Here is a 72,089-nt window from a genome sequence, read left to right on the forward strand (position 1 = left end):
TTCCATTATTTATTTATTTATTTATTTATTTATTTATTTATTTATTTATTTTAATTTCTCACAGGTTGGAAGATGCTATACTTTCAATTATTTTTACCAGTTGCTATATTTCAAAAATCAATGGCTAGTTGTTGATATGAACAAGACGGTAGACTAGGAAATGCCAGACCCTCTTTTCCCCATGGAAATATCAAATAAACAACTACAGATTGACTAAAGTAACATTATAGGAGCTCTGTAAACCAGTCATAGATCTACAGTAACCCAGTCATCATCCAATAAAGAAAAAGCCACATTAAAAACAGTAGGAAATTTTGTGGCCTTTTTGTTCACCCTTGCCTTACCTCTTACCTGGTGGAGGCACAGTTGGAAAGTAGCAGCCAATTCCTGGTTCCACCCATTGGGTGGAAGAAGCAGAGTGAAATTCTCTACAAGGTTTTGGCCTCCCCATAGACTGATTGAGTCACTGGTTTCTGTCTTGCCTGACTCAGAGTTCAGCTGAGGAAAAGCAGAAAACTTTGGATCTCAATCCAGGAGTCATGAAAAGCAGTGGAGAGTGTCATGACATGTAAAAACTGCAAGGGGACTGAAGACCTGTGGATGCCTGGGAGCAAGTGATTACGGGTAGAGGAATACAACAGAACTTCTAAGGTCCCAAAAAGAAGCTATGGTGAGACTTTTTGGAAAATTAATAAATTTAAAAGCAACTGGGGAGATAAAAATTAAAAAATAAAAAAAGCACAGCCACAGACCCTGACAGGACACACGCTCAGAAAAGACCTGCAAAGACCTCAAGCTTTCACCATGGGCTTATCCCAAGGCTCAGGGGCCCTCTAATTAGTGAAGATCTTCCATGTCAGTCTGCAAAGACTGGGAGAGGTGGCTGTTTTTTCAAATGACCAATTTTCAACAAAGCATTAAAAAGCGTACAAAGAAACAAGGATACATGGCCCATTCAAAGGAACAAAATAAATCTCCAGTAATCACTCTTGAAGGAACACATGCATCGGACTTACTAGACAAAGACTATAAAAGAACTGCCTTAAATATGCTCAAAGAGCTAAATGGAAACATGGACAAAGAACCAAAGGAATCAAGGAAAATGATACATGAACCAAATGAGAATATCAACGAAGAGAAAGAAATAAGAACCATAGAAATTCTAGATCCAGAAAATACAATAACTGAATTGAAAAATTCACTAGAGAGGTTCAAAAGAGGACTCAAACAAGGATAAGAAAGAATTAGTGAGGTTGAATACATTGGAAATTATAGAATGTAAAAAGTCATAAGGAAAAAGACTGAATAAAAGTGAACAGAGCCTAAAGGACTTGTGGGACATCATCAAGTGGACCAATATATGCATTATGGAAGTCCCAGAAGAAGAGAGAGAGAAAGAGGGAGAAAGATCATGTGAAAAAATGACAGAAAACTTCTCAAATTTAAGGTAATACATGAATATACAAATCCAAGAAGCTCAATGACTCCTTATAGGCTAAACTCTAAAAGACCTACACCAAGACACATTACACTCAAACTGTTGAAAGCCAAAGAAAAAGAGAGAATAATAAAAACAGCAAGAGAAAAGTGACTCATCATGTATAAAGAATCCCCAATAGGGGCCAGTCCGGTGGTGTAGCAGTTAAGTTCGCACTTTCCACTCCGGCAGCCTGGGGTTCACTGGTTTGGATCCCGGATGCAGACACAGCACCACCTGGCAAGCCACACTGTGGCAGGAGTCCCACATATAAAGTAGAGGAGGATGAGCACGGATGTTAGCTCAGGGCCAGTATTCCTTGGCAGAAAGAGGAGGATTAGCAGCAGATGTTAGCTCAGGGCTAATCTTCCTAAAAAAAAAAAAAAAAAAAAAGAATCCCTGATAAGTTTATGGGTGGACTTTCCAGCAGAAATCTTGCATGCCAGAAGTTAACAGGATGACATATTTAAAGAGCTAAAAGAAATAGTCATTTGAGAATTCTATATCCAGCAAACATGTAAGTCAATAATAACTGAGAAATTAAGACATTTCCAGACAAACATATCCAAAGGAGTTCATTGCTAGTAGAGCTTCACAAAGAGAAGTGCTAAAAGGAGTCCTTCAAGTTGAAATGAAAGGAGAGTAGACAGTAACCCAAAGCCATATAATAATATAAAGGTCTCTGGTAAAAGTAAATACATGGACAAATGTTAAAAAGTATGGTACTATAGCAAATTTTATTTGTAACTTCATTTGCTAGTTTCTACAGAATTTAAAAGTCAAAATCATAAAAATTATAAATCTATGTAATTGGGTACACAATATGTAAAGATATAATTTATGACATCAATAACAAAGTGAGGGGGAGCAGAGTTGTAAAGGAGTAGAGTTTATGTATGCAATTGAACTTAATTTAGTATCAACTTAACATAGATAGTCATAACTTTAGGATGTATATGTAATCCCCATGGTAACCACAAATAAAATATTTATAGAATATACACAAAAGGAAATTAAAAAAGTAATCAAAATGTATCACTATGAAAAATCCACTGAAGACAAAGGAAGTCAGTAATGGAGAAAATGAATGACAACAAAAGCTATAAGAGGTACAGAAAACAAAAAATAAAATGGCAAAAGTGCTTCCCCACCAATAATTACTTCAAATGTAAATGGATTAAACAGTCCAATCAAAAGACATAGATTGGCAGAATGGATTAAAAAATAGAATCCAAATAAGTGTTGTCTAAAAGAGAGGAATTTTAGATATAAAGACATGCAGAGGTTGGCAGTAAAAGCATGTAAAAAGATATTCCATGCAAATAGTAATAAAAAGGGAGAGGTGTTGGCTATATTAATATCAGATAAAAGAGATCTTGAGTCAAAAACTGTTATAAGAGACAAAGAAGGACATTGTATAATGATAAAAGGGTCAATACATCAAGAAGATATATACAGCAAACACCAAAGTTCCTAAATATATGAAGCAATCATTGACAGAATTAAAAGTAGAAATAAAGAGCTCTGCAATAATAGTAGGAGACTTCAATAACTCTCTTTCAAAATTAGAACAACCAGACAGAAAATCAATAAGGAAATAGACGAGTTGAACAACAGTATAGACTAATTGAACCTAATAGACATATACAGAACAATCTGCTCAACAATAGGTGAATGCACACTTTTCTCAAGTGCACATGAAACATTCTCTAGGATACGCCATATGTCAGGGCACAAAACATCTTAATAAATATAAAAAGATTGAATCATACAAGTATCTTTTCCAATCACAATGGGTAAAACTAGAAATCAACAGCAGAGGGGCCAGCACCATGGTTTTGCTGGTTCAGATCCTGGACGTAGACATGGCACCACTCATCAGGCCATGCTGAGGCAGTGTCCCACATGCTACAACTAGAAGGACACACAACTAAAATATACAACTATGTACTGGGGGGATTTGGGGAGAAAAAGCAGAAAGAAAAAACAGAAATCAACACCAGAAGGAAAAATTGGTGAATTCACAAATAGGTGGCAATTAAACAACATACTCTTAAACAATCAACCAATGGGTCAAAGATTCCAAAATCTTCAGATTTTTCACAAAAGAAATTAGAAAACATCTCAAGGTAAATAAAAATGAAAAAACAACCTACCAAAATTTATTGGATGCAGCAAAATCAGGGCTGAGCGAGAAATTCATAGGTTTATACGCTTTCTTTAAAAAACAAAAGAAGAAAGATCTCAAGTCAATAACCTAACTTTACACCTTAAGGAGTTAGAAAAAGAACAAATAAAACACAATGATAGTTAAAGACAGAAATAATAAATATTAGGACAGAAATAAAAGAAATAGAGAATACCAAAACAAAGAAAAAAACCAAACACCAAGAGCTGGTAATTCAAAGAGATCAACAAAATTGACAAATCTCTAGCTAGACTGACTAAGAAAAAAGAGATAAGATGCAAGGAACAAAAATCAGAAAGGAAATGGTGGACGTTACTCCTGATTTTACAGAAATAAAAAGCATTATAAGAAGGTACTATGAACAACTGTACACCAATGGGTTGGATAACCTAGATGAAATGGAAAATCTTCTACAAACACTCAAACTACGACTGAATCATTAATAAATAGAAAATACGAATATAACTGTAACTAGCAACAAGGTTGAATCAGTATTCAAAAACCTCCCAACAAAGAAAATTCCAGGACCAAATGGCTATGGTGGTGAATTCTACCAAATATTTCAAGCAGAATTAACATCGCTTCTTCTCAAACTCTTCCAAAATTTGAGAGAACGGAAGACTCCCTAATGTCGTCTATGAAGCCAGAATTATCCTGATACTAAAGCCAGGCAAAGGCACTACAAAAGAAGAAAACTATAGACCAATATCTTTTATGAATATTGATGCAAAGATCTTTGACAAAATGCTAGCAAACTGAAACTATTTGAGACCTTTGGTTTCCAGTCCATCATGTAAGAAGTTTGGAAGTTGCCACTCCATCCTTACAACAAGTAAAAGCTGAACAAACTTAAAAATCAACAACTCTTCTTAAATCCATAAAAGAAGCAAGGTTACAGGGCAAATATTGCCCCCCAAAGTAGAGAGATCGAAAGGAGAGTACGAACAATCACAACTTACCAGAGCAGAAAACAACAAATGGCAACATCAGACGGAAACACTGCTGGGGTAAGGAAACCTGAACTGTAATTGAGAAATTGTTGGAGGCTTGATGTGGACAAGTTTGAGAGAGAAAAACTTCAGGGAGACCCAGGCATCAGCAGCTCCCCAATTTTTGAGAGTCCTACTGCCTAGAGCTCTACCAGGTTATCACAGTGAATATTGCAGAAAAATCCTCTTATGCTTCTGGCAAGGGAATGGGAAAAGGAACCATCATGAAATATGCCAGAGAGTTCTGTTATTCTTAACAAGGTCTGCCCACAGTAGAAACGATTTAGCCAGAGCCTAACCTGCTGGAGTTTTTTCAGAGGCTAAATGGCATGGAGGAATGGAAATACCCAACTCCTGCTGGCTCTAAGCTTCCATGTGGAAAAAGGGAAATACTCAATTCCCGCCTCATTTAGCCTTCCACATGAGAGAAGGGAAATATTGAACTCCAGCCCACTCTAGCCATTCTGTCCCACGTAAGGGAGGGGCAGTATTAAGAAGCATATGTAAAGTTCACAGTCTACAGGTACAGGCTCACTAAAACACTGAGACCTAAACACAGGGCTGTAAAATACCTCCTCTTCCACCACCCCTTACCACCACATTACTAAAGGCCTATTTTCAGCACTTCCTTTTACCAAGTACATCATGTCTGCCTATCAAGAAAAGCTTACTTGGCATGCTAAAAGGGAAAAACACGGTTTGAAGAGACAAAGCAAGCATCAAAACCAGACTCAGATATGACAAGGGTGTTAGAATTATCAGACCGGGAATGTAAACAACTATGATTAACATTCTAAGGGCTCTAACGTAAGAAGTAGGCAGCATGCAAAAACAGATGGGCAATTTAAGCAGAGAGATGGAAATTCTAAGAAAAAAACTAATTAAAGTACTAGAGGTCAAAAGCACTATAACAGAAATGCAGAATGCCTTTCATGGATTTATGAGGAGACTGGTCATGGCTGAGGAAAAAATCTGTGAACTTGAGGATTCGTCAATAGAAATCTCCAAAACTAAAATGCAAAGAGGAAAAGACTGAAAAAAAAAAACAGAATAGAATATCCAATGACTGTGGGACAACTATAAAAGGTGTAACATATGCATAATGGGAATACTAGAAGACAGAGAGAAAGGAACAGAAGAAATATTTAAGCAATAAAGACTGAGAATTTCCCTCAAATTAATGTCAGACACAAAACCATAGATCAAGGAAGCTCAGAGAACAATCAGCATAAAAAATACCAGGAAAACTACATGTAGATATATCAGTTTCAAACTACAGAAAATCAAAGATAAAGAAAAGTCCTGAAAAAAAGCCCCAGGAAAAAAAACACCTTATCTACAGAGGAGCAAAGATAAGAATTACATCTGACTCCCCTGCAGAACCCATGCAAGCAAAAAGAGAGTGCAGTGAAATATTTAAAGTGTTGAGAGAGAGGGAAAAAAACCATCAACAAGAATTCTGTATGCTGTGAAATTATCCTTCAAAAGTGAGGGAGAGATAAAGACTTTCTCAGACAAACAGAAATTGAGGGAATTTGCTGCTAATAGACCTACCATGCAAGAAACATTAAAAGAAGTTCTTCAGAGAGAGGTAAATATATAGGTCAGAAACTCAGATTTATTTACAGAAAAGAAAAGCATTAGAGAAGGGATAAATGAAAGTAAAATAAAAACTTTTATTTTTCTTATTCTTAATTTATGTAACAGCTAATATGTTCAAAATATTAATACGAGCAATATATTCCATTATGTATGCTCATGTGTGTATATACATGTATATATATATATACGCTTCTGTATAAGTGAAATCAATGACAGCAATGATACACCGGATGTAAGGGAGGAATTATGACTATTTTGTTATTATAAGGTACTGGCACTACATGTGAAGCAGTATAGTGTTATTTGAAAGTGCACTTGAATTAGTCGTAAATGAATATTGCAAACTCTAGGGCAACCACTAAAAGAAGTATAACTGATACACTAAGAAAGGAGAGGAAAAGAAATCATATAGAATGTTCAATAAAAACCACAAAAGGCAGAAAAAGAGTGGAAGACAAAAACAGGAACAAAAACAAGGGCAACAAATATAAAACAGAGACAAATATGGTAGATGCTAATCCAACTACAGATGTCAATGGCCTAAATGCCTCACTTAAAGACAAATTCTCAGGGTGGATCAATAATCAAGATGTGTAGACAAGACATGTGCTGTCTACAAGAAACCACTTTAAATATGAAGACACCTATTTTAAGATTATGTGAAAAGACAGATTAAAAGTAAATTGGTGGAGAAAGATACACCATCCTAACACTAATCAAAGAAAGTGGGATAGCTATATTAATTTTGGACAGAACACACTTCAGAGGCAAGAAAATTATCAGGGCTAAAGAAGGACATTACTTAAAGCAATGAATTCTCCCAAAAGACCTAACAATCCTTAATATGTATGCATGTAACTACAAAGCATCAAAATACATGAGGTAAAACCTGATAGAACTGCAAGGAGAAATAGATAAGTCCACTACTATAGTCGGATACTTCAACACTTCTCTCAGAATGGACAGATCTGACAGGCAGAAAATCAGTAAGGACATAATTGAATTCAACAACACTATCCATCAACCAAATATAATGGACATCTATAGACACTTCCTCCAACAACAGCAGAATACAATTCTTCTCAAGCTAACATGGAACATTCACCAAGGTAGATTACATTCTGGGCCATAAAACACACTTTAACACATTTAAAAGAATAGAAACCATACAACGTCTGCTCTCAGACTGCAATGAAATTAAACTAGAAATCAATAACAGAAAGATAACTAGAAAATCTCAAAACATGGAGATTAAACAGCACACTTCTAAATACCATATGGGTCAAAGAAAAAATCTCAAGGCAAATGTAAAAATATTTTGAACTAAATGACAATGAAAACACAACTTATCAAAATGTGTGAGACGCAGCAAAAATTATGTTTAGAGGAAATTTATAGCATTGAATGCATATATTAGAAAAGAAGAAAGATCTGAAATCAATAATGTAAGCTTCCACCTTAGGAAACTAAAAAATAAGTACAAATTAAGTATAAAGCAAGCAAAAGAAAAGAAATAAAAATTAGAGCAAAAATCAATGAAATTGAAAACAGGAAACAAAGAAAATCAACAAAACCAAAGCTGGTTCTTTGAAAAGATCAATAACATTGATAAGTCTCTATCCAGGTTAACTAAGAAAAAGAGAGTGAGGACACAAATTACTAATATCAAACATGAAGATAAAGTGGGGACATCATTACAGATAACATGGACATTAAAAGGATAATCAAGAAACACTATGGACAACTCTATGGCCACAGATTTGATAGCCTGGACAAAATGGACCAATTCTTTGAAAGACGTAATCTACAAAAACTCACGCAAGAAGAGACAATCTGAATAGGTCTATAAACTACTAAAGAAATAGATCAGTAATTGATAACCTTCCAAACCAGAAAGCACCAGGCCAAGATGAGTTCACTGGTGAATTCTAGGAAACATTAAAGTAAGAAATTATGCCAAGTTTCTACAATCTCTTTCACAATATAGAAGCAGAGGAAATATTTCCTAACTTATTTTATGAGGCCAGTATTACCCTAATACCAAAATCAGACAAAGAAGATAAAACTACACATCAATATTTCTCATGAACATAGATGCACAAATCCCCAGAAAATATTAGCAAATCAAATACAACAATATATAAAAAGGATTATGCACCACAACCAAATGTGATTTATCCCAGGTATGAAAGGCGAGTTCAGCATTCAAAAATCAATTAATATAATCTATCAAATCAGCATGCTAAAGAAGAAAAATCACATGATCATATCAATAGATCCATAAAAAGCGTTTGACTAAATCCAACAACCATTCATTATAGAAACACTCAGTAAATGAGAAATAGAGGGAAACTTTCTCAAATTGATAAAGAATATTTGCAAAAAACCTGCAGCTGACATCATACTTAATGGTGAGAAGCCAGAAGCTTTCCCATTAAGATCAGAAACAAGGTAAGGATGTCCCCTCTCACCACTGCTTTTTGACAGCATACTGGAAGTTCTAGTTAATGCAAGAAGAGAAAAAAGGAAATGAAAGGTATACTGACTGAGAAGGAAGAAATTAAAATGTCTCGTAGATAATTTGAAAGAATTGACAAAAAAAAAACCTCCTGGAACTAATAAGTGATTACAGCAAGGTTGCAGGATACAAGGTTAATATACAAAAGTCAATCACTTTTCTATATACCCACAAAAAACAAGTGGAATTTAAAATAAAAACACAATACCATTTACATTAAAATCTCCCCAAGTGAAATATTTAGGCACAAAACTAGCAAAATATGTACAGGATCTATATGAGGTAAATTATAAAGCTCTGATAAAAGAAATTGAAGGAAAAACTAAACAAATGTAGAGCTATTCCACGTTCATGGATAGAAAGACTCATACAGTCAAGATGCCTGTTCTTATTAGCTTGATCTATAGCATCAACGCAATCTCAATCAAAATCCCAGCAAATTATTTTGTGGATATCAACAAACTGATTCTTAAGTTTATGTGGAGAGGCAACATACCTAAAATGGCTGACACAATATTGAAGGAGAAGAGCAAAGTTGGAGGACTGACAGTAGCCAACTTTAAGACTTAATCTAAAGCTACAGTAATCAAGACAGTGTGGCATTGGCAAAATAATAGACAAATAGATCAATGAAACAGAATAAAGAGCTCATAATTACACTCACATAAATATAGCCAACAAATCTTTGACAAAGGAACAAAGGCAATTCAGTGGAGAGAATTGTGCTGGAAACAACTGGACATCCACAAGCAAAAAAAAACGAATCTAGACACAGACCTTACACACTTCATAAAAATTAACTCAGAGTAGATCACATGTATTATCAATGTAAAATTAAAATCTATAAAACTCCTAGATGATAACATAGCAGAAAATCTAGATGACCTGAGGTTTGGCAGTGACGTTCTAGATATAACACCAAAGGTCCTATTCATCAAAGGAAGAATTGATAAGCCGGACTTCCTTAAAATTAAAAATTTCTGCTTTGTGGAAGACACTGTCAAGAAAATAAACAGACAAGCCACAGACTGGGGGAAATTTTTTTTTTTTTTTTTTTTTTTTGCTGTATCCAAGGCTTTATTTAACGGCAGATTTTTTTTTCCCAAAAAACTGGATATGAAGCTGTGGTAGTGACTGCAGAGTACCAGAGCTGTCCCTTAAAATTGTGGGAGACATCAGAAGAGGCCCTGGAGACTCTGGGGGGGAAAATATTTGCAAAAGATATATCTCATAAAGGATTATTATCTAAAATATACAAAAAACCCATGTTCATAGCAGCATTATTTACAATAACCAAAAGGTGGCAACAACTCAAGTGTCCATCAATGGATGAATGCGTAAACAAAATGTGGTCTATACATACAATGGAATATTATTCAGCCTTAAAAAGGAAAGAAATTCTGATACATGCTAAAACATGGATGAACCTTGAAGACATTCTGCTAAGTGAAATAAGCCAGTCACAACATGACAAGTATTGTATAACTCCACCTAAATGAGGTACTTAGTGTAGTCAAATTTGTAGAGACAGAAAGTAGAATGGTGGCTTCCAGGGGCTGGGTGGAGGAGAGAATGGAAGTTAGTGTTTAATGACATTTTTGGTTGGGGAAGATGAAAAAGTTTTGGAGATGGATGGTGGTGATGGTTGCACAGCAACGTGAATGTACTTACTGCCACAGAAGTGTACACTTAAAATTGGTTAAAATGTTAAACTCTATGTTCTGTATATTTTACCACAATAAAAAAATGAAAAAAAAAAATCAATGGTTAGCAAGAGTACTCTGATGTGATTGATGAGAATGTTCTTGATGAGAATATTTTCCAAGATCTTTGAAGTGTTCCTTTGGATACTAGTAGGATCAAAATTCAAAATTCCATTGTTAAAGACGGTGTTACAGGGCTTCACTCAATTTTACTTGATGAAACAAGAAATTTAGATGTCAAGATAACCACAATAAAATACCAAAGTAAGAGTTATTACCCAGCCATTAAATATTGAAATCCTTCAATGCTCTATTCTAACTTGTATTTCTGTTTGTACACTCTACACTGACATGAGGGAATTTCTTCCATGTCTAGTGCTTCAATTATTTATACGCAGATGCCTCACAATTTTATGTCTTCAATTATCTCCCTGGGATCAATTTATGTCCCAAGTCACCACAAACTCGACATATCCAACACCAAATTCATGATCAGGAATCCCATAATTGGTTATTTCCCATCCATCCCACTGAGTAAGCCACAAAGCCAGGAGTTTCACTTTTCTTGACATCCCATGTCCTATTATAGCATTTTTACATTCCTTTCTGTGGGTATTTGGTTAATGTCCATCCCCCACACTAAAGTGCACATTTCAGACGAGCAGAGACTTTACTTTTGCTCATAATCATATTCCCAGAATACATCACAGTGCCCACCCTTTCCATGGGTGTTTCATAAATACTTGTTGAATAAATAAACCTTTAAGCTTTGAACTCATAATTGGGAAATAAGTTTGATGTGAAAGATTGATAAATGTAATTCTTCTCCTTCCCATCTCTATGAAAATAAGAGTTATTACCTGAGCAGAGTGAGTGAGTAGCAGTTTGGACACTCATCTTGAGATTCCCTGGGCTATTATTACTAGTTCGGTGTCATCCTGTACATTTACCTGAATTCCTTGAACATTTCTAGATTATCCAGTACAATGATTCTTATATCTGTTAGCTTTCATTAATACAATTATAGTGTTCAATTCCTTAGGTGGAAAATATTAAATACTTGATGCTCACAAGTCAGCGAGTGGAGGTAGAAATCCCAGGGATGGGGGTGAAGGTGAGAGAATGGGGGAGTTTTTCTCAGGACTCAAACTCTGTGGATTCAAGTCCTGCTTTCGCTACTAGTTTGAAATGAGTTTACTTAACACCTGAATCTGTTTCTGCATTTCCAAAAGTAGACACAGTATTAAAAATACCTATAGCACAAAATTATTGTGAGAATTATATGGGAAAATGTCCCTGGAATTACTTTTTAAACTGTGCAATGAAGCAAACATGCATAATTATCCCAATGCGAATAGGGTTGGAGTGAATCCTAAAATAGGAATGTGAGAAAGGAGGAGGTTTCTGGCAAAGTCGTGCAATTTTTGGTAACTACTTTTCACAGTGCATTTCTATCTTGTTTTTGAACTTATTTTTGAAATGGATAATGGAGTGGTTGCAACAAATATAAAACACAGCTTTAAAAAGAGGAGGCAGAAGCACTTTGAAAAACTTGTATTTAACTAGTCAATTTGTCGTCTGTACTTCTACCACATTTTGGCTTCCTGGAAATCCAAATTCGCCCATTGCCTCTTCCTTCTCTCTCTACCCGACACAGCAGCCAGGTGGGCGGTGATGTAAGTGCCGCAGGGTTTCCCGCAGGCCGGTTTTTCGTCAGCAGATTGTGACGTAGCGCCGCCACTTGTGTGCTCAATTGTGAGGTCACGTGCCCTCTCCAGAATAGTTTGCTGGAGGCTGAAGCACTTGCCAGTTGCACCGGGCAGTGCAGCATGTTTAGCGTCCTGGCCCGCGGCTTCTCAAGTCCGGGCAGCTAGAGGTCCCCGGGCTCCCCAACTGCCAGCCTAGTGCCTCAGTGCCCGAGAAGAGGCCGAAAAGGAACCATGAGCGTCCTATTTCTGCTAGTGAGCGGCGTTTTGTTCGCGTTTATGTTTGTCTGCTGGAAAAATCAGCTTCAGGTAAAGTGTATAAGAGAGATTAGAATTAGACAAAGCTAGATGAATATATGGACTGGAGTGTTTGTGTCTAAGAGAGTAGAAAGACAGTAAAATAATAAAGGTAAACGGAGGTCCTCTTTTTCTCTTCAAAGAGCTTCAGATGTTTACTCTTTTACCCCCACACTTCATATTGACCAGTGATTCGATGGCTGTGGTCTGTTGTAAAAAACCCCCAGTCACTAAGTGGCACGGTGAGTTTTTCACCCATTTGTAAAGTATGGCTGAAAGTGCCCACTCCCCACCACCACCTCCCATTTTAAGAGTCTGTACCTTCTCTCGCCCTACTGTCTGCTCTATTTCTGTTTGCCTCTCTCTCCCCTGTATTTTACTTTTCAGCCATCTTTATGAGAGTTTTTTGGGCATTCACAAAGAATTCAGGTCAAAATGTGGGTTTCCTGGTGATATTTAAAATCGCAAGTAATGTGCTTTTAGATAAGGGTCAGGCTGGCTTCAGCGGTGGACTTAGTAGACTGCCTAAGAAATGTAAGCCAAGAATAGGACATTTTGCCATTAAAAGGCTACTTTCATATATTTTTTTCTGTCTGTGTTTGGGAAGAGCGTGTTTCCAAATCAGTGTAGTCATTCAACAGATTTTTCATCTCTAATTGCTAGGGCAGGACACTCAGTTCATTTTGGTAAACAAGACTAAGCATGTTATCTGGTAGTATTTGGAAATTGCTAAACTCAATAAACTACATATGTATAATTTCCTTCCCTTACAGCGAAACGCTGGTGAAATGTCATCAAGTTCCACTTCTCTTGCACTAGTAAGACTGTACTCTTCTACTGGGTCAACCAACAGGAATACTGAGATTCTCAGAGTCAACAGCCTCTCTCGGGATATCTTAATTAATTTCCCACATTCGATAGCCATGCAGAAGCAAATATTGGTAAACCTCAGGACGGTGGAATACAAGCTGGAACGTTGGAACGTTTACTAGTTACCAGGGGTTCAAATAGTTAACTGGAAATCTACTGACACGCTTACAGAATGTAATGCCCCTAGAAGCAATCATTAAAGATATTTGGAGTGGATTCATTTGATTATACATGTTTATACCAAATGATTTAGTGTTTAAAAGAGGAGGGAATGCCAAGTCAGGTACAAAATCCAGACATTTATCAACTTACTCATTTAAGGAACTGATTACATGTTGCTAAAATATAGTTTATTGGGGAAGGAATAAAAGTACAATGGGGGGGAAGTTTCTTTTAAAAAAATAAGCTACAGTAAAAATAATACAGTTGAGATACAGTGTTTTGATTTCACTTAAGTGTGAAAAAACAGTTTTCTCTAGTGGTTTACAGAGCAATACTGCAAATGTCTCCAAGTTTGCATTAAAGTCAATGGGATTTGATGAGACTTTTTCCATTATGCAGAATACTCTTTCTTACCATTGTTGAATCTCTGTACTAATAATAACAGTTATCATGGAGCACCCTAAAATATACCAGGCACACTGTTAAGATCTGTGCTTTACAAATACTTGTGAAGATAGTCACACAAACTCTGAACTACTCTTTGTGGTCAGCTCTTGAAGGATATTTCTTCCCATCACCCCCCACCACCAACAACAACTAGATATTATTTTATTAGAAATGTGCCTAAATCTTCCCTGAATTGCCAGAGTCACCTATAGAAAATTGCATGCATTTTTCTATTTGTTGAAAAATCTGTACCTCAAACAGCACCAAAATATAATGGTAGAATACATGTAATATGGATTAAAATTAAAATGTATTTCTAAGTTCTCATCAGCCATCTATTTCAAATAATATTTTACAAAATACAGTATAACAGGAATTACCAATCTGTTGAAATTCACTAACAGCATTTGACCTACCCTCAAAGAAAACCCTCAAGATATCTAACACGAGTTCATCTTATATATATGCATATAACTCACTGAGATTGTTCACTTACAGGCCTACCTGTTTATCTACCTTCATGTCCCCAAAGTAAATTACCAGGATAAATTAAAGGAATACCTTAACCTCTTACTTCTTTACTCTTTGATCAAAAGGAAGAGGAAAATGAATTTAAAATGTCTAAGACATTAAGGCTTAAGATGACTCCTTGTATTCCTCACTCACCAAGAACTAAAAGCCAGCAGTAGTGTATGTGGTTCTTAAACTTTTTTGAGTCACAGATCCCTTTGATATTCTGATGAAAACTATGGACTCTCTCCTTAGAAAAATGCCTGTACAGATACACATAGAAAAATATTACATGGAAATTCAGTTTCATACATTCTCTGAAGCCCAGGTTAAGAACCTTGAGAATAGCTGAAAAGCTTCTTACATCTTTAGGCAATGTTCATCATCCTGGGCCATTTCAACCAATTGTCAATAATATATAATCAATGTATAAACGTATTGGTGATATAATATGTTTTCATTATATTTTTTAAGGAAACTGGGACATAGGATGTTCTAATTTGGCTACCTTATTCTTGACAAGTTTATCTCCTATAAGTATGTAAATAAGTTATCACCTGTAGGTAGTAACTTATTTAAATAAGACAGTTATTTTACTTGATCTGTTAACTGTATATCACAATCATAAAATCTTAGATTTGATTGAAGCCATTTCCTCAGTATTTTGTTCCATGTTCTATTTGAAATTAAACCTAGATTTCAGAGGGTATAATGAACTCCTCCTAATTTTGTGATACATAATAGAAATTAGATGGGTCATATCTTTCTTCCAAATACAACCTCAGGAAGACATTATATGGGGAAAGAAGTCGTACTCAAAGCTTCTGAATTCTGTTTCCTAGGTTTATCACTTACTGGCCAAAGGATCCTTACTAATTACTAGTCATAGAATCCTTATTTTTCTGTCTTATTTCATGATTTGTAAATTAAGAACATGACCACTAAGTGCACATAGAAAAAGTCATAAATGCATGAAGTTTTTAGACATATTTGGATCTAAAGTATTAAATTATAGTTGTATTATATGCACAGTCCATTTTCTCCATATATATGGCATTTCTAACTAAATGAAACCTTCAGTTTTAATGCTTTCTTTTAAATACACTGATTTATTTTCCCTAGCTTTATGAAAAAGATTGTGCACTAAGAAAATATAAGCAAATAGTATTTTAAAACTTGTATAATAGAAAACATAATTATTTTCTAAATAACCAGCTCAAAATAAAGTCTTAAATATATTAGAAAAATATGGTAATATTTACAAAAATGGAGTGTGAAATAGAGACAGCTATTTATGTGTTAGACAGATAATCTAAAAAGAGATATAATAATCACATTGCCAACATTAGTAAATTCACATTTTTATATTACATTCCTGCTTAAATGGGAAAAAAACTTACACTATTATGAACATAGTATATACATTTTTCTACTCAATTAACATACAAATAAATAAAGTTTTCCTCTATTCTAAAATGATCACATTATACAACCATATCTTTTTAAAAATTAGATCTCATTCGGGTTTACTACTGCCACTAACAGTAGGTATTTCATGGTCAGTCTCTGTTTTAGGATCTACCATGTCTTTATATCTCTCCCCACGATGTCGTTCTAGGTACGGGCCCCAGTTAGGAGCTGGTCTGCAGCAGCTTACAATGCGCTGAAAAGTGAAAGAGAAAAAAAGCTTGTCTTAGAACTTAAAGTGCTACAATCTGTAAACAATTAAGCATCAAACTATATTTTCATTTTAGAATGTTGTTTCCTTGCTAAAATGAAAATTTTGCTAAAAAATGAAATAAAAAACCATAAAAAAGTAAAAAGCGATTATCTAAATTCTTAATACACAGTCTACCAAAAAATGATACTCAAATTTAACTAATTATTAATAGAAATGTATTAACTACAAAACCAAAATAACTGAGTATGTAAATGATTTCAAAAGAAAGTACATGAGTCCAGTTGAACAACAGCATCATTCCATGTGCTTTCACTGAATTTTCAAACGTTTCTGTCCTGGCTTTGAAGGTTAGGGAAGGGTCTAAACCAGTGTATACCTGGGAGCTTTCAAGAAGCAAAGAAAGGGAGCTCCAGGGTTGAACCGTTGATCTAGAGCCATTCTTGAATGGGCTTGGGAATTTGTTTAAAATCTGTCTCCAGAGCCCACCTTGTCATTGTCCTAGTGAAGGGTCTTAATGAACTCTCTATCCGTAGGCCTCCACGGAAGATGGATTACTCAGGGTCTACACTGGGTTCAAGATAATTTACCAGGCTTTTGCAAGTCTAAATACACTATTAAGACATGTATTATAACTAGACAAAGTTGTAGAAGTGAAGATTACAGATAGAAGCAAAAGACATTTGCTTTGTGTCATCTTCAGGGACAACTCAGCACAAGTGTAGCTATCATAACTTTTATGTGCTAAGCACTCTAACAGGGCCTGAGAATACAGCAACAAGCAAGACAAGACTTCTCCTTAAAGGAGCTTATAGTCTAGCACAGGGAGACGCACAAATCTATATAGAATATAATACAATGTTATGCACATACTAACAGATGATTCTATCAGGTATAGCAGTTGCCTACAAGAAAGAGTGATTAATTTGGTCTTATGTTCATAATCTCATATTACCACCATATGAGTAAATTAATCTTCATCTTGATAAATACTTTATAAAGTATAAATAATATTAATTTAATGTGCTTACTTGAAAGATGTTTCCTTTAGCTTGAATTATTTTTACAGTAGCCATAATTGGAATCCAGATAATGCAGAAAATAATCATACACCAGCCTAGAGCAACTCCCCAGTCAGGGTATGGGATTTTGGCATAATCAGGTCTATGAAATTTCACCAGGGACCAGACCAAAATTGCCTGTGAAGGTAAGATAGGAAAAGAGAACGCTAAAGTTTAGGCTTTATTGCGCTAATGATTTCAATTGCACTAATTATTACCAAGTCGATTCCATTCCTTACAAATAACTTATCAAAAGCAATTAAAATGAAAATACATTCAGACAATTAACATAGTCAGGTAACTAGCCAGAAGGTAACAGCACTAAATGAACCAATCTAAATAACTTGTATTTGGCTTTGAATAGATTCTTCCAAAATTAGCACCTCCATATATTTATAAAAGATACAAATACTTTTCCAATATGTATTTCAATGAAATACTTTACCATAAAATATATCAGATTGAAAGTAAAATAATATCTGAAATGTTTTGTTATTGAACTTTTAACTTTCATTTATAATAGCGTGGTTTTATTCTATGCCGGAAGTCAGCCAGCGAATCAATTCATTCAATGAGAGTGTAAAGTACACTTTAGTGAACATGCTCGGCTCCTTGCCTAGCAATTGTTTTTATTATTTCCCACTGTATGGAGCACCCCTTGCCCCACACCCAAAACACTCGTGCATTCACACGCACTACTGATACATATTTGCCAAAGCACACTTCACTTCCAGCCTCTTATTGAGGAAAAAAACAAGCGCAATGCATGTTTGGGTAAAACAGTGAAATCTGAATCTTAAAGATGAAAACACTTTAAGGCCAAGTTTAAAAAAAAAATGTTTTTAAGAAGCTGACTAGACACATTACAGCATTAAAACTAATTATTTCAAAATCTGTAAAGCAAACAAAACAAACAAGAACCAAAAATCACCTAGTAGTTTCTCTAGATTTAGCTTTGTTGTACTAAAATCAATGAGAATATAGAATGTAAGAATCTTTATGAAAGATATTTAAGCTTAATTTTAGAATTACATAGATTAATTCCATTAATGAAATTTAATTATAGTAGTTTAAATGTATTTCACAATTACTATAATTTTACATATCTACAGAGAATGGATAAGGGATAGTGGAGTCTAATATACATGACTTTATACAAAATAGATGATAATGTGTATCATGTAATGTTTAATACCTTTGCATTTTAAAGTAAGTCCAGTTGTGCGACCTATGCATTTAATGAAAACTAGCTAGCTAAAAACTCTAGTTACATGTTATAAGTTGATAAGGGGCTTATTTTATTACAGAGACCTGTCAAATGAGGAAAACAATATTTAGTAACACTGTCAAAGTCATTTAGCAAGAGTATGGAGCATCCAAATATTTTAATTCAGCGCATCCACTCTCAAACTGCTCACCACTTGAAACTGAACTTTTACTGCTGAAAAATAAACCTAACAGCCTCTAAAAACCAACAAACATGATACCTCAAATGTGAAGCAAATTCTAGATCAAATTACTTAATGGCCTTCTCTAGGAAAACCTTGAAATCTTGGAGGCAATGAAAACCAAAAGGCATCCTCTGTGAAGCTTTGCCACCGCCCCACTCCCACCATCATCTCTAGTCAATAGGAATTCTCCATCCCATTAAGTGTTTATTTGGGGATTCAGCCATTTACTGTCCTGAACTGTATTTTAAAGATATCATGTCTGTATGTCACGCGTCTCCAGTAAGACATCTTTTGCTTTCCCTCAGCTCCAAATAGCACCAATTGCTGAATTTAACATTCACTAGTGCCTCTATTGACACAGGTGAGTTTCTTTTAGTAATTTCTATTACTAAGTACTTCCCATAAAGAGAAACAGTACGCTTAAAATCTGAGTGTTGTTTCTTAGCAATTAGTATATTTAGAATGAATTCTTTGAAGGAAGAGTCTGAGTCTTATGTACCTTTGTATTTTCTGTACCTAGCAGAGAGTTAACAACGTTGTAGATGGCCCAGCATATTTTCTAGGGAATAAGCAAATGAATGATTTATTTTTATTCTTTGATAATTTTTAACTCTAGATATCTTTTAAGTCTATAGGAGTCTTTATTTTCTCAAATGATACATGTTTAAACCTATGGCCTCAAAAATAACACTGCGAAAGCATTTTAATTTAGGCAACTAGGAGGCGCCAGTCATAAAGCAAAAGTTGAAAATCATTCATTTGTGATATTAGTCTGTTTATTGTCTCCAGTGTGACTTATTCTTCAAGTTCATCTTAGAAATGTTTAAATATATATATTATTGATACCAAGTTCATGGCAATGTTAATACTTACAATCAAAAGGATAGGTGTAATGACAAACCAGCAAGTTCTCCACCATAGCCAGAATATCCACCTTTTTGCTCCAATCATCATTTCTATATCGTCAATGAATCTGTTCCCACCTAAAAAAAACAGCAACAAAGAGTGCACTCAGCCCTTGCTCATATTTTCCTCCGTTAATCATTCTGGCCCCAAATTATCTTTCTATGTCTAATCATTTTCTTAGGCTACAGCAATGAGGCATATATCTTTAGCTACATTTTATTCATAATATAATTTTACCCAGTTACATTATACTTTACTATTTTAGTAACCATAATGAAAAGGAATCAAACTAAGTTATTTTAATAAAATGTGTAGATAATTCTATAGTCACTATTTACCATAAATCCAGACGATTCCTACTATTTCCAGTATAGCTGCAATCAAAATGCCCCATCCAGCACAGAAGTGGTCAATCAGATGAACCCAGTAAATTCCAGCCTGCCAAAAAAAATCAATTACTTCTAAGTAAATTTTTAATTGTTTTTATGATTGATAAAGGGTTCAAATCGAATCTGTTAATTTGATTTTAACATATGCTCCCTGGTTTCACCTCTGCGAAAATGTGAAAAGGAATGTTTTCAAATGTGAACACAAATGTGGCTTTAAATATCTCAGAAAGGATGCAGTTACCTTTCATTCTATTCTATGTCACTGGAAAAAGAATAAGCATTTAGAATGGCTGATTATCAAAATTGTATGCAGTGTTTGTGTGTTCTGTCATAACTGCCAAGAAACATATAGTGTATGTTTAAAATCTAGAACTTTGAGCCAGCCCCGCGGCCGAGTGGTTAAGTTCGAGCGCTCAGCTTCAGTGGCCCAGGGTTTCTCGGGTTCAAATCCTAAGCACGGACATGGCACCACTCATCAGGCCATGCTGAGGCGGCGTCCCACATGCCACAACTGGAAGGACCCACAGCTAAAAATGCACAGCTACGTACCGGTGGGCTTTGGGAGAAAAAGGAAAAAATAAATAATTTTTTAAAACATCTCTAACTTTATTGTAACTGCTGAAATTGTCCATTATTTGTCCTCCTTCCCCTCTGCAAAATATACTTACTATCAAAATTGTGCTATAATGAGAAAGCAATTTGGGCTGAAACTCAGAAAACCTTGATCCAATTCAGACTTGGACTTGTCACTAAACAGCTTCTTAAACTTTGGTTTCCTTATTTAAATTCTAAAGTACGTTTCAACTAATATTTTGTATATGAAAAAATACTATATTATACCTGAGTCACACAGACGAGACCAAGAAGAAACAAAACCAAGCAGCAACCCAGAGTTATGGGAACCCTCATCTTCTTCATCACTTTGGGAAATAAATCTTGAATCGTTGTTGTAATCGTCTCTTCAGAAGGGGAAAAAGATGACATATGTCAATTTACTTGCCAATCAGTTTAATTACAGAATTCATTCAACTTCTATTAATCAAATTTACAAATATAAGTTGAGGATATACTCTGGGCCCTATTCCTTGCTTTTAAAAATCCATAGGGTCCTTTCTCTTGGCAGTCACATCTTGTCAGTTCTGATAAAAGTCAAATGTTTCTTTATTTGTTGTTTTTAGTCTGTTTTGTAAAGTTTTTCATTGTTAGCAACTATAAGGTAACAGATTCCCTGAGGGCTGAAGTAGTTTGAAAGAGGGTCATAAGAAGGGAAGAATTCTAGTGGAACTTTTAAATAAGGTGAATATTTGAATAAATGGCATAGAGATAGAAAGACCTCCTAGGTTTAAGAAATAAATGTGTTCATGAAACAGGGTAATGGCTAAAAGCAGAAGGATGTGTAAGTCAAAGGATTAAGAAACATGTTTGGAACTTTTGAGAGCTTTGAAAGTCAGCTAGAGGAGGCTGGACTTTACCCTGTAAACACTAAACAATTAAAATGTTTTATGTAAGAGAGAGAGATGATGCAAACTGTTCCAGAGTTTCTAGGTGTGTACCCTAGGGGAAATCCCTATGTGTACTTAGAGCCATGCACAAGAATAGTCATTGCAGTAGTATGTGTAATAAAAAAAATTGGAAATAATCCAAATGCCCATCATTATAGCAACAGATTGTGAATTAACTAGATCTATATGCCCATGTGTCAACATAGATTCATAATACATGTAAAAAAACAACTGTCAGAATGATATGTATGCCATGAAACTTCACATTTATGTGAAATTTTAAAAAGTTATATTTATGGATACGTATAAAACGTATACAAACATGGACTGAATAACATACATAATCCATGGTGACGGTTGCTTCTAGGAAGGAAGAAATGTGAATTGTATCAGGGAGAGAACCATAGGGGACTTCAACTGTTCATCCGTAACAGTTTATTTTTCTAAAAAGTATCTAAGGCAAATATGATGAAATTTTAATATTTGTTCCTTTTGGGTGTCTGGTACATGAGAACTTTGTATTTTTCCATATTTAAAACTTAAAAATTTTCAGAAAGACCATGCTGAGAGTAAAAGCTAGAGGGGGCAACAAGAGTAAGAAAAGGATGCTTTTAAATAGAGGAAATATGAGTGAAATGTAAGAGGGGCGTACTAACACTGTAAGTGTTACTTACCGATGGAAGCAAACTGAGAGTCGAGACCCAAAGTCAAAAGCATGAAGAAAAATAAGATGGACCAAAATGGCCCACCTGGGAGTTGGGCTAGAGCTTCTGGATAAGCAATGAATGCCAAATCAAAACCTACGAAAAATGTATGGTATTTTAATTTAAATTAATTGCCAAGAAAATTCACATATTTGGACATTTTCAAAATAAGATACTAGAAAAATCGCATTTTAATTTGGGAACTTAATCCATGATATAGAATCTTTAGCAACTATTTCACTTTCACTTTAAAAAATATTTAACTTAGTTCTTCTACGATGTGAATATGTGACATGAATTAAGCTAGTGAGATAAATTTTGTGAATGGTACATTTTTCACATAAGAAATCTTAACTATTTCAATGATTTTGTTTAACTGGTTTCATTTTTTTTTTTAATTAATGAGGAATAACAACTGTCTTAAACTCCAGAAACCTAAATTAGGTCACCTTATCTTAGCCTAGAAATTCTAAAAGAATTACGCTATCAAGAAAGATACGTTCATAGAACTAACTTTTTAGTATTCAACTCTCTCTCCAAATGTTTACCCAGAATCACTATATGTAATGCCATTTTAATTAGTATATAGATACCTACAAAATTGTATGTAATGAAACTGCAAATGGAATCTTATTTTCTATTTGATATATGTTACCTTTAGAGATACATTTTTAAAAAAATTTCAACTGTATTATGTGATACTTAGTTTTATATATTTTAAGTTTCTCCAACCTCCCAGATGACTAACCTAAGATTCAGGAGAATTAGCTTCTAGCCTAGGCTCCGTCACTTCCTAATTATTTGATCTTCTGCGAGACATAACACTTCAGTGCATCCATCTACTCCTCTGTAAATGAGAAGCCGGACACTAGATGATCTCCGAGGTCCCTTCTAGTCCTAACATTCTATTCTCATTCATCAGTCTGTCCATCAAATGATACTAACCATAAATAAAAATTTAATGAGGAATTCCTACTTGAAAGGGGCCTAGAATTCTTTTCCTAAGACTCTTTAGTCAGATAATTAAGCATCCCGAGCTAATGTCTTTAAAGTTAGGAAGTTCTTTAATAAGATTCCTTTAAAACTAGACACAGCTGTACATTCAAATGTGTCACAAAAGTCATTGGAGTCAATTAAAGTCACACAAATGTGACTAAGTGATTTGAGTTTCTATTTATATGATATTGATTTTTTTGATTGATTCAGTATTGATATGATACTGAATTTTAAAAATTCAGACCTAATACTGTGATTGTATATAGAAGAATTTATATATATGTATATAGTCTCTCATATGTTGATATATATATGAATATTCACATGTATATATATGTGTTTGTGTGTTTTGTTGTTGTTGTTAGTGTCGTCTAGTCAATTCTGACTCCTGGTGACCCTGTGGACAGCAAAACAGACCCTGCCTGATCTTTTTGCACTATCCTCTCCCCTTCTGGCCCTATATCAGACACTGCTCCACTGCTGTTCTTAGGGTTTTCATGGCCAATTTTTGGGGAAGCGGGTGGCCAGGTCCTTCTTCCTAGTCTGTCGTATTCTGGCAGCTCTGCTGAAACCTGTCCACCATGGGTGACCCTGCTGGTATTTGAAATACCACTGGCATAGCTTTCAGCATGCCAGCAACACGCAGCCACCACAGTATGACAACCAACAGATGACTAGTGTGGTTCCCTGACCAGAAAAAGAACTCGGGCCAAGATGGTGAGAGCGCCGAATCTTAACTACTAGACCACAGGGCTGGCTATATACGTGTGTGTGCATATGTGTGTGTGTGTGTCATACACAAATTAAATTAAGATAATGCACGTAAAGTACTTAGCATGATGCCTGATACTTGTCATTGTGCAGTAAGTAGTTCATATTAAGGACTAAACAAAATTCAGAAAAAAAATATTTTTAAACAATTGTTCCCTAATATAGTCTTGTTTTCTCAGATCATCTATGAATTATTACATCATTAAAACAACCAAATTATATAAGATGAAATGAAAAAGAAAATGCAATACCCTAAATCTTGAGTGCTTTAAGTAAATTGCTATAAAATATATTAGTGTTTCTTAAATGAGCTACATTGAATTAATCAAAGTTAATAATATATAGCATTACATACCTGATTTTACAACTTGAGAGACTTCTTTTCCAGATATATGAGCCATGTGTCCCAATATAGAAAAAATAGCGAATCCAGCAAACACACTGGTGAGGCAGTTTGTCAAACAAACTACAATGGCATCTGAGAAGCAGTTGTTGTTGAACTTATTATAAGATGATAGAGCAACTAAGCCACCCCAAGCCACGGAAAGGGAGTAAAATATCTGAGTGGCAGCATCTTTCCAAACCTATGAGAGAAAATAATTTAATGTTTAAAAACATTCACTCTTAATTTTTCATTTGTATAAAATATTTCACATACACACATGAGTAAATAATATAAATAACAATGAAATAAACACCCAGGTACTCACTACTCAGCTTAAGAAATAAAATGTTGCCAGTCTTTTAAAGCCTTCATGTGCCCCTTCCTGATCATATCACCTTCCAACCTCCAGTGCTAACTATCATACTGACTTTTGTATTTATCATTTCCTGTTTTTCTTTATATTTTTACTCCATAGATATGTAAACCTAAACAATATGGCATTTAGCTTTGCATGTTTTTTAGTTTATAGAAAGGTTTTCTTTTCTTTCTTTCTTCTTTTTTTTTTTTTTTTTTGATGAGGAAGATTGGCCCTGGGCTAACATCTATCACCAGTCTTCCTCTTTTTGCTTGAGAAAGATTGTCACTGAGCTAACATCTGTGCCAATCTTCATCTATTTTTAGTATGTGGGACACCACCACAGCATGGCTTGATGAACGATGTGTAGGTCCACGCCCAGGATCTGAACCTGCAAACACTGGGCTGCCAAGACGAAGGGCATGAACTTCACCACCACACCACTGGGCTGGCCCCTAGAAAACTTTTCTTAGTACATTTAAACTTATACAACTCACCTTTTTCATTCAGTATTGTATGAGATTTATCTGTTATCAATTTGAACTGTATGAAATTTCAATTTTGCAAGTCAAAAATGAAAGGATTTAGGCAAATTCATATGGTTCAATAATATATGTGTAGTTTTGAACATTTTTTTCACTGCTGTATTGCTCACTGTGTATACCACAGTTTATCCTGTATCTTATTGATGGGCATTTAGATTGTCTAGTATTTTGCTATTAGAAACATTGTAGCTGTGGGGATTCTTGTGCATGTCCTCTCGTACCGAGTTGTGGAACTGTGATGTGAAAGAGTAATGCATCTGCTCTTTTACTAAATACTGCCTTGTTATTCTCCAAAGTGGTTATACCACTTTGCACTCCCACCAGCTGCGTAGGAGAGTCCCCGTTCCTCCACGTCCTTGCCAACATTGGTCAGAAGGTTTAATGTGGTCCAATCTAGTGGCTGTGAAATGAGAGTTTTGATTAGTCTAATTATAAGGTTTAGCATGTTTGTGTGTTTTTATATTCCATATTTTCTTTTCTGTGTAATTCCTGTTCGTGTCTTTTGCCAATTTTTTGTTTGGGTTATTTGTCTTATTTGATCTCTAGGCATTCGTTATGTAATTTGGATTCTAACCCTTTGTCTATTATATATGTTACAGTTTTCTCCTGATTTGTGACTTATTTTTTTCACCTCTTAATATTGTGTCTTTTGATGAACCAAAGATTTTGTTGTTGTTTTAATGTAGCTGAAGGTGTCCATCTTTGCTTTTATGTATTGTCCTTGATTTCTCTGACTTAAAAAAAAAATCCTTTAGCCCAGGGTCGTAAAAGATAATATCCTGTTATTTTTTTCTAAAAGATTTAAAGTTTTTCTTATATTGTTAAGATTTCAATTCACCTAAAATTGATATTGAGCATATTAAATTGGAAATCCCAATTCATTTTTTTCTAAATGGAATATCAGTTGGATATCAATTATATCGATTGGGTGGTCCGTCGTTTCCCCATTGATCTGCATTGCCACCTCTGCCACATATCAAGTTCCATATGTTCACGAATCTATTTCTGAGATTACTATGCTGTTCCACTGGTCTATATGTCTATACCTATGCTAACACCACATTATTTTAATTACTATAGCATTATAATATTCTTTCATATCTGATAGGATAAATCTTTCTCACTTTCTCAGAATCACCTTGTTTTTTCACCTTTTTCTCTTTCACATAAATTTGTTTTTTTAAAGATTGGCACCTGAGCTAACAACAGTTGCCAATCTTCTTCTTTTTTTGTTTTAAAGATTGGCACCTGAGCTAACAACTGTTGCCAATCTTCTTTTTTTTTCTGCTTTTTCTCCCCAAATCCCCCCAGTACATAGTTGTGTATTTTAGTTGTGGGTCCTTCTAGTTGAGGCATGTGGGACGCCGGCTCAACGTGGCCTGATGAGCGGTGCCACGTCCGCACCCAGGATCCGAACCAGCAAAACCCTGGGCCAAGATGCACAAACTGGTTGTGTGAACTTAACTAAATATGAATCTGTCTGGCTCTCAGTTCCATCACTATAAAATGAGAGAGTTAGTAAAATAATCACTGAAGACCCCTCTGTCTATAAATTTGTATGGTTCTCTACTCTTCTAGAGATATCAATAGAGTTCAGATATTCAAAGAAAAGGAAAGGAAAAAATATATACTTACGATCCTATGCTTAGAATATGGATTGAGAGAAATAAAAATATCTAAGAAAAAAATCTCATTGCCAGCAAACCCAAAGAAGGAGTGGAAGTGATGTTTGTGCTGGGGTGGGGAGGTGGGAAGATTAAGATTAAATTATATGTTTCATAAGGAGCGTTAGATGTAGCTCTGATGTTTTAAAGATAATAGAGACACCAAAACACAGACCAATATAAAATAGTCATATAAAGTTTTCAGGATCGTTTCAAGGAACTATAAAGCCCAGGTGATCTGAGGCTTGTAAAAGCCACTTAAAGAATATCAAAGCAGCTTTTCAAAGTTATGAGGTTTGAGGAAAATGGAGAGTCCACTTCTTAGAAAAATTATTGCATCTACAATAATATAACAGCAATAATTGAAATAATTGTGTGCTCACATTTATAAAACAGTTTACCATTTCAAAAGTGCATTAACATATTTTATCTTGTTTAATAACCTAACAGAGAGAAGATGATGAATCCCAACTTCCATTCTATTTGTTTCTTATTCATCATCGAAAATGGTCTTCTAGTTGGGAAGAGATTAACAAACAAGGTTAAAAGATCTGAGGCCCTAAATAAATGAAGAAATAAACTGATAGCTTGTGGACACATCAAAGTTTGTTAATCTCCCAGACTAAAATAATAAAAGTTCATAGTTCTAAAATAATTTAGGGCTGTTGCCGTTAATTATTGGATGAAAATTATTTGGGCACAAGAATGGCAACCAAAGGCCAGAGATTGGCATCTCAATTTTCAAAAAGGTAAAGGGTGTATTTCCACTACTAATAACTATTAAATTTGACTTGCTTACCAGAAAAGTTCTATAACAAATAGTTAATATAATTACAAATATACCAATTACATATTATAATTATATTATTAGTTATAATATAATTATATTAATTATTATAATCTTATAATTAACATGATTATAAATATTTAGAAAATAGCAATGCTGGAAATTAGCATGAGTTCCACAAAGAATAACATAGCAAACTAAAACTAACATCCATTTTGGATAGCACTGCTAGTATCGTAGATAATATTAACATAGTGTTTCTTGATTTCAACATAAGATTGTGGGGTTTTAGCTGACCAGGAGCTTCATGTGTGCCAAGAATGTGATGTCACTACTAAAAAAGTGAAAGCATCCTTAGGCTGTATCAATAGAAGCATCGTATATAGAGTACGTTTACTGTTACTGCTCTCTGCGGTCAAAATTGTAAAAGATTTTATGTACCCTGAGACAGACAGCCATTATCTGGAGATGGACTAAAGTTAAAAGAGGGTTACCCAATTCATATTCATGGCATTTGTTTATGTTTCTGGTACAAGTAACAGTTTTATTTATGGAGTACTTTATCCATTTCAAATTTGGGTTTTAAATTCGTACTCCATTAGGCAAAAGTTGATCTTACTTTTGGGATATTAACTTTTGAAGACAATTAGAATATATATTAGACCATTAAACTTTCAACTGTAATCTTTAAATCTGCTATGAGTTTATCCAATAAGTCACATAGTCCTAGTCATCAATTTGCAGGTATTCATGCATGAAATATGCTTTTTCACATTAATAAGCCCCAAATCATTTTGGTCAAATAGAATCAGTTATGTGAATAAAATGACTTTGAAAATACAATTGCTAAAAATGATTATCTCACTTCCAACAAGAGTGCATTAGTGTCACACTAAATAGCTAAATCAGACATCCTAGTGGACAGAACTACACTAATACATTTAGCTGCATATTCTTTTTCAAGGTACTACATTATGACACTCTTAAATGCAACCAAAAATCGTCTGTACTTGCTTTTGAGGTTTCTCTCCTCAGATAACTTGAAATCTAAATTAAGTCTTACCTCAGCTTCCCTAAGTTTTGTAAAATTTGACTGTGCTCCCATGTAGTATGAAATGCCTTTTGATGCACCCTCCAGAGTTGCGCCTCGTATTAACAGGATGAGTAGAACAACATAGGGGAAAATAGCTGTAAAATATACCACCTACCAAGAAAAACAACCGAAAGTTAATGTATTTTTTTTAAATCATACTATATGATTGTATACAAAGTTATTAGCCAGTTGAGATTAGTAAAATAAAGTACTATAGATTTCATAAGGTTATTAATAAGTCTGACGATACCAATACCAAAGTTGCCATCATTTCCTCTTTCTGTTCTCACCCCTCTCAAATGATCCATTTTCACAACACACCGCTGTATGAAGCGACATTGCCCAGGTCTTCGTGTTGTAAATACACCATACGTCCGCAGTGCTAACTTGGAATCTAGATGAAGTGCTTTCCTAAATGTATCCTTATAAATATCTGAGGGGACTGAAGAGCACCTGTTGGTAAATTACTGCATTGAAGTGGAAAGTGAAATGATTTTAAACCCTGCAATGGTAAGTATATACTCAGTCCCCAAAGAGAAGGAAAATAATCTCCTGGTAGATGTCAAATCCCAGGAAAGTTGGTTAAAGTGGATACCGGACACTTGCTATTATTACCCTTCAAGCAACCGTTAAGGGAGTTTGATAGCACACATACACGTGAACTGCTTGTGTCCTAGATAACCCGTGGTTCCAGATGAGTAGGCTGCCTTTGAGGCTGGCTTTTCATTAATGTGGATGATTTCTTTGATCCGTAGATGTCCTAAGTTTGATAATATGCCCAAGGAGACGATTTAAACAAGTCATCCAGAGACCAATAAAAATTAATTGCCTGGGCAAATGGCCTTTAATGGATCCTTTCAATATTAACGTCAAAAAGGAACCAAGGGTTTCCAAAATGTGCAAGTGAAACAGTATTTTGGAAAGTTTCTACTCCCTTTGTGACGTTCACAGTATTTTTGTGATCTAACAGCGTGTCTCATTACAATTTAACATTAACTGAGTGTGCTAGATATCGTACCAGGAATACGAAGACAGTATCCACAACTATTCCTGTCCTCCATCTTTGAGAAATGTCAGTCTAGTAGTTACAAACACATAAACATTCACTTTTCTGAGTACTGTTCAGCTGCTCCCAGAAAAAATTTCATGTTTTTCTCTGAAATTTCCATGATGCTCTCTGAATGTTTAAAAAATAAAACAATGAAGTGGGAAAATATGTTTTTCAGAAGAGGACTCTTAGCTGAGAGAGAGGGCTCTGAGTCAATTTTGGCAAGCTTTAAGGGAACGATTGCATAGTTTATTTTTTTCTCTCTCTCCAACTGAGGGAATCCTGACACTATTACCCTATATAACAAAGATCCAGACTTTCCAAACCAAACATTGCAATATGTAGTTCCATTTGAGACGCTTATTTATAGAGTAAGATAAAAAAAATTAAAAATATATCCTCCAGTTTTAAAATGCTGTATCACCTAGAAGGGTCCAAGTTTTGAGTAATTGTACAACTCTGGAACTAGTTTTTGCTTGTTTTGTTCTATTTTTAACAATAGAGTGATCTTATGTGATCTTAGAGTGGTTCTTAGAGCTAGGCTGCCAACTTAGAAAGGTTTTCACACATTTGAATCTTCCCATTATAGAAAAAGTATGCATTTGATAAACGCTTGACATTGAACTACAATGAAGTTAGAAAACAGCTACATCACTATCTAACGTGTTTTTCAAATTACCTTGCCAGAAGACTTGATTCCTTTGAATAGCGCTGCTCCAACTATGAGCCAAGCCAGAAGAAGACAAAGTGCTAAATACCACACAATTACCCCAGTTTCATCCATTCCACTTGACCGTTGGAGTGCCACTTTACTGAAAACACATAAGACCTTTGATGAACACAGAGTCACTTAATACATTGAATTTTGTAATATCTTTCATCCCGGGGGAAGCTACATGAGTATTTTATCTTATTAAAACATGAACGTCATGTGAGCCTTTTATTGATACTACTGATAGTTCAGTGAAAAGCCAGGCTCTGAAGTTTAGGGTTAACTGCAGCCAATTCAAAATTCCAAACCCTACAATAAAAGATGTACTGATTCCTTTAGCTATGACCTTTCCCTAATATTTCAAAGCTTTTTTATGTAAAGAAATTAACCTTACATCAGATTATTTCATTTTACTCATTACAGTATTTTTTCTCAAGTTACAACGATGGAGAAAACATTTAAAATTGTATTAAATATTTTCTTATTTATCATACTCGTAGTTACCATCAAACTTAAGTGGTCCCATTATTTATACCTTTTTCAAAGGCTTTCTGTAAAATTTCATGATATTCACTAAAGACCTGCATAGATCTAGGATTTTAGTTCTTAGCTTGATGTTTGGGAACATTTCAAGATCCGAATTTTAAAAGGGTCACCCAGAACATGAATATGTAAATGAGGAAGAACTCATTACAGCAAAAGACAAGGAAGTTAGGTAAGGGTAAAGGATAGGTATACAGTAAGGAGAGTAAAGAGAGATCACTTAAAATTACTAAAAGTAAATATAATCCAAATTATCTACTTTTAACATATAATGACAATTATAAGTAAAATGAATAAGGAATTGCAGTGTTAAATAGCAATTTTGTCCCAAATATTGCTCATCACCCAACTGTTTATCATTAGAACTTGCTCATTATAGTCTAAATCTTGAATATTTTTCTTCAAAGCAATACCTCAATGTATAGTTAATAAGCACTAAATAAATCATTACTGAGAGTGTTGTGCCCATTTAATAACTAATTTATAAACAACAATTGGTTGACTATGAGTAATTTTGCAGGTTACCTGCTACTATTCACACAGGATCGGTAAACATTTGAGTCAAAAGAAATATAATTTGCTCTGATTCCCCTTTTTTTCTACTTATGCGAGTTAAGAAAAGAGTTGATCAATATTATATTGTTGTTTATAAAAACTTCTTAATAACATCTGCTCAAGAAGTAGACCCTCTAGAGTACTTACTTCCAATATTGTTCACTAGGAAGCTGCCCTGGCTGATAAACTTCACTTCCATTGACGCAGGTAAAATTGTTGGTGTCTACCCAGGTTTTGTTCATTTGGATGATGTCTCCTAGTTTTATACTTACGTTACAGTGAGTTACTAAAAATTATAAAAAAGAACACACACAAACATGTAGTTATTTTTAGAGGAGTATTTTCCTGGAAAAAAGCTTTAGTGGTAAAATACTTAAAGTACTGTCTAAATTGTCACTTGGTGAAGGTGAAGCAGAAATCGTACAAATAGAATAAGCAAGCCATGGACATTCAGCATCTTAAATCTTCTCTACTACTAAGCTGGAGGAGAATATGAAAATCTCTGCCCTTTGAAACTGTGATTATATTTATAGGAACAACAGCTATAGAGTAGCAATCATTTCAGTTGGGGTTTAGCGCTCTGAAGAACTTTTAGTATGTGGACTGATTTAACCTATATAGATAAATGGCACCTTTGTATTCCTAAGAAGCATTAAATCTTTATCACTTTATCCTGTGATCTACATAGGCAATCCCAGTGGTAATAGTCTCCAATACTGATGCTACGTTATCCCAAAGATTAGCAACATGTGGCACAAACAACACCCGCTGTCTCCTGAAACACACTACTGCTATCATGCATAGTGCTTTTCTCTCTATATCACTTTCCTATTTTCTTCATTCCCTCCTGCCATGACTTAGACCTGCAAGAAGTACTCCTAGTTCTGGTTTAGCCTTACTGGCTGCCCTCAGAAATTAATTGCATTCATCAATTTTCAGGTTATACATGCTTTATTTTGCTTTCTTCAATAACCTATGGCTCACTTAAAGTGCACCTAAATTTGTTAGAAAATGATTTAACGCTTTAAGCTTATTAGAAAATATAAAAGGATGATGTAGAGTTAATAATATTTTTTAAATAAATAAATGAATTTTACCTATAGGCGATCTGCTACAGTTTGCATCCGCCCAATAGGAGCAATTTTTCCACGGTAGTTCACTTTGGAAAGAAGCAAACATGTAGTAAAGACTATAGGCAATTATGACATTGTAATAGATTGTCACAAAAATGGATATCAGGACCATTGTAATTCCCACACCTGGAAAAGAGAACAATTGACATAAAAAACAAGTGAAATTTCTTTTGCTAATTCATAAAAAAGCTACATCTCAATTTCCACAAAATCTATTTTAAAATGAGAAGGCCATTTCCAACAACTTTTTCCTTTTTCTGGGGGGGAGGAGGCGGGACTGCTGTCTGAGTAGCTTTCTTCTCAAATTTAAAATTATTTTGAAGATTGGCTTTCTGAGACAGTTGTTTAGTTAGAAAAAGGTACTAAGATCAAGAACAGAAGACCTATATTCATCCATGAAATTCACGTAAGGGAAAACCCATGTCCGTTACTCTTTCTTATTGTCTGTAAATTCTTGTCAGAGTGGGTACTATTCTTAAAACAGAAAAAAACTATTCAAAGCTCATATCCTATTGACTCACTGACCAATACTCACATCTTCATCTGTAAACCAACATTTTGACAAGTAGAAGATAAAGCCTCTGAATTAATGTCCTGAAAGTATAGTGCACAACATTTCTACAAGTACATGTAAAGAAAATTCAATAATTCAGTAACAATCTGAATTTAAACTTCCTAAGTTTAAGCTAGTAGTTTCAAAGTGAAGTTTAGCGTACTAAATATGACTCCTATGCTTAAGACTAGCTTTTGACGTAGCTTCCTTAATATTCCAGCACAATAGTCTATTCACTTCACTATAAATTTATTTTTGATGTTGCATTGAGGCTTTTGCAAATAGTTTTCAGCAGCTAACACATACCAAAATGATATTTAATCTTCAGACAGAAAGCCTGTTTGATGTTTAATAACAATCAAGGCATTTTTTAAAACTTTACCGGTGTCCTATTCTATTAGGAGCATCCAAGAAAAAATAATGACCTGCCCTTCAACCTTTCTGAATGAGGCATGGTAAAAGATATGCAAAAGCAAGAGGACAAAGACTGCATATGAAGTAGAAAAAAGCCAGGGCCGTGAAGTTAATGCACAACAGGACTATGTGCCAAGAGAATTTAAAAGATGAAAACAGGAGAACAATGACAGCCTTACAACTCTCTTTAATATCTTTCCTAAACCCTTCCATATCTGCAGCCCAAGATAAACAGAAATAAAAATTAACATTTGATGTTTAAATTCTACAGTGGCAAATATTCAGAAAAACAATATATGCTTCTTTGCCTTTAACATATCCAAATTTTAAACATTTTTCTTCCACGTAGTGAGGACAGCTATATGCATGAATAGAAGAATTCACACAATAAGGAAAACATTTTAATACCAACCTTGAAACAATGGAAGAATCCTCCAAATTGAAACTGGACCTAAGCTAGCAAATTGTCCCAGTGAACACTCTAGGAAGAACAAGGGTAAACCAGCCAATGCTAGCATAATCGCATAAGGTATCAAGAAGGCACCTAGAAAATGAAAAAAAGGATCAAAGCACTATTATATCCCAAAATCTTGACGGCACTTTGACAACCAGCATAACGTTTTGAAAGCGTTCTAATATAGTATAGTGGTGTCAGAGAGTACTGGGTTCAGGCCCCAAATTTACTACTTTCTGTGGGAAAGTGGTTGATTCTCTAAACCTTGGATTCCTCATCTATGAAAAGGGGATGCTAGTACTACCTAACGAGGTTATTGTGATTATTAAGAACAATAGCCTATAAAAAGCAATGCAGAGTTGAATGGTCACGGGCTTTGGAGCCAGGTAGACCTAGCTTTATATTCTGACTCCACCATTTACTAGTTATGTGACCTGCAACAATTTACCCAATTTCTGAACCTTGGGCTCCTCATAAGTGGGGAGAACAATCCCAGCTCCTCAGTTTGTGGTACATTTTCAATTATAGAGCCTATGTAAAGACACTTGGCAAAATGGCAGGCACATAGTATGCTCAAAGTTAATTTCCCTCCTTTCTCCTTTAAAATTGAATGGTCTACTTTTAAGACTTAGGTTGAAAATACTAAATGTGGTTTAGAATGAAAGTTATTGCAGTTAAGTTTATTATTCTCCAAATAGTCATAAGGATCTTCACTCAATAAGAAATCTATTGTTTTTGTTAAAAGTATCTGAACTTTTGAGATACATCCAGAGTTAACTTTCAATGTCATAGGAACTAATTCTCCTACATTTGGATTATCCAGGCCCCTTTTTGTTGTTTTTTTCTTAACTTTTATTATTTTACGTTTTTTCTGCCCAGTTTTGGGGCATAATATTGCTCATTAGAACCTTCACCAGATTGCAGGTAGAAGAAGGGACAGAATACTGAATTTATTGATCAAGTATTCTAGAAGTCTTAGCAAAGTTTAATAAGAAAATGTGGGGATCGGTGGATAAAAATGGGCATATTACATTTTTTCCTCATGTATTTTTCACATTATGGTACTGGAACATCATATCTTGGAATTACATTTTTTACAACCCTCAAAATATTTTCTACTAAAAATAGTGAGACAACAAAGTACTTGTTGTGTACAAGTCACTAGTCACTGGAACCTAAGGACAAATATGTTTTTATAGATGTTGCAATGTACATACCATAATTACTATGACTAATAGAAGTTTAAGGTCTACCAGTGATAAATATGAAGAAAAAGTAATACAAAATATCCCTACTTAAGTACAACAATAAGCAAAGTTTTACTAGCCCAGTGTGAATAGATTTTCTGAAAAAAATTATTTTCCTCATTGTTATATAGGGCTTTTCACCCCTTATATAATTTCATTATTAATAACAGCCATAATTGGTAAGTTGTTAATACAATACGGTGGTCCCAAATTGTTGCTATGTCTACACAGGACCTCAATGTGACACTTCTCTTTCATAAACTGTTAAAAAGAGTCTGTAGATAAAAACGGTTCCAGATTTTAGCAATAATTTTTCAAATCTGACCGTATTTTAAAATCTGATCTAACATCTGACAAATTTGAATTTCATGTTCCTCTTCTACCCTTGAGCAAAAGAAAAAGAAGCAATTGAGAGAGCCTAGATCATCCATTACAAATGATGTGATCTTTAAAAACTGAGAGCTGATATAACATATAAATTTTTTGAGGAAATGGTGAAAAAGACAGTATACAATAAATAATACTATTTTGTTTCAGTTATATTTAAAAATTCTCTGTTAAACCGAGTTTAATGTAGTTCCTGGAAACCTATGGCAACTACTGGGCCTGTGAATAACATCAAGTCACATGGAATTTCTTGTTCTAGACCTGAACACAAGAGGCTGGAGGGGAGCCTGAATGCTCCTCTTCACTACACTGGACCTGAGGACATAGACACCAAACAGATTGTGATTCTTGACTCATTTTCCAGCTCAAACTTTTACCAAACCTGTGACTAAACGATGTAGGCTTTAGATAGGGAAATTCACACCACCGACACTTAAAGTATTTGATAAACAGAGCTCCTTTCTTAAGTCTCTGAAGGCCGGGATGAATGTTGTAATGCAACCAATTAACAAGGAATATAAGACTGAAATATCACCACATAAAATCCTATTGTATCAAGAAAAATAATTACAGTGGCACAGTTTCACTGGCACCCAATTATGAAATGTAAGGGCATGTCATCTCCACACTTCTAATGGAATCTGTAATTTCAAGTAAATAAAATATGGTGTAAGTGAAAAGTTGTTTCGACATTACTAGAGAATTGTGCAATGCATTTTGTTTCCCTTTGTGTGTCATCTCAGAGTTATTTTTTTTCTCCTTGCTCTATTCGAGTCTCCCTTAACGATCTATGAGGTATAAACAGTATTATTTTGCAGAAATTAAACACTAAGCCTTGAACTAAACTCGGTTGCATTTTAGAAGGATCTAGATGTTGACATGGTCAATCCAATTTGGAATACGTGTAACTGAATATTGCAGCTCAAAATCCTAAACGTTTAATTACTCTTTAATCAAGTCCTTCCGCACTTAAATTTCAAAAATGTACTGCCTTATTCTATTTAGGCAAACAATTTATTTGAGCTTCTTATTAGGACTAGAATCTCCTGCCTTTTGCTTAGCTTCAGCTATCAAGTAAGCAAAATACAACTTGAGTCTGAACAGATTTTCATAGGAACACGTATAAATTAAGAGTACATCGTAGTGGAAGATTACATGGGCTCTCAAATCAGAAGCTCAGAAGTGTTAAATATACAACTTTTATGAAGTTTATATCTGAGCATTTTGTGAAGCCAGCTTCCTAACTTGAGCTAGCAACTTATAATCTACTAATAAATGCAGTAAGCTTATTTCCCATCGTCCCACTAACCCAAACTATCATATACCTTTCCTCAGTTCTTAAAATATTCTCGGAGTCCATACAGCACCCCACTTAAAACTGGAGGGGAAAAAAGCATGTATGTGGGGAAATACCTCCTCCATTGGTGTAGGTCAAATATGGGAATCTCCACACGTTTCCCAGGCCCACTGCGTATCCAACCATAGACAGAAGATAATCTGATTTTTTGGACCAGTTACCACGGTCCTGATTCTCATCATTTTCACCAACATGGAAATTCTCAGATGAAGCCGTCACTTTCTGGAGAAGGAAAAAATATTGACAGCTTGTCTCTCTACTATTAAAAGTTCCACAGAAGCATAATTTCACAAATCCATAGAGTGACAGTGAGAGAGACAGAGAGAGAGAGAATGAACCCTGAAAACTGTAGCCAAGGGGAGCATTTTCCAAGGCTGGGAAGATTTCTGCTAATGGCTGCTTTTACTTTGCAACATTTACTCCTTGAATTGAAGAAAGCTCTGTGAGTGGATGTTTTTACTACTTCAGTAGATTATCCAAATTTTGGTGGAAAGGTTACATGCCGCACCCAGCGTGAAGGCCAAATGAAAGTGGACAAATAAGTCTTAAATATGAATTAGGTAAAATCAACACTCTCGAGATAGTAGGAGATCCTTGAGAAGAGAATCAAATATAGCTTCTTCTAAAAAAAAGGTAGAATTCATAGGCTCCTTTTCCTATAGGCTTGGCTGTTTGCATTTAAGGGATGGTTATCTTCTCTCCCTATTTTGGAGAGTAAAATCAGTGCTTTTCTAAAAGCCACAGGGTAATATTCAGAGACAAATTCTCCTGTCCCACCAGGTGGAGCAGCTCTCCCTCCGATTCAGAGGGGAGGGTTCTCTCCCAACCTGTTAGCTGCTCTGCAGCTGGGCTACAGAGGGGTTCCTCAGGTCAGATAAGGACAGTGCATTTTTGCATTTCCCTCCAGCATACGGACGGTCTGGAAGGGGACGGAAAACAAAATTTTGTGGCCACACTCAAGACAGAGGATGAGGTGACCCTAAGTCTTCTAGCTCCCGAGTAAGAGCTGTTCTACTTTTTCTCTACTCTAAAGGGACATCTCAGGCACACTTGAAGGCAGCTCAACAGAAATGTGAAGAACAAAGAACAGCCGCAGAAAAGAAAAATTGACACTTGTCTCCCCTTAAGTTTTCCCTCCCCAGTCCCTCCACACCACCCACAGCTCCCAGACTCCTACCTCCTTCCTTCTCCAATTGAAGAAGCTCGGGCACTTCAACTTGTCCATGGTTCACTCACTCACTCTGCTTGCTCCGCCTTGTCTCGCAGTCTGGCTGAGCTTGACTGGTGGCAGGTGCACTCTCCCCGTTGCTACCTGCCAGAGTGAGCCACCTTGCCCGGGGTGGGACCATTTATGGAGGGAAGCTCTCCCCTCCCCCTGACAGGCGCCCTGTCGTGTCAATTACCGGAAGAGACCAAAGTGAGGCTCTGGTTTTTCCCCAGGTAAGCTGGCATGTAGCAATCACCTGCCCCGGGAAAGGGCTGGGCTGTGAGAGAGCGGAGCAGCCTGAGCCGAGAATGACTGACAGCCTTTGACTCAGAGCCATGCAGGTGCCTTCGCAATCTCGCCTCCTTTCCTGGGTTCCCTGCTTCCTCCTAACCTCCTCTCTGAGTCTGGTCTCTGTCCTGGGGCCAAGTGCTGATCTCCACTGGTGCTGGAGAGGGGAAGGGCACGGTCTGTGGGGCCCATTCTGTTCCCCAAGATTCTCCTGAACAGATCGTGCCGTCCTGGGCCCTGGGATTTCCAGAAGTTTTGACCCTCACTAGAAAGCACTTGATCCCCTGGGGCAAACGCTGCTGCCAGAGGGAAAGCTCCAGAATTGGGCACCTTGAAAAGCAGCCAGCTGAGATAAGATTACTCAACTGGCTCTGCCTGAAAAGAGTAACTTTGAGCCTAGGTCTCAGGCACCTTTCTCAGCCTTCAGGACAGCACTGCCTTTTACAGGGATTGCTTTGTGTAGTATTTCAAAGAAGCCAGACAAAAACAAATTATGGAGCAGGTTTATGGGAAATTCTAACCCTAACAAAGGACTCCACTTTGCAAGAAAGGTGAGGCCTAGAAAGTGAACTATGGGGAAGCATCCCAGCTTGGCCAGAGAGGAAAGCATGATTATAATGCTGCTTACCAATGGAGCACATCTTCATCAGAAAACTCAAAGGATTTAAACTCAATGTGACCAGGTGAAAGATGGTGGTTGTTCTAGGAAACACAGTACAAATCAGCGCATACAGAGGAGCTGGCAGAGAGCCAAATTCTGTACCCTGTGTGCTGCTCTTTTGTTCTCCATTGACCGACATAAACTTTCCATTTGCAACAGCAGTATGCCCTGGGGAATCTGGGCAGGTAAGGCAGAGGAAAGTCCATGAGGTTACTGAGAAGGTAGAAAGGAGAAAGCATCAATAAGCTTCATCTAACTTCGTTTTGAACATAGCACAGGCTGGTGGTGTGTACGCGTGTGTGTGTATTGTGTGCGCCTATTAGTATTACAGGTCTTTCTCAACTTAGGATGGAGTTAGGTCCCGCTAAACCCATTGTGAGCTGAAAATATCCCCCAAACATTCCGAAAAATGCATTTAATACACCTAACCTACCAAACGCCATAGCTTAGCCTAGCCTACCTTAAATGTGCTCAGAACACTTGCAGTTAGTCTACAGTTGGACAAAATCACCCAGCAGAAAGCCTATTTTATAATAAAGTGTTGACTATCTCATGGATTATTGAGTACTGTACTAAAAGCGAAAAACAGAAGGGCTGTCTGGGTCCAGAATGGCTGTCAGGGTATCTATCGGTAGTTTACCCTCTTGACCGCGTGGCTGACAGGAGCTGTGCTCACTGCCGCTGCCCAGCATCACAAGAGAGGATCGTATGCATATCACTAGCCCAGGAAAAGAGCAAAATTCAGAATGCGAAGTACAGTTTCTACCGAATGCGTATCACTTTCACACCATGATAAAGTGGAAAAATCTTAAGTCAAACAATCGTAAGTTGAGGACCACCTATATATACTACTGGTGTGCCCTAAGGGCTAAAATGAAGGAGTGATTAGCCTGTCTCAGACATAAAAGAGAGGAGAGGAAGAGGGACTTATAAACCTCTTTATCAAAGGATGAGCTGAAAGCAAATGAATAGTATTCACCAAACTATCAAAGTCCAGTTTGCAAGGGGCACTGCAAACAGAGGTAACTGTTGGAATAGAAAGAGAATTGGAATCTTAGGAAGAGATAGATGCTGGGGACAGCAAGCCAGCCGTAAGTGGTACGCAGAGGAAACAACCAGCAATTTTCCCTGCCCCTTAGAGAATCTTCTAACAACTTTGAGAGTTTAGAGCATCAAAGGCATAAAATTTAAGATAGAAGATATTTTAGAGAATGTATTGTTTGTTTTGGGATATTATTCTTATTGCCATGTATGGCTTTTTATGACACGGCTCCTGCCTACTCCTTTAGTATCAACCCTTGCTATTCTCTGCGTCAAACTCTTAAGCTGTGTGTCCTTTCCCGTGCATGCTCATACACGTTGTTTCTCACCTCTCTGCCTTTGCTCATGCTATTTCTTCTTCTGGAAATTCCAACCCTTCTCATTTGGCTAACTACTACTCATCCTTTAAGACTCTGCTTAGGTGTCATCTCCTCCAGGTCTTTCCACAATGATTGTGCCTCTAGTACCGCAGACTGGGTTTAAATGAGTCTTCTCTGTAGTTCAATGGTACCCTGTACTCATTTTACATTGTGTGAAATTATTTGCTCACAGTCTTCTAGACTGCGAGTTCTCTGAGGGCAGGGAAACTGTCTTAATTATTCCTGTATTCCAAACACCTAGCACAAAACCTGACACAGAGCAGGCAATCAGTAAATGCTTATTAAAAAATTTGACCTAGAAAGACCATTTAATCACTTTATGGTCAAAAAAGGGAAAGGACAACTGGTCTAGAATACCTCCCCAAGAGATCATAAGATACCAGGAGCGTGTTTTCTCATCTTTGGGGTCTGACTTCATAACTGATGAACAAATTGTGGTTTTGATTTTTTATTGATTTGAGACTTGAAAGAAGTATTGAAATTGAGCACAAGAGAGAGGGAACTACACAAACTCAGTCACGGGGATGTGAATGAGCATGGTGTGGGAGAACATGAGAAGACTCTGCTAATTGTTGGGGTAATAAGAAATGATGTTGGAGAGAGAAAGTGTGGCCATTCATGTGCCTTGAAATCCAGGCCTAAGCCATGGTCTGATAGGCAATAGTAAAGTAATTGTTAACTTGGGAATTAAACATAGTACATTCTACTTTAGTTGTGCAAAAATGCCTCAAAATTATGATTTATGACCTCCATGCACCCAATTGTGCAATGCTAGACTTTTAACTATGGGCCATCTCTTAAGGATACAAACATACCACAGCCATGAATCTGCTTAGCTTAAAAAAAAAGGCATTGACAGCAATTTAAAGATTTATTTAGTAATAAGTCACCAGCAACTAAAACACAGCTCATAACTGTGATTTTGTCCAGGAAAAATGTTAAAATAAAAATTGATCCAATAGTTATATCCCACATTCTCTTCCCTTCTTACTAAGATTAAATTTATGTCTTTATCCATGGAAGTCCCTTCAATCTTGTTTTTAGTTCACTAAAAATAAAGGAGACTCATTACCTAAAGCTTTCTTCCAGCTATTTGGATGTGAAGAATTTGCACAAATGAGACGGTATTTGACCAATCTCACAAAACCAATGCCTTATTGAGCAACCATGCTGTTTCCTAGTCCTCTCCTGGAAGAACTCTATTAAACTCCACCTGCTAAAAGTCTAAGAGAAGAAATCCCGCTAGTATATCTACAGGAAAAAGAAATACATATTTAAAAAAATCTTGTCATAGTAAATGTGTGTATATGAATTTTCCCTTTAAAGTTTATAGTTTCAGACATTAACCACCTTATTAAAAAATCAGACTCCATCCATAGTCAAAACATTAATAAATTGTTTCTTTAAGTTTCCTTCAATCCTAGGAAGTAAGACTTATTTAGGAAAGACAATCACATAGATTCCCTTGCTGCTAGCCAAGGAAGTAATGATTCTCTTGCTACGTCAACTGTGAGTAGATAGAGAAAAAACACACACTGCTTTCCTGCAGAATCCTAAAGGATAACACGCCAGAGAACTTTGAGAGAAAATGATAGCTCCTGATGCATGATTTCCTACTGGTGCTTTCTAAACAGGAAAAGGGAATCTTTTAAATTTCATGATTTCTTTTACATTGGCTGTAGCATAACATAGAGCTTGTCTTAAGTATTAAGTGTACAAATCATAGGCATTCAGCTTGATGAATTTTCACAAATATAACACTCTCATGCACATAGCGCCAAGTTCAAGAAACAACAACACCAGAATCCCAGAAGACCACTCCTTATGCTCCTCAGGGTTAACCACTATCTTGAATTTTAACATCATAAATTAGTTTTGCTAGTTTTTGAACTTTTTATAAATGGAATATTATGGGATGTACACTTTTATGTATGACTTCTTTTGGCTCAACATTTTGTTTTGGAGATCCAACGATATTATAACATAGATCCATAGTTTATCTAACATGATTCTATATAGTATTCCAATTTATGAATATACCACAATTTATTTATCGTTTTACTGGTGGACATTTGGGCGTTTTCCAGATTGGGGGATTTTGAACAGTGCAGCTAGGAATTTTCCTGTAACATGTCTTCTGTATGTACTTCTGTTAGGTATAGACCTAGAGTGGACTTTCTGGATCTCAGGGTATACCGTGTTTAGCTTAGTAGATGTTGTCAGTTTCCCAAAGTGTTATTCCAATTTACATTCCTACCAACCCTACCAGATAGATTTTTAAAGGCCACAAGGAATGGAATGAGCTTGGAAAGAAAAGAAAGAAGATGGAAAGAAGAGGGTGCTTGATGGGAAAAGAGAAGAAAAAGTTATTTAGTGAGCCAGGTACTGTGTTAAGTGATCTATATTTATGATCTTATTTAATTCTCAGAGAACTCCTTTGAGGTAGGAACTATTATAATCCCCATTTTACAAATGAAGAAACAGAGGCCCAGAAAAGTTAAGAGACTTGCTCACAAAGTTATACAGCTAGTAAGTGACAAGTCTGATATTTGAACCCAGACTATCTGACTCTAAAGTCTATGCTCTCAAACAACATTATGATAGGAACATGAGGACAAGATGTTAGAAAATGCTTTGTGACATTCCTGCTGCATGGGGCTTGGTACTCCATCAACATTAATGATGATATGATAATAATATCTAGGCATCACTTGACCCTCCATATCCAGCAGAACAGTGTACATAGATGAAACGGTTTTATCTCATCTTCAGTAAGATTGAATAAGCTTCTCTGTATTCTCTCCTTGAAGGAGAAGACACAACTTAGACAACACTTGTGCCTCCTTCCCTGCTGAGTCTCACATTACCGATTTGCAAGGGTCACCATCAAGAGATACGGAGTCAACTGATTCACAGTGATAACAATCAGTACTGGATGGTCAGGGCGATGGCTGGATTTCAGTAGCTAGAGCTCAGAAACAAAGAGAGACTCCTGTTGTTCTCTGAGGTGTACCAAACACTTATGGTTTGGAACCTATGGAATACTTGGATGCTTCACTAACCATCCCATGCAATGCAGCTTTTTCCCCAAAATATCTTTAACCAAACCAGTTAATCCTTAATATAAGAGATATCTGACTCACACTAGGCAGTGGAGCTAATGTGGATCTTTTTTGAACCAACAAATCAAGAATGTTCTCTCCCAGGACAGAGAGGGTCTTTCTTCAGTACATCAATATTCATTCTTCCTATCGCTCTGAAACTTTGATTACGTAGCCACTAGAGGTACTCTTTAAGTTGTTAGTAACGATGAGTAAACATTTTAATTTGACCTAGTTATCTGATACTATTGTAACGATGCATTAAGGGAGAGAAATATTTAGTCTTTAGCCTTGATACACTGATATTTCACCTTTTAAAAGCATTGCTACATGGCGTGCTCACTGTTAGTTTGCGTTTACAATAGTAAGCTGTACCAGAACTATGTGCTATGGCTCTTAAACATCAGGCCCTTCGGAGATCCTGGTGCCAAATCTTTGCTTTCCCACCTAAGGAAATCATTCACTTCATATGATCCATGGAATAATTGCTCTTGTTAGCTTCTTAAATAAAAACAAGCATTAAAAAATTATTTTTTATGGGACCTAACTGAAATCCACCAACTAGAGTCCTTTGAGAAGATAAAGTCAATTAAAGAATAGTTATGTTAATACTATCTATGTTCAAGTGCAGGAATTTTCAATATCTTATTCTAATTAATAAAGACCAAATTGGGAGTTGCCATTACTACATATTCTAAAGAACTGGAAAAGGAAGTGCTCTGAACAAAATCAATCATGTGCATAAAGTGTAGCATTTATTTTTCCTTCCTTGGCTGAAGTCCTTTAGTTTAAAAGTGATGTGTAGTAGAATGTCTAATATGTGAATAATATAATGCAATTCTTTCCTCCTTCACCATGTACAACAACGCTCTATCTTCTTTTGCTAAAACTGACGTCTGGAGGGCCATCTGAGGCCTCCTTCATCACTTTCTTTCATTGCTGAATGTCATGGCAACTGATTTCTTTGTGTTTTATTACCATTAAACAATACTGTCACTAACAATAACAATGGTACTGCCTCTAACAATAACAATAACCTCTACAACAGTAATAACATCAGCTACCCTTTGAGTAGCTGCCATATGCCTTGCGCTTCATGTGTGTTATTTTCAATCCTCACAACTTTACCAAATAGGTACTATTATTATCCTCATTTTTACAAATTCATAAACTGGCACAGAGAGATGAAATAACTTGTCCAAGGTCATACGGCTGGAAAATGCAGGGCTGATATTCCAACCCAGCTCTGTTAACAAAACCTGAGCTTTTCTTGGTAATCGTACTATGGGGCTTCTCTTTCCCACCTCAGCCTTTTTTGGTTATTCTATAACTTCCTTCCCTCTTCTCAGCATTCTTCCCTTTTGTTATTTGCTTCTATTTCTCCTTCCTTTGTCCCATATCATGACTAACCCAGTCTTTCTTAAAAATTGTTTTCCCGTTCTTGGCAGTCTCTTCTCCCTCCAGCCCTCCCCTCTCAGTCAGTCTCTCCTTGAAACACAAACAAAGAGTAATTAGTATTCATCACCAGCCTGAACAGATAACACCTCAACACCTGCCAGATATCTCACTTCTCCAGGCTGGGGATCCCTTTTGGGAGACTGCTGAAAAGAGGAGGGGTGATTCAGTGTATAAGCCAATTGGATCAATTCCATGGGCTTCCTACTCTCAGAGATCAGTTTATGAAACCAATACCAAGACCTCTGCCAACACCCATGGGAGGGAGGGCTTATAAATAAAATGGAGTCCAACTCTATAACCGGTATTCTGATCGTTATTAACATCAGTGGGGTGCAACAACCAGTCACTGGTGGTCAGGATGGCAGACTGCCCAAGACCCTATGTTATTGGGATACTGTTGTTTTCAGACCAAGGAGTGGTGATACACCTGTCTTGTAATTACACAACACCAGCTAATGCCTCAGTGTGGGTCACAGACTGACTCATTTGTTTAGATCCTTGTGTCTAGAAATGAAGGGAGCTATGTGATTAAGATTTACTAGGAAATGTTGAAAAATGCAGAAAAAATTAAAACACAACCTCTTACATAATACTTGTCCATTAAATCATTTTACCAGTTTGAGTTGCTCATTCCAATGAGGTGTGCCAAGTGAAATAGATGGAATGTGTGTTAGCCTATTTTTTTAGACATCTAAGAGAAAAACACTCACATGGCTATCATAACTTTTCGATGAAAAAAAAAATCTGTGGAGCTGAAAAAATAACAGCATTTCCTGATATAAGTACTAAGTCCTATTACCTAGTCTGACTAGGATGTTCTTCAGGAAATAGAAAAAATACTTATATTGATATCCAATTTATTGAGCAGTGGTGTATACACATGCACTATTTTTCTGATTACTGCTTCTAACCATGATATGTTCAAGCTCCATTTCCTGACCCTTAAAAACACCTCAGGAGTAAAAGTGTCACTATTTGCAGACGACATGATATTATATATAAAAGACTCTAAATACTTCACAAAAAAATTGTTAGAACTAATAACAAATTCAGTAAAGTTGCAAGATACAAAATCAATATACAAAAATTTGTTGCGTTTCTATAGGATGAACTATCAGAAAGAGAAATTAAGAAAACAATCCTATTTACAATTGCATCAAAAAGGATAAAATACCTAGGAATAAATTTAATCAAGGAGGTGAAAGATATGTACACTAAAAACGATAAGAAATTAATGAAAAAAATTGAAGAAGACACAAATAAATGGAAAAATACTCCGTGCTCATGGATTGGAAGGAGTAATGTTATTAAAATGTCCATATTGCTCAAAGCAATCTACAGATTCAAAGCAATCCCTGTCAAAATTCCAATGGCATTTTTCAAAGAAATAGAGCAAACAATCCTAAAATTTGTGTGGAACCACAAAAGACCCTGAACAGCCAAAGGAATCCTGAGAAAAAAGAACCAAGCTGGAGGCATCATGCACCTTGATTTCAAACTATACTAGAAAGCTATAGGGGCTGGCCTGGTAGCATAGTGGTTAAGTTCGTATGCTCCACTTTGGCGGCCTGTAGTTCACAGGTTCAGATCCCAGGAGCGGACCTAGCACCACTCATCAAGCCATGCTGTGGCAACGTCCCACATACAAAATACAGGAAGATATGCACAGATGTTAGCTCAGCAACAATCTTCCTCAAGCAGAAAAAAAGAGGAAGATTGGCAACAGATGTTAGCTCAGGGCCAATCTTCCTCACACACAAAAAAACAAAGCTATAGTAATCAAAACGGTATAGTACTGGTACAAAAATCGACACACAGATCAATGAAACAGAACTGAGAGCCTAGAAATAAACCCACACATATATGATCAATTAAATTATGACAAAAGAGTCAATAATGTACAATGGAGAAAAGACAGTCTCTTCAATAAACGGTGTTGGGAAAACTGGACAGCCATGAAATCAGACCACTATTTTAAACCATACACAAAAATTAACTCAGAATGGATTAAAGAATATAAGACCTGAAACCATGAAACTCCCAGAAGCAAACCTACATGGTAAGGTCCTTGACAATGGTCCTGGCAATGGTTTTTTAGATCTGTCGCCAAAAGCAAAGGCAACAAAAGCAAAAATAAACAAGTGCGTCTACATCAAACTAAAAAGCTCCTGTAAAAGAAACCATCAACAAAATGAAAGGCAGCCTACTGAATGGGAGAAAATATTTATAAATCATAAATCTAATCCGATAAGGGGTTAATATCCAAAATTCTCATACAGATCAATAGCAAAAGAACCACAAACAATCTGATTACAAAATGAACAGAAGATCTGAACAGACATTTTTCCAAAGAAGACATGCAGATGGCCAGCAGGTACATGAAAAGATGCTCAACATCACTAATCACCAGGGAAATGCAAATCAAAACTACACTGAGATATCACCTCACACCTGATAGAATGGCTACTATCAAAAAGACAACAAATAACAAGTATTGGTGAGGATGTGGAGAAAAGGGAACCCTTGTGCACTGTGGGTGGAATGTAAATTTGTGCAGCCACTTGGGAAAGAAGTATGGAGGTTCCTCAAAAAGTTAAAAATAGAACTACCATACGATTCAGTGATTCCACTTATGGGTATTTACCCAAAGAAAACAAAAACACTAACTTGAAAAGATATCTGCACCCCTATGTTTACTATAGCACTGTTTACAAAAGCCAAGATATGGAAGCAACCTAAGTGTCCATTGATGGATGAATGGATAAAGAAAATGTGGTGTATATATATGTGTATATATATATACACATATATATACACACACACACAATGGAATATTATTCAGCCATAAAAAGAATGAAATCTTGCCATTTGCGACAACATGGACGACCTTGAGGGCATTATGCCAAGTAAAATAAGAGAGACACAGAAACACAAATGCCATATGATCTCAGTTATGTGTGGAATTTAAAACAAAACAAGACAAAACAAAAAAAATCAAGCTTATCGATACAGAGAACAGATTGATGGTTGCCAGAAGCAGGGGGTAGGGAGGGTGGACAAAATGAGTGAAGGTGGCCAAAAGATACAAGTGTCCAGTCATAAGATGAATGTCCTGGGGATGTGATATGCAGCATGGCAACTATAGTTAATACTACTGTACTGCATATTTGAAATTTGCTAAGAGAGTAAATCTTAAAAGTTCTCATCACAAGAAAAAGAAATTCTAAATATGTAAGGTGACGTATGTTAACTAGACTTATTGTGGTGATCATTTCACAATATATACGAATACTGGATGATTATGTTGTACACTTGAAACTAATATAATGTTAAATGTCAGTTATACCTCAATATAAAAAAAAAGGGAAGGACACATGAGAAAAAAAAAAAAACTCAGGCATATCCCATAGCTTTTTGGTCACTTTTAGGTATTAAAAGGTCCAACCTACTCCAAAAAAACAACCTTCAACTCATTGCCAATTTACTGTTCATCTTCTCTTTCTCCCCAGTGACAATGAGACTTTAGCTCAAGGGACTTGGAATGGTGAGAAAATACAACTGTCTCTTTCATTCCTCCCCTCTCTTTTCAGAGTCCCTTTCTCCTCTGCAGGGTTGGAGATAGGATGATCTACTGGTATAATCTGCAGTCAGCTTTCACTGCTTCTCTGACTATGAATGACTGGTCATCACTGCCCTCTGCAAGGCAGGTATGCAAATCATGGGTGCATGTGAAGTCGTCTGGAACTGTATGCACATGTGGCCCCTCCTTGCACTATTCTCTGACATCCAGTTACAACCTCTTCCAAGCTGGCCTCTGGTAGGATACCTCAGAGCCTCTGGCTCCTGGGAACACTTTTATCAATTGGCAGCCCTCTTGGGTAGCATGCGGGCAAGATGACTGAAGCCTGGCTACCTTTGGTGGCATCCATTTAACCAACGGATAACACATACATACTTTCTATGCCAAATTGGGGTTCAGGCTGTTCCACTGACATCTCTTCTCTTTGCCCTGCTATCTCTCTTCTATTATTTTCTCCTGCTGCTCAGAGTCGTAAGGGACAGATCAGATGGTCCGCTAGATGAGCAGAAGTTAAAACAAAAAATGATAGGCTAGTGTCTTCTTTTTGCCAAGCCCTGCAATTTCTGGCAAGTAGTTACCTTGGAGTCCTCTCCATCCTTACTTGGCGTTGGAACAGTCCTCCTCTTCCCCTTTAAGAAGAAAGAGGAAAACCATAACACTTCACACATGTAACTTTTTATGTATAACTTCTCATATGATGCTCCTAACAATACTATGAAATAGGTATCAAATGTATCATTGTTCCCATTTATAAAGAAATCTAAAGCACAAGGAGTATAACGTTCTTTGAAGATATTTTGTTTTCAAAGGCCCCCTCTGTGAGTGGCAGAGCCAGGAACCCACTGTGGTTCCCTGATCCCCAGGCTCACGCTCTTTGCTGGAGCCTCACTCTAACAGTGACTTCAGGGGCTCTCTCTTATACTTGCAACTAGACTGACATGAAGACTTTTGAGACCTCTGTCTTGAGCTCTGCTTGGGCTGGGTTGGTCCAAGACAGAGAAGCCTTATTCAAAATCTCATGCTACTGTATTAAAGCAACGTTCTGGTAAAGAAAAGGCTACCTGGTGCATACAATACACGAGGTGCTGTGGGGAAGCTGTGCGTAAGGAGCTTGCAGTCTTTCACAGGAGGGTATTGGAGAGTTGAACAAGACAAGGAATAATCAAGTGCTAAATTGTGAGTACAGATGTAAGTGCTCAGATGCTTGGAATAGCTGGGGAAGAGTTTCACAGGGGACTTAGCATAAGCCGTGACTGAAAGGATTAGGGCTCATGGGACAAGATAACTGTAATTAGGCGAGAAGGAGCATAAAGTAGCATAATACAGGTTGACTAGAGCAAAAGATTTTGTGTTGGGGAGAGGGAGTAGAAGGAATGGTTGGCTCACTGCAGTGGGATTACCAGATTCAAGGTTCGTGAAGGAGGGACCTTGCCTTGTTCACCGCTTTCCCCAGTGCCTTGAAGGCGGCCTGGAGCATAGCAGCCTCAATAAATATCTCTTGCTTGCTGAGCCTGAGAAGAGAGACGCTTGAATCTGGATTCCACCCTGTAGGTCAGAGGGAGGCTTCAGATTTACTTACCAGCAAGAACAGAGTCACTTGAGCATTTTCCAAAGTGCCTTTAGAATTATTTCCAATTTTATTTTGTATCCAGTCTTCATCTTCCGCCTTTATTCTACCTAAGGATATCTCAAAGTGGCTAAGGGCAAAGCAGCAGACCCGGCACACAAAAGGAGCCTGAGGAACGGCCAGAGCAGCATTCATGTTTGTTTTTTTGGCTGTCATCAGAATTGAATTTGTTATAATATTTGTGTTCTTTCTTATGGTTTCAAAAGCCAGATTCACATTCATTTGCATAGTTGATAGGACTTTAAATTGGTATAAATTTCTGGAGGGCAATTTGGCAACATGTATCAAAAATTTGAAGACTGTTCATACCCTTTGACCTGGTACTTCTTAATTCTAGGAAGGCAGCCTGAGGAAACAAAGATGTGAACAAATATTTAACATAATTGAGAAAAACTAATAACGTACTTAATAACTACACATCTTGTGAATGTTTAAGTAAATTTTATATTATTCGACCCCAAAAATTTCTGTCGTAGAATAATGAAACACAGAAATGTAAACATATACACAAGTGGATTGGAAAAAGCCTGGAAGAAACTATGCTGAAATATTAGGGATGGTTTTATCCAGGTGGCAAGATTATTAATAATTTATATTTCCAGTTATCACAAGTATTTTTTATAATCAGAAAATACCTACACTTTCTGAGTTTATTTTTTTAATCTATCTTTGATCTTATCTTCTCATCCCTTCTGCAGAGGCGAAAAATGAAAGGGGACAGAGAAGTGGAAGTGACAATGAACTCAACGCAATTGAGGAACATACCAGTAGGTATGTATGGACTACGCCTAGGTACCCTAAGCCCATGCCTGGAGCAATCCCGCAGATTCCTCCCTCATCTTAATGTTCTTGCCCAATATGGCTGCCCATGCAAATAACAGTAGGAAAAAAAGCAGAAAAAAAGAAGTTCAATTCAGATGGTTCACTGGTTTCTGATATCACAGGGAGGAAAGAGATTGGTATATGTAGCTTAAGCCTGGGAATCTTTTTGAATTCTAGTCTAAACTTCTCCTGCTTCTTGCCCTTAGGATTGGTCTGAAATTTAAAACAAAAAATGAAGGAAAAGGAATCTAGAAACTTTGACGATGTTTACTAGACTTCCTCGCAACTTCGCAGTAATTGAGAGTATTAGGAAATAGGACTACTAATCCCGAAGAGGCAGTTCCCTGCTGGCTGACTTTCTGCTGACATCATCCAAGGTAATGCCTGAGCATAGCAGGGAGGGTGGTTCTTTGCTGAACTCCATGCCCTATGGCTCACAGTCTTTCCTCTTTCCTTCTCCCTTGCCTCCCTCCTCTGCACCATGTCTACTGCTCACTCATGCTCAGGCAGCCAGGAGTCAGGAGTGAGGACCTACTTACAGAGCGTGGCAATTTCAAGGTATAAACTATACAGAGATTAGGTAAATTGCAGGTACACAGGCTTATTATTTAAATTAGCTAGACACAGCTTACTTGTTAATTAGGCCCTTAAAGAGGCTGTTGCTCTAGATTTTTCTCCAAGGTTGAACAACTCACTCATTTAACCCTCTTCTTTCCTGAAAGACTAGCAGGCCTACCCCTCAGGGCCAAGGTAAAACTGCAACTGTTTTAAGCACTCTAAAACCATACAGCATAACTACTTATTTTACCTACTGACTATAAAAGTAATTTTTTTTTTTTTTGGTGAGGACAATTGGCCCTGAGCTAACATCTGTTGCCAATCTTCCTCTTTTTGCTTGAGGCAGATTGTTGCTGTGCTAACATCTGTGCCAATCTTCCTCTATTTTACATGGGATGCCGCCACAGCATGGTTTGACAAGCAGTGCTAGGTCCACGCCCGGGATCCAAACCTGCAAAGCCCGGGCTGCCGAAGCAGAGCATGCAAACTTAACCACTACACCACCGGGCTGGCCCCAAAAGTAATTTTTTTGTGTTAAAAATTTCACAAAATAAGAAAAGTATAAAGTAAAAACAAAAATCATTCATAATACCTCTACCCAGATACAACCACTGTTGTTTGGATATATGTAAATGTATATGTACATATATAAACAAAATGAAATCAGTTTTATGTTGTAAAAAAGTTTTAGATCCCATTTTTTTTACACCTAGCATTATGTTGTGAGCATGTTTTATGTCAATATGTTTTAAAATGGCTTCATAGTATCCTATCACACGGGTATAACAATTTATTTGATCTATTCTTGGTGATAATTTTTCAACTTTTCATTGCTATAAATGATGTTTAGATAAGCATCTTTGTCTATAAATTGTTCAAGATTATTTCCTCAGGATAAATGCCTAGAAATGTGACTAGAGATCAAAAGGAATGATTGTTTTAAGGTTTAAAGCATATTTCTAAATTACTATCGAAAATTGCACCAATTCACGTTACCCCCAGAAGTATATCAGAGAACTCTGGCAATTCTTGGTACATGACAACTATAGGCCAATATTTTCAGGATGGCCCTGACCCAGTACCAGATACGCAAGGGTCTTACCTATTTATTTGCATCCCACATTTCCTTCAATTTACTACCTATAAACAGAATGATTCTTTATGGCTTTTTACAGAAAAGGACTTTTTGATATGGCCATGAAGTTGAATTAGTGGGATTTTAAATTTTATATCTCTTAGTTACCTTTCTCTGTAAATTCCAGTTACATCCTAAATCTCAACAGAATGTAATAACAATTATAGAACAAACATCCATGTGAAAATCTTTGCCAGCTGCTAGTGTGATTTCAGATGGCCAAACAGGCCAACAAATAAATATAAAGTATAATTCCCTAATGTTTTGTGTGTTAAGTTTCACCAGCTTCAGTCAATTCCTGTGAAAGTTGGATGGGAGAAGATTAGCATTTCTTGAGTGGTAACGTGTCAGGGAGTGTGTGATTCTCATCGTACACACATAATCTCATTTAATCTGCACAAGGTGAAGTTCTCAGTATGCTGTTTTCCTGATGAGAAAACTGAGGCCCCGAGAGGCAAAGAACTCTACTCCAACCACTAGAAAGCGGCAGAGCCACGGGTGACACCACAGCTAGAGCTCTTTTCCACTTCACCACATGAAATTCGGAAACGTTAAGTTGAAATAGAGATAGCACCTCTTATGATCAATAATTTTCATTTCCTCCCTAATATCTAATACTATGTTTGATTCTATTTCCAGCCAAAGACCTTCTACCATGAATCGTTAGTACCCCAGGAATAGTCTGAAGATGAACCTATAATTGATTGCAGAGCACATTAGAAGTCTAAATACAGCCACCTCATAACACAACACAACTATAAAGTATTCGGTATTAGAGCTGCTATAAGACAGAATGAACTACACCCAGTGGCTCCAACTTTCATGTTATCTATTAGTCTATCTGTAGATGTGCACTTTCTTCTTTTATGACATGAGGCAAGAATATTCACGTTCAGATACCCTCGTTGTGGCTCTTGCTAACATCTAAGAGTTCTACACAAATATCTGGAGGTGGAGTTTGACTGTCTGTATGTCAAGGTACAAGTTATTAAATATGGGGTCAGAACTAATCTCATGTATGAATCACCTTCTTTGAGAGCACCTCCTTCCCTCCTCTGCCCTTAAAAGGAGTGGCTTGCTTTCAACTATTTGTTTCTTGTTTCTTTGAATAAATTATTAACCACTTGCATGAGAATCCTATAAACGTTTGGGAAACAATCTTTGAGACAGTTCTTTTTGTCCACAGGAGCCATCTTGAGTACAATAAAGCTGCTGGAATTTATAAGATAGCAGCCTAGTTACAGAACTGGTATTGTTCTAGATACGCTCGTGCGACAAGCCTTGTAAGGCAATTTATGATCATCCTTCTAAGTCAAAGTTTCTCAACCTCAACGCTATTGACATTTTGGGCCAAATGAATCCCTTTTGTTGGGAGGGATCCCTGTGCATTGTAGGATGTCCAGCACCAGCCCTGGCTTCTACCTAGTAGATGCCAGAAGCAACCTCCACCCCAAATCTATTACAGAATGGAATAATGGAATAACAGAATAATAGACAAGTGCCCATCAGGGCAAAAAAAAAAAGCACCCCCAAAGGGTAGCTCCTTTTATGTAAACAACAAAGAAAAACTCTTGGAAAGTTGTTTGACGAGTTTTTTTTTTTTCCACCTATGATATTTTGATTTTGGAAATACAAAAAAAAGTGGTACTAAATCTATTTCAATGGACTAAATCACAGAAACTTTCCTGAACAATCATTTGAATAGTCTTTTTGCCTGAGTGGAATCTAGTTTTCTTATTAGTACCAGAAAAATGATTTCCCGAATTTTTAACCCATGCATGGTTATCAAAGAATAGGCTTCAGCTGCCCGAAGGACCTGTACTTCGTATGCACCGCGCCCCTGGAACTAGAGAGCCCCAGCCACTCTGGAAGCACTACAAGGATTATTCAAAACTTGTGAGGTAAGAGACAGTGCAACAGAGGCTGGCTGGCTTTCGGCCAGTAAAACCATGTTAGACCTGTTGGTTCGTGTGTGATTGGCTTGGCTTGCCACAAAACACAATTATGAGGCCAAAACTTTGACCTTTTCTAGATCCCTAAAAGAAATCCACCAAAATCGAATCCAATTGGACTGAAACATTGAAGTCCCAGCTCATGTACCTCCCCATTAAATCACAGCAAGTTTAAGATCTAAGGGCCAACTATAAAGTAGGCAGTTATGCATTTGAAGGGAAAATCAAGACGAAAATTGGTTTAATGCACATAGAGATTTAGCTGTCAAAAGGTTCAGTTACAAATATCTCCCATATTTTTCAGCCCCTCCCTTTTCATTCTCTTTCGTTGAGGCACTAAGTCTAAGATCTCTTAAGGACCATGAGAATAATGTGAAAAATGTTCTGTTCCTGTCTCATTTTCCTTAAATCACCTTCAAGTTACAGTGTTAATATTAACTCAACCAAGTACCTAAGTACTTCACAGAAGAGAAGTGTTGTACCAACAGGGAAGAAATCTTTACAACCGGCCCTCCGTTTCCGCAGGTTCCTCATCCGTGCTTGCTTGAACCCGCGGATACAGAGGGCAGACTACAGGACCTGAGCATCCGCAGATTTTGGTATCCACAGAGGGACAACTGTACTGGGCCTTCAACAATGGGCTCCTGCACAGACCTTGAAACCCAGAAGCTTCTGCTAATTGACGTAATGATTGCTACTAAGGAGAAACTGAGATATTTTCCTAGCATTTGCCTCTCTTGCCAGCCTGATTCAAATCTGTTGGACTTCAAGGCATAGTATAGGTCCCTCTGGTTTAATCAAGATTTGGACTAAACCTTCTCCATGTTCCTGTGCTGCTTTCTACATTACTCCCACCCCCAAGAAATAAAAGTGCAAAGCAGAAAATCAAAACCATCAAAAATCCCACCCACCAAAATGCAGCATTTTGTAAACAAATAATTTTAAGATTTTGCTATGGAGGTGTGTATTTTAAACAGACAAAGGATCATTTGGTGTATTCTTTTAACAAGTGTTTTCCCCTATTATATATATAATTTTTTGAAGTACAACACACTTAAAGACAAATGCACAAATTATAAGTATATAGTTGGATGATTTTTCACAAAGCAAGCATGCCCCAGTAATCATCGCCCAGGTCAAGAAATAAAATATTCCTGGCTTCCTAGTGTTTTGTGCTCCCTCCCAGCCACACTACCCATGCCAAAAGTAAAACACTGTCCTGCCTTCTTTTACCGCCCACTACTTTTATGTTTCTGAACTTTTCATAAGTGGAATTATAGAGTATGCACTTGTTTTTGTATCTAGCTCCTTTCATGTCTCATTATATTTATGAGATTCATCCAAGTGGTTGCATGTGGCAGTAATCACTCTCCCTTATTATTGTACAGAAGTCTATTGTGTGACTATACAAGTTATTTATTCATTCTATACTTGATGCACATTGGGATATTTCCAGTTCCTGGCTATTATGAATAGTGCTGCTAAGAGTATTCTTGTACATATCTTTGGTGCATTTATGTTCACGTTTCTCTCGTATAGAATAAAAGTGGAACTGCTGGATTATAGGCTATGTTAGCTTTAGTGTAAAATGTCAAATCATTTTCCAAAGTGGTTGTGTAAGATTACACTCCCACCAGCAGTTCATGGGCATCCTAGTTGCTTTATATCCTTGTCAAAAATTATCTGTCTTTTTCATTTTGTCCATTCAAGTGGATACATGTTTACATTTCAAGCTGTTTTCAATTTGCAATTCCCTGATGACTGATGATGCTGAGTAGCTTTTCATAAGTTCATTAGATATCCTCTTTTGTGAATTATCTAGTCAAGTGTCTTACCTTTTGTCTGTTGGGTTGTCTGTCTTTATTGATGTGTAGGAATTCTTTAGATGTTCTGGCGACACCAACTTTGTTGGTTATATGTATTGTAAACGTCTCCCAATCTGTAGCTTGTTTTTTTATTCACTTGATGCTTTTGAGTAACACAAGTTCTTAATTTAATGTCCAATCTTATATCACCAGATAGCCTATTTGCATATTTGTACCTCCAGTGTATTGCTTTTGGCAGAAAACAAACATCAAATATTTGCTTTATATAAATAGACGGAAATCTGTGAACAGCTGAGAGCACCAATTTTGCATATTGTAACATCAGGCTCCTACTTTAATAAGGTTTAAATTTGTGATTGTTAGTGCCATCGATTCGATTCTGACTCTTAGAGACCCTGTATACAGCAGAGTAGAACTCTGCCCGGTCTTTTTGCGCCATCCTTTCCCTTTCCGGTGCTCTATCAGATAATGCTCCGCTGCTATCCACAAGGTTTTCATGGCCAGTTTTTTCAGAAGTGGGTGGCCAGGTCCTTCTTCCTAGTCTGTCTTAGTCTGGAAGCTCGGCTGAAAACTGTCCACCATGAGTGACCCTGCCGGTATTTGAAATGCCAGTGGCATGGCTTTCAGCATCACAGCAATGTGCAGCCACCACAGCATGACAGCCAACAGATGAGTGGTGTGGTTCCCTGACCGGGAAACAAACCTGGGCCGTGCTTCTGAGAGCGCTGAATCTTAACCGCTAGACCACCAGGGCTGGCAAAGGCTTGAATATAATGCAACAATTTCAATGTCTTGTCAAAACTCCTTAAAGTAGAATGCATCTGTGTAGCTACTTCTATCAGGAAGCATTTTTAGACAGCAGCTGGAAAAATAGTTTTTTATGAAAAATATCCATAGTATTCTCTAAAGGTCATCCTACTTCTCTAGGATCTTTGGAGTATCTCTAGCATGCTTTAGTATCATGGAGCGATAGGGAGAGACCTAAGCAGGAGCCCAAAGTTAATCAAGGCCAAGGAGAGGATAATTTGCTTCTTCTGGACATTAAGGACTTAATGTAGCTATTTAGCCACAAGAGCTGAGACAACAACTGCACATGCGTACAAACACACACATCCACTCAGTTCCATTAGGGATCCTCTATGCTCTCCTCTACTTTGAAGTTTTTTTAAGCAACATGTCTCTGCAATAAGTTCTTGTCACACAATCAAGGAATTTCTGATTTGAGTATTAGATATTGTGGAGACAAGCCCCGTAGTCAATGCACAGATACCCCCCAAAATTCTTCCTGAGACTCTCAACACCTTGTAATCGCTCCGGATCACCCTCGTGGGCTTTCTTCCAAACCATCACAACAGGCTCCTAACTCATAAAATCACTTTCCTGCATTTAAAAAATAAAGACAGAGAAACTTCAATGACTTTCCATTACCCTCAAAATAAAGCTCAAATTCCTTACTTGGCATGCAAGGTCCTTCTTAATCTAGCCCCTTCTGTCATCTTCAGGCTCTTCTCTCACACTCCTCCCATTTCAATTCTGGGTTCCAGCCACACACAGTGCTCTCAGACCTCTGGCTTCTGGCTCGTACTATGCTTTTCCCTCTCCCTCTTCCTCTCTTTGAACTAAGTACTATCTTCAGCTATAACCTTAGATATCACCTCTTCCAGGAAGTCTTCCCTAATACCCCAAGTTTAAGTTAGGTGACTGTTTAACATGCTTCCATACTATCCTACAATTTCTCATTTCTCATACAATTTCTCATGCTTATCATAGCCTAATGTAAGTATCTATTCGTCTATCTCCCCCACTAAATGAGAAGTTCCTCAGGAATGAGAACTATATCTAACCAGGTTATTATTGAATCCCAAGTTCCTAGCACAGTACACGATACATGGATAGTGTGCAATAAATGCTTATTAAATAAATGAGATAACATCTGCTTTCCGGTGGCATTTTACCAATTTGTCTGCCTCTAGAGACACATAGTCCCATTCTTAGATCGATATGTGGTAAGTTACAGGGAAGCATTCTTGAGAAGAGGTCTTACCCCAGCTCTAAGTCATCTCTGTTCCCTCCAAATACCAGGGTAGTTTTGAGCCACTGCATAGTGGGTCCTTGATGGTTTCGGATTGAACTAATGATACAGATATGTTTCTGAGTGTATTCAAACCCAGGGAATTCATTCTTTCATTTATTCAAAAAATATTTATTCAGTGTTTTATATGTAAGGCATCTTTCTTTTTAGGCATTGAAGATACAGCACAATTAATAAAATAGACAACAATCCTTGCCCTCATGAAGCTTATATTCCAGCTGGGCGGAGATTGACAAAAAACAAAATGAGTAAAGTGAATTAGGCACTAGAATGTGATAAGTGCTAGGGAGATAAATAGAGCAGGGGAGAAGATGAGGGAAAGCCAAGAAAGGATGAAATTTTAAAAGACAGAACGAGCCAGGCAGATATCACAGTGTTCCAAGCAGAGAGAACAGCAAGTACAAAAGTCCTAAAGCAAAACTCTTCCTGGGGTATTCAGAGAACAGCATGGAGGACTTGCACAGTGAGCAAGGAAGGAAGTAGAGTGGATGCAGTCAAAGAAGTACTGAAGGTAGAAGTGGGGAGAAGCATGTAAGGCAGTCTAGACTGTTTTAAAGACTCTGACTTTTACTCTAAGTGAGATAGGGAGCTACTAGAGGGTTGTGAAAAGTGACATAGACTGATTTAATGTTTTTAAAAGACCACTTTAGAAGCTGAGTAGAGAACAGACTATAGTGAAATAGACCAGTTAAAAGGCTATTAAAATAATTCAGCCAAGAGATGGTAGAGTCGGGAGATAGCAATAAAGGCACTGAGAAGTAGTCAGATCCTGGATATATTTTAAGAGAAGAGTCAACATGATTTCTAATGGATCACATGTGGAATGTGAGTGAAAGAAATGGGTTAAAACTTAATATCTAGAAAGGTGGAGCTGCCACTAATTGAGATGGGAAAAACTGCGGGAGGAGCTGGGCCAGGGGACTTGGGGGGAAGATCAGGAATTCAGTTTTTGATGTATTGACTTCGAGATGCCTATTGTCCATCCCCGTGGAGACCTTGAGTAGACCATTGGATACTTGACTTTGGAGTTCTGTGGAGAGGTCCAAGATAGAGAGTAATTTAGGGGCTGTCAACAGATAAATGAGATTTAAAGGTATGATACAGGATTAGATCACCAAGAGAGTGAGAACAGAGGAAATAAAAGATATGAGGACTGAGCCATTGAGAGGTAATGGTATCCCTAAACGTTGAGAGGTAGGGTAGATGAGAAGGAACCATTAAAGCAAATAAAGTAAGAGCAACTTATTATGTAGAAATAACACCAGAAAAGGGTGGTGTCCTGGCAGCCGAGGCAATGCAATGTTCCAAGAAAGAGAGAGTGATCAACTGCTGCTGGTCAAGTGCGATGAAGACGGAGAAAGAACCATTGGATTTAGACTGTGCAGGTCATTGGGAATATTGACAAGAATAATTTCAGTTCATAGTGGCAACAAAAGCCTGATTAAAGTTGGTTTATAAGAGCGTGGGACTAGAAGAAATGGAAACAGTGAATACTGGCAACTCTTTCCAAGACTGGTAGTAAGAGAGGAATTAAGGAGCCATCTCGGTACTTTTAAGTTACAGATAGGGTTGTTAGATTTAGCAAATAAAAATGCAGACTGTGAAGTTAAGCTAGAATTTTTGATAAACAGGCAATTTCAGATAAAATTTTAGATAGACTGCTTTTAGTATAAATATGTTCAATAAACTATTTGGGATATACTTATACTAAAAATTATTCGTTGTTTATATGAAATTCAAATTTAACTGGGCATCCTGTATTTTACCTGACAACCCTAGCTCAGATAAAACCTAACACAGTTGACATGAATTTAAAATTTCCTGTACTTCTAAATCTGTCTAGGCTTCTGAAATGCTCCTGGCTTCCTGCACTACCTCCAAGAACAAGATAACTAGCGAGATGATGCAAAGGTCTAGAGCACAGAACTCTGAGGACAGACAAAACTAATGTTCTTTTCTCACCGGGGCCCCTTTGAGTAAAAAAGTAAAGCAACTAACATTGCCCAAGGCTACTCTTGGGCAAGAAGTTTAAGTGTGCTCGGTCAATCAGCCACAGACAATCTCCAGTCATTTAGAAATAGACGGACAAGGGTAGTTTTCCCTATGCAAAGGCATTCACCAAAATGGAGGGCAGGGGTTGTAGAGTATGGTGGGAAAACATTTTTATTCTATTGTGGGTGACTAAAGATAATTTATGTTAATAAAGGGATATGGGCACCAATGATTTACTTAAATATTACATCGATAGTATAACAAACATCAGTTGATATAACAAAGTTGCCTTAAGCAGTTACCATGTGTTGGGCATTGTGCTAAACTGAGAGGCATGCAACACTGAATAAGACACAGCCCATGCCCTCAAGCCCCTTACAAAGAGTTGTAAAGGAGCAGACAATAGAATAATCTTAATAGTTTCCGCTATCTCTTTGACCTCATCTCCTGTCTTTCTCTCCCTTTCTCACTTCAGTCCAGCCCACTGAGAGCCTGCCCCCTTTCTGGGTCTTTGTACTTGCTGTTTCTTCTTCCTGTACTGTTCATCCCTTGGATATCTCTGTGGCTCACTCCCTCACCTCCTTCAGGACTTTGCTCAAATATCACCTTACCAGACAGGTTGTCTATAACCACCTGATAGAAAATAATATCCATCACTATCTCTTTACTCTGCTTTATTTTTCTCCACCAGACTTATCATCTTATGAAATTCTATTTGCTTATTTAATTATTTATTACCTATCTCCTCCAACTAGAATGTAAGCAACATGAAGTAGATAGTTGTTTATTTCTGCATCACCAGCACCAACAATAGTGCCTAGCACCAAGTAGGAGCTCAATATTTGTTAAATGAATGATACTGTCCAATTTTTCTAGGAACTGTGCTGGGCAATTTAGCTATATGAACTCATTTAATTTAATCCTCACTACAATCCTATGAAGTAGGTAGCATTGTTCTCATTTTCTAGATGAAGAAACTGAAATGCAGAAGTTAACTAAGCGTGGTAGGCAGAACAATGCCTCCGTCTCAAGTATGTCCACATCATAATCTCCGGTACCTGTGAATATGTTATGTTACATGACAAAGAGAGGTATTAAGACTTGCATACGGAATTAAGGTTGCTAATCAGTTTACCTTAAAATAGGGAGATTATGGGGCTGGCCCCATGGTGCAGTGGTTAAGTTCCCACGTTCCGCTTCAGCAGCCCGGGGTTCACCAGTTCAGATCCCAGGTGTGGACATGGCACCGCTTGGCAAGCCATGCTGTGGCAGGCGTCCCACATATAAAGTAGAGGAAGATGGGCACGGATGTTAGCTCAGGGCCAGTCTTCCTCAGCAAAAAGAGGAGCTTTGGCGGCAGATGTTAGCTCACAGCTAATGTTCCTCAAAAAAAAAAAAAAAAAATAGGGAGATTATCCTGGTGTGTCTGATTAGGCCCAATGTAATCAAGAGGATCCTTAAAAGTGGAAGAGAGGGGTTGGCCCCGTGGCCGAGTGGTTAAGCTCGCACGCTCCACTGCAGGCGGCCCAGTGTTTCGTTGGTTCAAATCCTGGGCGCGGACATGGCACTGCTCATCAAACCACGCTGAGGCAGCATCCCACATGCCACAACTAGAAGGACCCACAACTAAGAATATACAACTATGTACCGGGGGGCTTTGGGGAGAAAAAGGAAAAAAATAAAATCTTTTAAAAAAAAAAGTGGAAGAGAGAGGTAGAATAAGAGGTCAAAGTGATATGATGTGAGGACCAACTTGCCATGGCTGGTTTTGCAGAGAGAGAAAGGGGACCACAAGCCAAAGAATATGGGCAGCCTCTGGAAGTTGGAAAGGCAAGGGAACAGATTCTTCCCCAGAGGCTCCAGAAAGGAATGAAGCCAACACCCTGATCTTAGCCCAGTGATGCTCATGCCATACTTCTGTCTTCCAGAACTGTAAAACAATAAGTTTGTGTTGTTTTAAGCCCCTAAATTAGCGGCAATTTGTTACTGCAGGAATAGAAAACAAATATACTGAGTTACCTAAGATCAACTAGTTTGTGATAAAGACATATTTTAAACCCAGTTCTATCTGACTCATATGTTCAGCACTATTTCAGACAGCACAAAATGCTATGGGAGTCAAGCAAAAATAGAGATCGCTTATAACCAGGGAATGAGGAAAGGCTTGTGACAAAGTTAGAATTTGAACTGGGCCTTGTAGGATTGGTAGGGCTTCAAATGACGAATATATCAACATAGCCCAATATCTGTCAAGCAAGGAATGAGTAAACAAATTGTGGTATATTCATACAATGAAACACTACTCAGCAATAAAAAAACCAATTACTGTGCATACAATAACACAGCCAGCTCCCATCATCCCAGGTGGCTCCTGGCAGGCTCCAGTAAACCCAGGCTCCCAGTACATCCCAGCACCAGCCAGCCCCCAAGGCCCTAGGTGAATCCTGTGGCCTTAGGCTCCAGTGGGGAACCCCAAAAGCCAGGGTCCCAGTGGGGCCCAGCGCCAAGCTGAGTACCACTGTCCCAGGCTTTTGACCCAGCCTAATACCAGGCCACCCAAGAATTATAACGGCAAGCTCGCTCATGGACACCACCAGACTGCCCACCTAGAATCGCTGGATGGGCAGACTGGTGAAGGGCCTTACCTGCCAAAGTCAATCTGTAAATACTGGAAGAGTTCCTCCATCCTCAAATGCACAGATGCCAATGCAAGGCCATAAGGATTATGAATAGTCAAGGAAACATAACACCACAAAAGGAAACTAATAAATTTCAGTAGGTGGGAAGGAGTGGGTAGGGGGAAAGATCACAGTGAGTTCTGAGTTCTGGTTCCTAAAGAGAAAACTTTTCTTCCTGTGATTTCTATAAAATATGAATTCTAAAATTGCCCATTACCCAATTTTACTTTGTGAGAAAGGATAACTTCACGTAAAGAAAAAATGAATGTGGCTCTAGCCCCCCCTCACCACAGGACCTTTGCACATGCTATCCCCTCTGCCTCAGTCAGTGCCACCCTTCCTCACCTAGTTAATTCATACTCATCTTTTAATACTTAGTTTAAATATGACTTCCCCAGGAAACCTTCCTTGACTTCTCAGGCAAAGATATGTTTTCATAATGCTATGTAGCTCTTTTTTGAGGACTTATGACACTTGCAGTTTTGAATCTAAATGTCTAATTATTTGGTTATTATCTGGCACAAAGTAAACATTCAATATTGATATTTGGTGAGTAAATTAATGAATAAATGTGATCTTGGAAAAACTATGAGCTATAACAAATCAATTTGCCTGAGGTTTTTTAGCAATAAATAAGACTTTCTTATATAATAGAGAATTGTACTGTCCAAATTACCTGCTTAGAACTCCTTTTTGAGAAATGCCTTCAGAGTTTACGATGTATGTTTTTTAATTTATTCATTCTTTGAGGGTAGAATTGAGTTTTGGCAACAGCAAAAGTTATCATCTCCCTCTTGTGCCTTATGGAAGCCCAAAGTGTTAGAAAGATGGCTAAACAAGCAGGGTAACACCATTCGTGTCCCCAACTGAGCCATGTTTCTAAAACGAGACTGATATACAGCTTATAACCTGCTTCTGAAGACAATTAGCGAAGGAGTTATACACATGATTAAACAGTCCCATGAGACTGTTAAAGTTCCTGGTTCACTGTCTTTAAAAACATCATTTCTATAATGTTGCATCTAATATACTTATCTGCTTCGTTTGGGACCTGGGAGTTAAACAAATGGTGCTCATCGGCACGTATGGCTGTTCTCAGTATTTTGTTGATGTGTTTAGAAAACTACAGTCCCTCCTATATTACCATCACGAATATCATTGTTTCCTACCCTCTGTATTCCTCAAGCTACTGTAGCCTAGGGGCAATGATAGGATCACAAATAGTCATAAAGCATGGCTCTGTCTCTAACCATTCTGTAGACGAGACAACCCCCACCTCTATTCAGACATCTTCCAAATATTTCCGGGAATACACAGGGAATATTTCCCATGTGCTCTGTAGCTACCCTATGGCGTTCGCCATCCCCATTCCCCCTATCTTCCTAGGCTGCTCTAACTCTCCTTCATCAGATATCCTGTTACCACCAACACCAAAAGCTCACAGTTATGCTGCTCATGCTGGGCTGAGCAAAGGGGCCACTGATGCTGATGCCTGCCAGAGGCACTGCTTCCGGTTCCAGCGTCTACCCATATCTGCCACTGTCCACTTTGGAGGGCACTGATGCCTGCAACAAGGGCTCCAGCTCCTGTTGCTGCTGAAACCACTGGCATGGTCTTCTGTCTTTGCAGGAGCTACTGGCACCAGCACTGCTGACGTGGAACGTTCTCATCCACCTAAGAGCTTAGAATAAAAACAGCCCTTTCAGCTTCTACTCAATGTCACTGCAGCCTCTCAGGCTAAGTCTCAGGCAGGAATCCAGATGGGCTGGGCCAGAGAACAATCTGTGTTACAGTGCATGTACTGAGTCCAGAAAACCCTCTTCTCTCAAACCACGGCCCATTGTTCTTTTAACCAAGCAAGTGTGCCTCTCACTTCTTTTCAGTTAAAGTGCATTCTAACTTTTGGAGATGATGGATTTTTGGAGATGATGGATATTTTTATGGCATAAACTATGGTGATAATTTTACTAGTGTATACTTATCTCCAAACTCATCAAGTTGAACATATTAAATATATACAACTTTTTGTTTGTCCATCATACCTCAGTAAAATGGTTTACAAATAATATAAATAAAAATACATAAAGTCCATTCTACCCTAAAGCTCCTATCAAATTAGCCCCTAGGTGGACACATTCTACCAGGCCTGCTGACCTGCCCAGATATGCATGAATTCTCAGAGGAAAAAAGAAAAACAAGGTAGACTTAAATAAATATTTCTGCTACATATCTAGAGTCAAATAGTGACAACAAAAAGTTATTTTGGACATGTGGAAGGAGTAGGGGAGGCATCTGATTAGTGAAATATAATGAGCTATATACTCTTTCAACAAAAAGCTTGAGTTTGAGGATGAGGTGATATATACAGCTCACTGAGTACTGTTAGGCTCTGAGGCCAAGGGAATAATTGGTAGATTATCTATAAGTGATAAAATGGAGGAAACAAAACAAATGAAAGTGCATTTATATGAATCAACTAAAATTCTCCTTCAACTGTTCTCAGCTCTTGTCCATTTAATAATTCTCATTCACTGTAAGAGAATATAAGTAATGTACATTAAACTTGTTGTATTGACTAACCCTTGTTATGGTTGTGCCTACATAAAATCTGCAAATACTACTACTACTACTAATGGTTGATATTTATGTAGCCAGCACATACTACTTGCTAAGCACTGTGATATATGTGTGGATTATTAATTTCATTCTTACGAACTTTCGACATAATCTCTATGATCACTCCCATGTTACAGATAAGGAAACTGAGGCTTGAGAAAAACAAGTAACCCGCACAGAGACACAAAGCTGGTAAACAAAGAAGCCAGGAATCAAACCCAGAGGGTCAGACCACGGAGCCTATACTTGTAACAACTTCCTCTCAAAGTTGATACTCCTTCGATACTACCAAGGCGTGAGGTGCAAGAACAGAAGGTGAGGAGCTCTTACCCTAATGAGGTAGAAGGGGTGATGTCCACACTTCCACTGGCCTGCTACTGTAGATTATCTTGTTACAGGTTGATGTTCACACTGGAGACTACTAAAAAAGACATTTTAAAAGATTATTTGAGGGCATCTGAGAGGTGCCAAGACAACTGGAGCTTGAGGGACCAAGACCTCAGAAAAGGGAAGCACAGAGAGGTGAACCAACCCTTTCCAAGAGGCTCTTCATTTCAGGGAATTTGCCCTGTTCTAGGTATAGGGCGAGAACCTGCTAAGTAAGGCAGAGAGCTGCGCCTAAGAGGCAGAGTAGTTGACAGAGCTTTCGGCAAACTTGCAGTCCTGGATGGAAAAAAATGGAGTTTGGGGCTGTCAAGGGAACCAGGACTCGAAGGACCAACAGCCTAAAAAGAAGAAAGGCAAGGAAAACTGAGCCTGACATTCTGCTCTTTTCCACTTTGAGAATTTGCTGAATTCATCCTCCGTGCAGGGTGGCAGGTTAAGTAAGAAGCTAAATGGAAAGCTGCTGAAAAGTGGAGCCAAGTTTTCAAGCAACTTCTAGTTCTATATTCCCACAAAGCAGGAGAGGACCTAGTAAACACAGCCGCTCTCAGTTGAGATCCATAGGGAGCTATACTCTAGGCCCAGGGGAAATAGAGATAGACTGAGACGCAAAAAATATCCTGCAGCTAAGCTCGGTCCCTGATTGGATCGAGGGGATCTGCCCTTAAGTAGCCTGTGCACTAGAGGTTAGGGTGAACCCACTCTAGAGGAAGACAGCATCATCAAGAGTCTCTACAATTTTTTTTTCTTGAGGAAGATTGTCCCTGAGCTAACATCTGTGCCAATCTCCGTCTCTTTTGTATGTGGGACACTGCCACAGCATGGCTTGATGAGTGGTGTGTGGGTCTGCACCCAGGATCCAAACCTGCAAACCCCAGACCACTGAAGTGGAACACATGGACCCAACCACTATGCCACTGGGCTGGCCCCTCTACAACTTTTCATATACAATGTCTGTGCTATTTTTCATGCATAGTGTCCAGAAATCTCTCAAAGTTACTTTCCAGCATTCAGTAAGGTAACGGAGAATTCATCCCTCGCCAAAAGACATAAGTGGAGGGAAGGATGGAGGGCAACGGAAAGATTGATGTCTTGGTAAATATCAATTAATAGTTTGCACAAAAAGTTAATAATAAAGTCTTGTGTATACATAGAGTTAATATACGTACAGTTAAGATGCATTATAACAAGAAAGACTAAAGGGGATCAATGAACTTAAACTACTATCAGGCTATAACACTATCAAGGAAGGGGTGAAAATACTAATTTATATTAAACTGTGTGAAGTCAACAATGCATGTTGTAATCTCTAAGGCAATGATTCTCAAATTTTGGGTCTCAGGACTCCTTTATACTCCTAAATTTATTAAGGACCAAGTGAACTTTTGTCTTGTGAGTTATATTTGTTGATACTTACCAGATTAGAAATTAAAACTGATGTTCAGATCTTTTAGACTTGGAGTTTGTCTACTTGTTTTACTGTTTGAATAAATTATCTCCCATTATGAGGGTAGTTCTCTATATTTCTTTTAGTTCCTCCAAATTTTTGTTCTATATCTTCTGAAGTGATGAATACATACTGGGACAACTCTTAGAAAATTTGCTGGCAGTATTTACTAAATGAGCATAACGCACACCTTATGATCCATCAATTCCACTCTTAGGCATTTACCCAATAAAAATGCATATATATGTGCAATCAAACACGTGTATAAATATATTTATAGTTGCTTATTCAAATAGCCCCAAATTAGAAACAATCCAGGGGCCGGCCCCGTGGCTGAGTGGTTAAGTTCGTACGCTCCGCCTTCAGCAGCCCAGGGTTTTGCTGGTTCAGATCCTGGGCACAGACATGGCACCGCCCATCAGGCCATGCTGAGGCAGTTTCCCACATAGCACAACTAGAAGGACCCACAACTAAAAATACACAACTATGTACCAGGGGGCTTTGAGGAGAAAAAGGAAAAAATAAATTTTTTTTTTTAAAAAAGAATCCAAATATCTAGCAACAATAGAATGGATAATTTGTGGTGTATGTATACAATGGAAAACTATTAGTCAATGAAAAGTCATAAACTCCTGCTACACAAGACAATAATGCCTATGAATTTCAGAAACATAATATTGTAACAAAGGAACTGGACACAAGAGAATACATATTCTATGATTCCATTTATGTAAAATTCAAAAGCCTGCAAATGTAATATAAGATGATGGAAGTTCAAATAATGGTGAAATTTGAAAGTGGATAATGACCGGGAGAGGGTGAGGGAGGGTTTGGGGCTCTGGTAATGTTTTATGTCTTAATTTGGGTGGTGATTACCTGGGTGTATTTACATTGTGAAAATTTTCCAAGCTGTACATGTATAGTTTGTGCACTTTTTTGTATGCTATACTTTGATACAAACGTTTAGGGAACAGGAAAAAAGCTTTATCTCCAGCCCAGATTGCTCTCCTGAGCTCTAGACATCTCTACTAGGGTGTTTTGCAGATAATTCTTAACACATTCAAAACTGTACCCATCGTTTTCCCTTCCTTCTTTCAAATCTGTTCCTCCTACTAGATTATTGCTAACCCAAGTGAATGACGTCCCTATCAATCTATTTACCTCAGACAGAAACCTGGGAATCAGCTGACTCTCCCTCTCTCTCTCATAACTGTTCACACTGTGACATTTAATTTCTCAGCAAATTCTTTTCACATCTTACCTCCTGAATCTATTTAGAGTCTGCTCCTCTTTTCCATAGCCATTTAGTTTCTTGCCCTACATTAAATTCTCAACATTTTTTGTTTGGACTCTTTCAAAAGCCTCCTAAATTGATCTCTGGGCCTCCAAGTATGTGGTCTTACTAATCCACTCTCCACACTTAGCCCAAGTGACCTTACTAGAACACAAATCTGATCATGCCATTTTCCTAGTTAAAATCCTCAACAACGCTCCATTGCTTTCAGCACAGTGATAAACACCTTGCCATTGCCTGAAAAACACAACCTGTCCCCTGCCTAACTCCAGGCTCATGTTGCATGACTCTTCATGACCCCTTCCCACCAACCCCAGAACTCTCAAGCCACTTTCCCATAGGGTCCTTTCCCTGTAGCTTTGGTAAACGATGATATGTTCCCCAAATTCACTTTTTTTCTTCTTTTGTCTTCTGTACCTTTCAACTTGCTCTTCAGTTGGACTGAAATACCATCCCTCTCCAGAAACGCAGTCCCATTCTCCTTTCTTCCGACTTTCAACTAACTCTTTCAACTGTCTCTTTCACCAGACTGAGCTCATGGAGGTCATACGCAAATTTTTGTCTTGCAGCTCACTTTACTCCCAGATCACTTTACTCCCAGCACCTAGGCCAGTTGTTGTTGGTGCTGTCAAGTAGATTCTGACTTCTAGCTACTCCTGTGTACAGCAGAGTGGAACCCTGCCCAGTCTTATTGCACAATTCTCTCACCTTCAGGCTCTAGATCAGACAATGCTCCACTGCTGTTCATAGGGTTTTCATGGCCAATTTTTTCAGAAGTGGGTGCTCAGGTTCTTCTTCCTACTCTGTCTTAGTCTGGAAGCTCCATTGAAACCTGTCCACCATGGTGACCATGGGTGACCCCTTTGTGAAATACTGGTGGCATAGCTTTCAGCAACACACAGCCACCACAGTATGAAAACTGACAGGTGGGTGATTTGGCTCCCTGACTGGGAAACAAACGCAGGCTGTGCTGATGAGAGCTCCAAATCTTAACCACTAGACCACCAGGGCTGGCCATCTAGCACATAATCAGTGCTCGATAAATGTTAGCTGTGTCTCTGCTACTCCCAGACATCTATCATGTGTCTCTCTTTGCTAAGTGCCAAGCTTTTTACTTTTAACTTTTTTGAGTGCGTAGGTGGGAGACATTGTGCTGTGCATTTTATAGACGTTGCATTTAATCCTCTCAATGACTCCTTGAGCTAAGTTCTATTATTAGACCCATTTTACAGATTAGTGAGCCAATGCTCAGAAAAGTTATGAACCATTATTTAAAACACACACACACACATTTTACCAAGCTTCTAGCTCTAGCTGCCAGCTTACAGAAAATACAGAGAACAGAGGGACATGCTAAACTATACCATGAGGATGGAATCAGCAAACCCCACACTCTGGGAAACTCCAAAGAATAAACAAATCGGCTCCGTCAATAGATAAATTTCAAGAAAAGAAAAAGGAATTAGAAGAGGAACCCATGGATTAAAGAGACTTAGAAAACATATCAAACAATCATAATATCTGGATCTTAATTTGATCACGATTCAAAGAAACAAACAAATACGATATTTATTATGCAATTTGACTTTAAATGTTTGATGATATTAAGAAATCACTGAATTTTTCAGGCGTGCTAATGTTTTAAGTGTGATAATTGTGGCTATAGTTCTAAAAAAATTCTTATCTTTTAGAAAATCATACTAAAATATTTGCAGATGAAATGACATGATGTCTGGGTTTTGATTCAAAATAACAGGGAAGGGAGGCAGCGGATGGGGGTATGGATGATGCAACATTAGCCATGAGGTGATAATTGTTGAAGCTGAGAAATGGGTACATGTGAGATCATAATGTTATTATCTCTGCTTTGGTATGCGTTTAAAATCTTCCATGATAAAATTTTTAACACAATAATATCTAAATAAAATTTGATAGAGGGCCTGGCCCTTCATAACTCTTCACCAGATACATTTGGTTAGCTGTGTTTATAGCCATTTAATGCCTTTGGGATACTTGTCTTCCATCTAGATTGAAGTTTACAGACTTCAAGTGCTAATGAATTACTTTCAGCTCTGTGAGTCCAAGAGCTTGTCAATGAATCCAGAATTTTACCCCAATCTCAAGTCTCGGGTCTTTAGCAGAAAGGTTTTGATCTTGCAACTATTCCTGTAAATTATTTTAGTGAGTGAGTTGTGCAGCTCTTCAGTAGCAGGTGGACAAAATGTTTAAATAGGGATTTCTCCTGATATACATTTACGGAATCAATCAAGAGTTCCTTTTACCGTGGGAGAATGATGATTAAGACATTATCCCTGCTCCTCTGGCAGCTTATAAGGTAGTAATGAGAATATATAATATAATAAGAAGAAATATACTCAAATAATCAGAATACAAAGCAGCTAATATAAAGAGTGGACCCTATCAGAGGGAGGAAAGAGTATAGGAGGGAAAGCACCTCAAGGAATGCTACTATGGTCCAGGTAAGATGCAATGAGAAGGGGCTGGCCCCGTGGCCGAGTGGTTAAGTTCGCGTGCTCCGCTGCAGGCGGCCCAGTGTTTCGTTGGTTCGAATCCTGGGCGCGGACATGACACTGCTCATCAAACCACGCTGAGGCAGCGTCCCACATGCCACAACTAGAAGGACCCACAACGAAGAATATACAACTATGTACTGGGGGGCTTTGGGGAGAATAAAGGAAAAAATAAAATCTTTAAAAAAAAAAAAAAAGATGTAATGAGAAGCTGATCCCTGGGACAGCGGCGGTGAGTGATGGAGAGGAGGGAATATGTT

General features: G+C 37.3%; 1 protein-coding gene across 1 annotated transcript; it reads right to left on the reverse strand.

Moving 5' to 3' along the window:
* Positions 1-13,685: 13,685 nt before the first annotated feature.
* Positions 13,686-38,528, reverse strand: SLC6A14 (solute carrier family 6 member 14). The gene is made up of 14 exons (XM_046673620.1): positions 38,337-38,528; positions 37,216-37,381; positions 34,127-34,258; positions 32,712-32,873; positions 31,762-31,900; positions 30,484-30,616; positions 28,727-28,867; positions 24,283-24,511; positions 22,131-22,256; positions 20,795-20,913; positions 19,904-20,003; positions 19,533-19,642; positions 17,179-17,346; positions 13,686-16,132 (listed from the first exon to the last, which is right to left on the reverse strand). The coding sequence occupies exons 1-14, from the start codon at positions 38,382-38,384 to the stop codon at positions 15,986-15,988; spliced, it is 1,920 nt and encodes a 639-aa protein (XP_046529576.1). The 5' UTR covers positions 38,385-38,528; the 3' UTR covers positions 13,686-15,985.
* Positions 38,529-72,089: the final 33,561 nt, after the last annotated feature.

Source organism: Equus quagga, chromosome 10 (genome assembly GCF_021613505.1).
Source record: "Equus quagga isolate Etosha38 chromosome 10, UCLA_HA_Equagga_1.0, whole genome shotgun sequence".
Classification (NCBI taxonomy): Eukaryota; Metazoa; Chordata; class Mammalia; order Perissodactyla; family Equidae; genus Equus; species Equus quagga.

What these genes read in the sequence shown, in the direction of transcription:
- SLC6A14 (XM_046673620.1), bottom strand. Translation starts at nt 38,384, where the DNA reads ATGGACAAGTTGAAGTGCCCGAGCTTCTTCAATTGGAGAAGGAAGGAG. An exon ending in CTGTAGCAGATCGCCTATAG is followed by an intron (nt 31,901 to 32,711) that starts GTAAAATTCATT and finishes TATAATTTTTAG; the next exon opens with TAACTCACTGTAACGTAAGT. An exon ending in CCTAGTGAACAATATTGGAA is followed by an intron (nt 30,617 to 31,761) that starts GTAAGTACTCTA and finishes ATGTGTTTTCAG; the next exon opens with TAAAGTGGCACTCCAACGGT.